This window comes from Peromyscus maniculatus, chromosome 13, assembly GCF_049852395.1.
Source record: "Peromyscus maniculatus bairdii isolate BWxNUB_F1_BW_parent chromosome 13, HU_Pman_BW_mat_3.1, whole genome shotgun sequence".
Lineage (NCBI taxonomy): Eukaryota > Metazoa > Chordata > Mammalia > Rodentia > Cricetidae > Peromyscus > Peromyscus maniculatus.
Window position 1 is genome coordinate 13,414,719 of NC_134864.1, and position 72,089 is coordinate 13,486,807.

At 37.9% G+C, this 72,089-nt stretch overlaps 1 protein-coding gene across 2 annotated transcripts; it reads left to right on the forward strand.

Annotated features, from left to right (window-relative positions):
* Positions 1-11,547: 11,547 nt before the first annotated feature.
* Positions 11,548-39,875, forward strand: Fam174a (family with sequence similarity 174 member A). Of its 2 annotated transcripts, XM_006989574.4 has the most exons (3): positions 11,548-12,118; positions 28,623-28,757; positions 39,274-39,875. In XM_006989574.4, the coding sequence occupies exons 1-3, from the start codon at positions 11,685-11,687 to the stop codon at positions 39,275-39,277; spliced, it is 573 nt and encodes a 190-aa protein (XP_006989636.1). In that variant the 5' UTR covers positions 11,548-11,684; the 3' UTR covers positions 39,278-39,875. The 2 variants fall into 2 exon arrangements, with proteins under 2 accessions (XP_006989636.1, XP_006989637.1); XM_006989575.4 differs by lacking the exon at positions 39,274-39,875 and having other exon boundaries at positions 28,623-28,761.
* Positions 39,876-72,089: the final 32,214 nt, after the last annotated feature.

Here is a 72,089-nt window from a genome sequence, read left to right on the forward strand (position 1 = left end):
GGAGGTATGGCTTTGTTGGAGCAGGTATGACTTGTTAGAGGAAGTATGTCACTGTAGGGGCAGACTTTGAGGTTGCCTATGGTTAGGATACTACTCAATGAATCTGTTGACTTCTTGCTGCCTTCTGGTGAAAATGTAGCCAGCACATCTGTCTGCAGGATCCCTGCTCCCTATCATGATGATAATGGACTGAACCTCTGAAAGTGTAAAAGAGCCACCCAAATTAAATACTTTCTTTATAAGAGTTGCTGTGGTCATGGTATCTCTTCACAGCAATAAAAATCCTAACTAAAACATTGGCAAAATATCATAGTAGTAACCAACCACTCTATTATGAAATTTAGGTCCTTCTCCACAACATGAAAGCAATTATCTGATACCCTTATTGGGCCAAGAACCTGTGACTAAATAGCTCATAGGTGCTAGGGCACAACCTACTACTATGCTACCATATGGATGTAGAATTAAGCTAAACTCCTAATGACTTGTTAATATACCCATAGATTAATGCATATTTCAACTCTCATCAGAAAAGAAGAATCTGCTGTTTAAAAACTAAGTCTCTATTGTTCTATTTTATCAATAAACACTTAGGAACCATATGCTGGGATGAAAACCTGCTAGCTCAGAGAGACAGAAAAAGCACCCTGCTGCTTCCTCCTCCTCTGCCATCCCAGAAAAAAAAGGACTTTTTACTATTCTATCTCAAACAAAAACTCCTCCAACCAGATCTCCCTCCATTCCTCTTCCTGTGAGTCTCTCTGTCTTCCTGACTTCCTCTTACATGCTATGGTTTTTTGTTTTTTGTTTTTTTTCTGTTGATTAGTTGCTTGCTCCACCTCACCTCTTGACCTATGGTTGATTTTTTTTATTTTATTTTACAATACTATTCAGTTCTACATAACAGCCAGATTCCCTTGTTCTCCCCCTTCCTGCCCCCCTCCCCTTCCCCCCAGCCCACCCCCCATTCCTACCACCTCCAGATCAAGGCCTCCCCCGAGGACGGAGATCGACCTGATAGACTCAGTCCAGGCAGGTCCAGTCCTCTCCTCCCAGATTGAGCCAAGCGTCCCTGTATAAGTCCCAGGTTTCAAACAGTTATCTCATGCAGCGAGCCCAGGACCTGGTACCACTGCCTAGATGCCTCCCAAACAGATCAAGCCAAACAGACTCCAAGAACACATCAGAACAATTATCCACCATGATCAAGTAGGCTTCATCCCAGGGATGCAAGGGTGGTTCAACATACGAAAGTCCATCAATGTAATACATCATATAAACAAACTCAAAGAAAAAAACCACATGATCATCTCACTAGATGCAGAAAAGGCAGTTGACCTATGGTTGATTTTATTTATTCCTGTTTATATTATTCAAGCAGAAAGCTTTTGGATTAAAGGTGTGTGCTAGGGCTGAGCCACACAACTAGAAACAAATTTTTCCAGCAAATAATGCAATCTTGTGGTTTACAATGTGATTAAATAGCCTGCAATGTTTCCCCTTTTTCGTCTAAATAAAAAGAAACATTTTTAAGTATAACACAGTAAAACTATTTACAATAATGAAGCTATTACTGCCAAACTTTCCATAATGTAAAATTTGGTTGTATTTGGCTGTTTTAGGATTAAGTATTTCTGAGTTCAAAGTTCGATAAAATGTTTGTGTCAGTCTCATATGAACTCAGGTATTTGAATGTTTTGAGCCGTTTGTAGTCTGAAGCTGATCTTTGGTTGGTGTTCGTCAGCTTAGCAGTATTACCACAATCCAGGTGAATTTATCATTGCAGGGCCCATTCATTTTCTTGGAGACTTCAAAGGTTACTATCAGGCCAATTTACTCTTTTTCTTGGGACATTTTTTTCTTGATCATTTGTCCATTTTCTTTGGATGTTTCTCACTTGTCCAGTGGTTTCAGGATTCTTTAGCTGGATGCTTTTTGTTCCTGAAAAGATAAAAACAATACCCTACCCCAGCCCTAACTTTGGGGGAGGGGGTATTTCTTTTTGGCAGGTTATATTTTTCCTAGGGAAATATGGTTTTGGGCAACAGAAAAAGTGCTATCTTTCAATTTAAAAAATCTTTTGAAATTTTGAAACTAAATATACCTTAGTATATGTGGACAAATATACCTATATTCTCCTTTCTCTTTATATATAAATTCAAGGGTAAAGTGTATTTATTTTTAGAAGTAATCTATCATTTTTGCTGAATTATTCTGAATTTCTTTCCTAGTAAATTTTAATATTCTAGTCTTAATTAAACATGATGCCAATCTGTCTACTATTTTATTATTTTCAGACATTTTGTCTGTTTTGCATGTATGATCTACACACAATTTGATGTATTTGCTAGGTTTTGCCATTTCCATTCATGCCTCCCATGACCAGGCATCTTTGCCATTTATCTGCCAGTTAGTGGTTTTCCATTTGATGACCTCATAGCTGTACCATTGCACATGCACCACGAGTTGGAGAAGATAGATTTTCCTTTTGCTTTCCTTATGTTTGTCTTAGAGCCAATAGTGCTGCTATTACTTCAGTGTGTTATGCTGATTGGTAGTTCCTTGCTCAGGAATAGACATTCCATCCCCCAGTCTATAAGCTGCCCCTTTGCATTTAATTTTGGTTCCATCAGTGGTTGATGAGCCATCAATAAACCATGCGTTAGCCAAATGTTGTGACCATTCCATTAATCCCCAGTTATAATGGTGTCTCTTTGGGAGGAGAAGTGAGCAGTTTAAGGATGAAGATTGTAGCCAAATGAACAATTTCCTCACTGTGGGGAGGCACAGCCCCATTTGCTACCACATCCTGGTCACAAAGGAATTCAGATAGATACCAGTACCACTGTAATACCTTTCCTTCTGTGGCTAAGTCTGTGAAGGACTCTGCCTTCTAACATAACCAATCATTATAGTAAGGGGCACTCTTATGACCAAAGGGTGGTTGGTAATGACTGGTATAAGGTTCTCCATGTTTCATAAAATGTCCAGATTTTTTTCTCAAAGAGCATATTTATTCCCCATATATGGAAAATGTTTGTAATTGAATCTAACAGGCAAATGTTGGTAGATGCGTTTTTGCTTTATGAAGAGCCCCTAGTTGATAATTCATCAATAAATATGATATCCACAATTATCTACCTTTCTTGTAACCCTGTAGAAGGTTTTTATAATAATCTATAAAATGGTCTGTGATTTTTCTAGTGTGAAAACATACCAATTAAGAATGTATATGAGTTTTGTCATTGAGTGTTAGGATGAAAAGCATGTGCCACCACTACCTTGTTAACTGTAACTCTAAAATTTAGAAAACAACTAACTTACAGAGGTCCATCTGTCTCTGCTAGGATTAAAGGCATGGGCTTCCACCACCCTGCTCAAATATTTGATCTTAGCTCCAAATCACTTCAACTTTTAGAGATTTAGAAAACAAGTTTGAACTGTAGTAACACTTTGAATTTATTTAAAACATTTTTATTTAAAAATTTATTTATTTATAATATAAAAATTTTAAACTGAATTTATTTTAAAACTCTTAACTGTGTTTTAAATACCAAACAACACAAATATCCTTTTTATTTAGGAGAAAAACTCAAAAGCTGATGTCTAAAATGGCCTGGGTCATGTGGTAATCTACAGACTAACATTCTAACATAGAATTATAAGACACTTAGTTTAAGAAAACCCATTTTTCATTTCATGCCAGTAAGACAAGTGTGCCTTTGGGAAATTATTATTTGAAAATATTATTATTTATTTTTATGTTATCATACCTGATCCATCAAGATTGAATGACCAAGCTGTCTGATGAACTATCACCTCTCCTTATTCAGAAGTTATCTCCTGTTTGAATCTAATCTTTATCAATCTTAATGGTATCCACAGCTTTCATTTTCTTGTGGAAACAAAGCAAACCTTTTCCTCAGTGTAACACATTTCCTGGTTTCCATTCAGAGGTCACCACCTCTTAAAATATACAGGATGATTTAATTCAGCACCTTTTTCCTACTATCTAATGTCTCTTGGCAGCTGGTGTTCCTTTCTCATTAGCATTTAAAAATTTTAAATTTAATAAAGCACAGTGAAATCTATCTCTGGGGGCATCTTTATTACCTCTTCTGTTTATTAAGCATATCTTTAAATGTGCAATTAGATCTTTCTATAACCTCTTGTCCTGTAGGATTGTGTGGTATAGCTGTAATATGTTTTATATTGTAACATGCAAAAAACTGTTTTATTTTACTAGAGAGATATGCCAGAACATTGTCAGTCTTAATTTGTATAAGTAGCCCCATAATAGCCATAACTTCTAATAAATGTGTAGTTATGGAATTAGCCTTTTCAGAACTTAAAGCAAAAGCCCATTGAAATCCTAAATATGTTTCCATGGTATGGCCCACATACTTTAATTTTCCAAACTCTGTAAAATGAAACACATCTATTTGCCAAATTTCATTTCTTTGGTTATTTTTGGGGTTACTTCCTGGAGTTAATGGAGTTTGGTTATACAATAAACAAATAGGATATTTCCTCATAATTTCTTTGGCTTGTTGCCAAGTGATAAAAATATCTTTCTTCAAGCTTTTGCTGTTAACATGGTGTTCCTTATGAAATTCTGAGGCTTCTAGCACATTTTTTTTAATAACTGATTGACTTCATCATTATCTTGTGCTAGAGAGCCTGATAGACACATATGTTGTCTGATATGTGTTATATACAATGGATGATTTCTATTCCTGATTACTTGTTGCAGTTGAATAAACAGTGAAGTTAATTCTGAATCATCAGGAATAAGTTCAGAAGTTTCAATATGTAAAACAGCATTTTCTGTATCTTGAGAGTCAGAAACTATAATAAGAGTTTCGGGAAAATCTAGTAATGCCAAAAGAATGACATATAGCTCTGATTTTTTTTAACTGAATCATAATGAACTTGAGACATTTTACTGATTTATAGCCTTCCCTTTCTGATAATTTGCATCAGTATAGAATGTAGGAGGTTCTAGAAATTGGTGTCTCATTTACTATATGAAGGAGAATCCAATTACTTCTTTTTAAAAACTGAAGTCTCTTACTTTGGGAATATTTGTCGCTAATCTCTCCAAAAAAAATTGTTTCAAGCTTTTTGCCAATGTTCATTTTCTGCCCACAATGAGACAATTTCAGCATTGGTAAAAGGTACCACAATTTCTGCTGAGTCTGCTCCTGCGAATTGATGAAGTCTCATTTTTCCTTTCAGAATCAATTCAGAAGAGTTTTCTACACAGATCTTTAATTTTTCTACTCTGTTTGTGTGGTAAAAATATTCATTCTAAGATATTATATACTTTCTGCATAAGAATTCCTGTGGGAGAATGAGTAGAAGGCAAACCAAAATACAAATAAGCTTTGACTCCAAGCAATCTATATGTGAACCCTGTAATTTCTGTCCTACCATAGCCAATTCTCTCTCAGCCTCAGCTGACAATTCTCTTGGACTGTTTAAGTCCTTATCACTGTGTAATGTTTGAAATAAATTACTTACCTCTGAGTAGTTAATCCCATTGTAGGCCATAGAACTTTAGTATCTCCCAACAAATTTTGAAAAGCATTAAGAGTTTGGAATTTATCTGTCCTGATTTATACTTTCTATGGTTAAAATTTCTGTAAACTTTTATTATACCCTAGGTAATTGATATAATATCATTTTGTATCTTTTCAAGAGCAATTTGTAATCCCCAGCAATGCAAAATTCTAACTTCTTTAAACATTTTTCTCTTAAGATTTCTGCATCTGAATCAGCTAGTAAGATATCATTCATATAATGATAAATTATAGATTGAGAAAATGGTTTATGAATCATTTCTAATGACTGTTGTACAAAATATTGACACAAGATGGTTCTTTTTAACATCCCTTGTAAAAGAATTTTCCACTGATATGTTTTAACAGGTTTACCATTATTGTAAGTAGGTACTGTGAAGGCAAATTTTTCTCTATCCTCTTCTTGTAAAGGTATAGTTAAAAAAAAAAAAAGAGTCTTTTAAATCACTCGCATAATAGAGCATCCCTCAGGTAATAAAGAAGGCAAAGAAATTGCAGCCTGTAAAGAGCCCATTGGCTCAATCACCTTATTTATGGCTCTTAAATCTGTCGACATTCTCCATTTTCAGATTTCTTTTTAATGACAAATATGGAATTCCAAGGATTAACTGTGTCAGCTAACCTAGTGCCTGTAATTTTTCTGATAAGGACGGCCATTGTTCCACCCACACAGGCTTGTCAGCCAACTATTTTAAAGGTATGGTGGCTGGTACCTTTGAAATATGAACAGCTGCTGTATTCTGCTTATGTACAACCTGAATGGTCTGTGACTATTCTTGATAATACCTTTGAATATTTTTCTCAGCAGCACTCTTTATTTTATTGTTTGTTTCTGAGGCTGGAGGAATGTTAATCTGTGCTTTTCATTGCTGTAACAAATCACGTCCCCATAAATTCATGGCTATATTTGCCACATATGGCTTTACTTTTCCTATTTCTTCTTCTGGCTCCATACACTCAACCCACCTTGTACATTTTTTTTTTTTTACCTTCAATAAAGTTTCAATCCCTGGAAGCTGACTATTTATCTCCTAAAAAGACCAATCTGGATGCCAAGATTTTGGTGAAATCATTGTTATATCTACTCCTATATCTACTAAACCATCCATTTCAATGTCATTTATTTGTATATTTAGCTTTGGTCATTGGCCATTTATAGCAGTTTTCCAAAATACTCATTTTTTGGTCTCTCCTGAATTTTTTTGTATTATTTACTGAAGCTGTTCTATCCTTCATCACATCCAGAGCAGTGCTGTTTACAACAACCCGCATTAAATCTTTTAATTGCTCTTTGGATGAGTTTCTCCAATGTTGACGGAATGACTGAATCTAATTTGATATCAGGGCCTGCAGGACATCCCTTAGGGCATTTTCCAGTGGCAAAGGGTTTCCTTGCCTGTTTCATGTTGACCTGCATTAATTAGTCCAGTGCTGGCCTTTGCCATACCTTCTGCATACTCCAGAAAGCTAGGGCCTTCTGTTTTGATTATCTCTAGAAAAAGCATTGTTTCTAAGAAAGCCTTGCCTACAATCCCATTTAAAGTGACCTTGATTACCACAATTAAAACATCTGACATTTTTATTTTTCTTAAAACTTTTAGAAATTAATTCTATCAGAGCAGCATCATAAACATGAGATCCAATATCAGCTATATTTCTAATCCATTCACCTGTTGGTGCTGATCTTGCTTTTAAAGACCTAGTCACCCTTTTGCATTCTGAATTAGCATTTTCAAAAGCCAAAAATTTGATTACTATTTGTCTGTCTTCTGGATCTGATATTCTATTTACAGCTGAAGTCAGTCTTTGAAAAAAAATCAGTTAAGCCTTCTATAGGGCCTTGTATAATTTTAGCAAATGACTCCAACCTCTTTCCTAATTCTTCAGCCTTGTCCCAAGCATTTAAAGCTGCTAAACAATGTAATGTCAACATGTGATCATCAAATTCCAGCTGCATTTGCAATTCAGCATATTGGCCTTCACCTAGAGCTGATCTTGGGAAATTTTAATACCTCTAGCCCCATTTCATTTTTTCACAGCCCTAGCTTCCTTTTTCCACCATGTTCACCATTGTAACTGAATACCGGCTTCTAATCTTGTGTTGCCAAATCCTTCCAGTCTTGGGGGAATAGTTCTGTTCTGAGTCATCCATGAATTTAATATCTGCTTCACATTCATTGAATGCATACTATATGAAAAGACTGCTTCCTTAAATCTCCTCAAATCTAATATTTCTATAGAATTCCATTTAACTTCTTGATAACATTGAGGGTGCTTATTGTCCCCTGTAGTTCTTGTATAGTAACAAATAAACGAAGGTTGGTCTTCTAACAACCTTGGGTTGCCCCTCTCTAGCTTCATTATGTGGGTAGTGCATAGGTTCTAGGCTAAATTCTACTGTTTGTGCCTTAGTATTTTTCTCATTTTCATCTAGAAGTCTTTCCAAGGCTGGTATCTTATCAGTCCACTTTTCATATTTGGCACAAAAAATCACTATGGCTATTTAGGATAAAATTTGAATTACCAGACTAATAGTACTTATAGTCAGCATTATGTCAATCTCAGTTAAGTCATTTATCTTTTCATTTTCTGCTTCTATTTTCAAGCCATCCAAAGTAGCACTCACTATACAGCATCCTAATGCCCTGCATTATGATATTCCCCATCCTTAACATGGAAAAGATTCACCTTTTAATATTACTTAACTCTCTCCTTAAGGACTTTCAAGGTGTCTTACCAAGTCCAATGACTTCTCAGTTTGTCCTTCACTGGTATGAATTCTCCTGTCCATGTGTATTGGAGTACCAAATGTTGTTTTTAAACTAAGACTATATCATTCTATTTTATCAATAAAAACTCAGGAGCCAGATGCTGGGGTGAAAACCTGCTAGCTTAAAGAGGCAGAGATAGCACCCAGCTGTTTCCTACATCCCAGAAAAAGGGCTGTCTCAAACAAAACCTCCTCCAACTGGATCTCCCTTCCTTCTACTTCCTCTGCATCTCTCTATCTGTCCTCCTGACTGCCTCTTACACTCTGTGGTTTTATCTTGTCAACTGATTGCTTGCTCTGCCTCTGTTTACAGTATTCAAGCAGAAAGCTCTTGGATTAAAGGTTATTCTAGGGCTGAGCCATACAACTAGAAATAGCTTTTTTTCAGTAAATAATGCAGTCTCAGGGTTTACAGTGTGATCAAATGTCCTGCAAAACACCTGTACTTGATGGTGATTTATACAGATACTTACAACTGGTCATGATTGGACAGCCTTTTGTTAATGTTTGCCTAAATGGGATTAATCGGCTATTGAAAACCAGCTTGTTGGGGACATTATTTAATTGGACTGAAAACTGGGGTGGGAAAGGAGAATATTTTCTACTGCTAACAATTCTTGAGTATTGAAGGCCTAGTGGCAGAGTTCCTCCAATTCCCTATAACTGGGAATTGTGCTTGTGTCCAGATGCTTAGATTAGAGGCTTAGTTCTATGAGTTCTTTTTTTTCCTTTCTTTTTTTTTTTTTTTTTTTTTTGTTTGTTTTGTTTTGTTTTTTGTTTTTTGAGACAGGGTTTCTCTGTGTAGTTTTATTCCTTTCCTGGAATTCACTCTGTAGCCCAGGCTGGCTTTGAACTCACAGAGATCTGCCTGGCTCTGCCTTCCAAGTGCTGGGATTAAAGGCCTGCACCACCTCCACCCAGCTTGTTCTGGGAGTTCCAAGATGCCCTGACCTTTGAAATTCTCAGCCATGAGCCAGTGCAAAACAGTTGCAAACAATAGTAGTCAGAGCTTTCTAGGGTTGCAGGTTCCTGTACTGGACGCTATGGCTGGGACTGTCAGATCTACTGTGACAAATGACACAGCTCACTAGTTCAGGGTGTCAGGACCCTCAACCCTGACAGTCCCAGTTTTCAGGCCTACACTGTTTGAGATACCTGCCCCTTGAAGTTTGATGGCACTCTGGAAGACTTCTGGTCACCAGGGTTCACTGTTTCTCTGGACACTACTGAAGCTTTGCTGTTTGGACAACTCTTCTTTTGTTCCTCTAACAGCTCATTCAGCTCCAGTAGTGATACAGATACAAAGTCAGCAAGGAAAGATAATACAGAGGAAACCACTGTGCCCAATGTTGCAACAGCAGGGGACAGCACAGAAGACTGTCTCCTGGTGGCTTGAAAAGTAAGCTCAACAGCCTACTTACAACAGCCAGAAAGGAGGTGTAAGAATGGTGACTAACTATAGTACATTTGCAAATAAATGACTATATTTTTATAAATCACAGCACAACACCTCACAGGAATGAAGGATTGTGATTGTACCAATCACAGATCTCTTGTGGGCAAAGAAGGTGTTACGGAGTTCTTGACCCCTGGGAAAAGACCACAGACTCAATTCAATTATAATTAAAAGGTTTATTGATTAGCTGCTGGAAGGACACCAGCCTTAAAGCTCAATCTCAGGCATGTCATGAAGGAGGGGTATGGGGAAGGGTTTTTTAAAGGTGAAACCACAAGATGACTTTCAATATTTATGCAAGCAAGCACAAACTGGTATGCCCTGCCAAGTTTAAGTGGTTAAGGCCACTCAAAATAATCTTTGGGTATCTAAGTAGTTACAGAAGCCTAAAAAGCAGTTAGTCATGCAGTACGGCTGTACAATTCTGAGGGTGGTCACTGAGTGAGGGTTACTGGGCAACTTACCTTCCAAGGACTGGAATCAGAGACAAATGGCTAATGAGTTTTTCTTAGCGAAGTGCTCCAGGTCTTGGTGAAAATGGCTGCAGAATTAAGTAGAATTCATCAATGCTTGTCTTGCCTCTTACTGCTCTCTAAGCCTGTTTGGGCTCTCTGGAGCATGTCTTCAGCAGTTCTCCGTAGCTGCTGGAGTGTCTTCAGAGTGCTGCTTCTGTCTGCCAGTACAAGGACTACATGGCCGTTCCAGATCTTTAAACATCTGCCTCTTGAGAGCTTTACTCTTAAGAAAGCCTTAAAAGTCTGTTTATAATAAAGACTGAAACAAATATCAACAAAGGACCAAAAATTCGAATAGCATTTACCAATACCAATCGTATTTAACAATGTCTAACCATATTGATGCGCAACCCTTGCCCCTCTGCCCCGGGTGTTTCATTTGTCTCAGTGTTCGTTGATGGGTGACATAGACAAAGACAACTTTATTCAAACGTAAGCAGACGAAAGTCTGAGCTCCGGTTCTGTAAGATAAAAGTGAGTGGGTAAATCATAGGCCCATGTATTTCCTAAGTCAATATGCAAAGGAGAAGACAACTTTTTGTGTTCTACAAGTCCAGGAGTAGTTTTGCACTTGAGGCAAGGAACTTGATTGGGTTCGAGTCCTATCCTACAACAGAAACTAGGAAATATTTTCGATTGTATTTCTAAAAGATGACTTCAGGTCATCAGATTCTCCAGAATCTGAGAAGGGGGCTTTACAAATATTTACATTTTAAAGGGACAACCCCGAATTAACAAACTCTACATTTTCTAAAGTAAAAGCTTCCAAGAAAAGTCCCTTGAAGCTGGAAAAAGCTCCCCTTGAAGTTGGTAATCCTGCTGAGGGAACTGAGACCAAGTGCATACTGATGAGGTGCAGTTTGGAAGTTTGGCATCAGGGATTTTAATTTCCTATCACTCATGTTCCCCCCACATGGAAAGAACTGAGGCTCATTTTACACAATCCGTTTCCCGTTCACCTGGCCCAACCTGGCCCAGCGCTTTCATTGATAGGTCCACTCCTGGGGAAAAAAAAAAAAAAAAAAAAAAAAAAAAAGCAAAGTCTGCCCGCCAGGAAGAGGCTCCCACTGCTGCGCGTGCGCAGCCGGCTCGAGCCGCTGACGTCACTGAGCGCGGCCCGCCCCTACATATTAGCAACCGGAGGCGTCCGTAGCAGCAGTGGCTGCGGAGATGTACGAACTTCCGGTTGTCCCGGCAAGCTGTCGCCGCCGCCGAAGCCGCCGCAGTCTCCGCCGCCCGCCGTGCAGGCTCTTGGCCGGGGGAGTCGGCTCTTGGCCGGTTCCGGGGCGCCCATGGTCGGCGCTGCGGACCGGGAGGCTGGCCCGGCGGCTGCGGCGTGCTGAGAGGGCGGCGTGGGGAGGATGCCGGCCCCGCGCAGCTGCTCCGGGCCTCGCCGCCTCCTGGCTCCGGCCTTCTTCCTGCTGTTGCTGCCCGCGCTGAGCTGGTCCGGGGCGGTGCTGTCCACAGCAGCCAGGGCGGCGGCCCGATCCGGGGTTCCAGAGCCCGGGCCGCGCACGCTGTCACCGCTGCCTCCCGGCCCCACCGCGGCCCAACCCCGGGGTCAAGCTCAGGCTGAAGCCGCCGGCCCTCGAAGCTCGGAGGGCCGCAATGGCAGCAGCCCCGGAGCGGAGTCAGAGGCCGGTGGCCTTGGAGGGAAAGCCGGGGAAGGCTCCGTGGGTGGCAGCTTGGCGGTGAGCCCCAACCCTGGCGACAAGCCCATGACCCAGCGGGCCCTGACCGTGTTGGTGGTGGTGAGCGGCGCGGTGCTGGTGTACTTCGTGGTCAGGACCGTCAGGTGAGGCAGAGCCTCGATGGGTCCCCCCACGCCCCCTGCGGCCTAGAGCATGCTGACAGGTGACCTGCTCCAAGAAGCTGGGTGGATGGATGATGATGTCTGTGATCTGGGCTTGACTCCTTCCCTGACCCCAGCATCTGGGACTGGAATCTAAGACCACCTGATTGGCTGTCTTAATGGCCTGAGATACCTTACCTCTGCGACTCAAACTGATGTCTTTCACTTATATATCAGTAGCCCACATCCAGTATCTCGTTCCCCGAGGCTTGCCTTTGCCTTAAAAGGTACCTTTACCTTGTAGTGGAAGTGATTCCCCCATCCCCTGGAATTTTGATTACACTACTGTGCAAGTACTCTTAACACTCTGCAGTTGGTGTAACTAACTTGCCAGCGTTTTGCCTGTTAGAATGCACTCCTATTTGTGAGTCAGTGTATGCAAGTGTATAAAGTACAGATACTTACTGGTAAGGTTTGAAATTCTACATTGAAGCTGATACTAAGGAAATACCTCTTGTCAAACTTTGGTGTTGTATAAAAGTAAAACGAATCAGAAAAGGTTACTAAATTGCTCCCTTGTTTTCCAAGTTGATATGTAGCCGAGGCTGGATTTTCTTTGTATCCATTAACCTAATATTACAAAGAATTGGATACAGAAGCACATTTGAAAATCTAGTGTTTACTTGTCTGTTTTTATTTTGTATATATAGTTCAGGCCAAATGTTAGATTTTGAAGAAAAATATTGAGCCATTCTTTTTACTATTTCTGGTTTTATGAACGTTCTAAAGCATTTAAAATCAACTATTTAATTCTTCTCATATTTCATCAATAGGTTAGATATTTTTGTGCATAATCCATATATATAGCTCCTTGGAGCCCTTAGTAACTTTTAAGAATGAAAAGGAATTCAAAGCATTTGAAAACCCCTCATATATGCGATATTATTGAGCTAAAAAACTATTGATTTAAAAAAGTTCAGAAAATCCACAGCCACTCTCTATCACTGGGAAGTTAGACAATGTTGAGAAGGTATTAAAAGCTTGTGATTACCAAAGTGAGACTTCTTGATGTTAAGAAATTTTAAAGGAAAATTAAATTCTTTTTTACTATATAATTATTTACTACTGTGTAAAATTCCTGTAAGTAGATGGGTAGAATGTTAATTTTCTTGGTTTTGTTTGATTTTCCTTTTCTACCTCACTTAATTTATAGTCTTATATATAAATGTTTACTGCCTTTGCTCTTTTCTGTTCATTTATGTGAATCTTGAAAGAACTCAGCCTTCTCTGGTTGTATTAGATGATTCAGTCACATGTTGTATGAGAACAGCCAAATTCAGAACTGTAACTGATAAAAACTGCATACTTCAGGCAGCATCTAACACGTTGGTATAGTCCAAGTTCTAAATGTAGTTGGTTGTCTGGCATCCAAAGCTTGATTGATGATAAATCTGGGATCCCCAGAACTCACACTCTTCCAGATGATACTTCTCGTCCTCATTATGGTGGTTGCTCATTTGGACTCCCTTTCCAAAAATATGTGTGACAGTGAACCAGAGTTGCTTATTCGTGCCACGGGAGAATACTCGCAGATCATTTCTTTAACTGATGATATGAGATGAAACCAAATATTTTAATTGTAAAATTTTATTATATCAAACTCTATGCGACTTCAAAAATGTTTTGTCTCCATCTAACTCAGCATCACAAATATTTGGATAGAAATAATTTATACTGGCATTCTAGAAATACTCTAGACAGTGACATTCTTTCTGTAGAGGGACTTGAATACATTACAGGAGTGCTGTAGGGGCAAAGTAGACTTCATAAGATGAATACAGCCTTTCTGTGAAAATTCATCTTGCATGTCTTATTCTTTACCCTGTGCCTATTACTGAAGTTGGTAGCACTGTGCAATGTGTCTAGAGAGCACAGTGTTGCTTAGTGAATGAGCTTTAATTCATTCTTTATGTTGCTGAATAGGTAAGTGGTAGAATTAGAAACTTAAAGGATAATTGCTGCTTGCTGGTAGAATGAAGAAATATGAAGATCTCAATTGCTACTTAGATTTCTTTCTTCTTTGTAGGACATTTCTCCTGGCCAAAATGTGTAAGGCCAGAAAACAATCCCAGAGAGCTATTACAGTCCTAAGCATTGTATGTTGATTATGTAAAAACAGTTCCTATTAAAAATTTATGATTAATTGTTCTTGCCTTAAAGCAGAGATTCTTTTTTTCCTCCCATGATGTGTCTTTTTTATATTCAGTGTGATAAATCTACTTTTCCTTCTTTGGGAAGTCATTCTACTCTTCCGGTCTTAGAACTCTATGAAATAGAGATAAAGAGCTCTTTGAAATGGTGGTAATCAGCACCAGATTTAGCTTTGATAGTCTTCATTCAGCCAGCCAGTGTTTGTTCAGCTGTCCTACACTGGGCAATCACAGTATCATTTTGAGGTAAATCAACAATACTGCCTCCATGGTACTTCCAGCCTGGAAGAGCACAGGGACATTCACCAAATAGTTATACAGATAATTAAAAATTGCAACAAAGAAGCATTAAAGTCCCCGACTCACTCTCTCCCTCCTTGCTAGTGATCCTTTTTCACTTTTCCATCTTGGCTTCTTTGGATGACAGGGACTATGTGTATGTACAGTTATTGTACAGCAATTAAAAGTAGAATTACAATAATTATGTCTGGGTCCTATTAATATTTAGTGTGCAGAAACTATACAGCATTACTCTACAGTATAAAGTGACTCTTCTTTCAAAGAATGTTTGTAACTAAAACACTGCTTTTGAGATTTTTTTTCTATGGTACATATAAACTAATCAATGTTAATACTAAGTGATATGTATCACACATAACGTCACATAATTTGAGTACATTTTCTAATTCTTGTAAAACAATCTTCAAAGTGGGTGGTTCTCTTCTGGGGGAAGTTGAAGTTCAAGAAGCGTAAGGCTTTGTCTAGAGCACATCTGTAGGACCTGCCCAAATCCAGGTCCTCTTGGACCTAGCATAACCAGTGACTGCACTGTTGGCTTCAACAACTGTACCGTATTCAAGGAGCTAGTATCTATGAAGATGGCCAGTTCATTTATGGAAAAATGAAGTGGGTAGTGATTCTTTGTAAAAGATGACTTTTGGTGAACGTGACTTTTTAAGACTTTACAAATTGAAAAAGTAAGACAACCTTAGTATTTGCTGATACTCATTACTGTGGTAAACTGAAAAATAGTGTAGTGTGCTATGTCAGCCCTGCGCCTCATCCTTCAAAGATTTTCTTGATTTGCTAGATATAGTCAGAGAATGGCTGTATTTTAAAGTAACTACTACTGCTAGACATTGGCTTGTCTGCTTCTTTATTTTCCCCCTCCCCCCTCCCCTCTCTCTCTTTCTCTTTCTATTTGAGATAGTCTCACTATCTACCCTCAGATGGCCTAGTTCTTGCTATGAAGAACAAGATAGCATTAAACTTGGAGATATACCTGCCCCTGTTGCCTGAGTGCTGGAATTAAAACTGTGCTACCATGTCCAGCTTCCTATCTGGTTTCTTAAGAATACTGAATGAGTTTCACCACCGATTATAAAATTATGTATGCCATTGATGAAAATTCAGTTTAGGTGGTTATAGAGACAGAAAGTCTGTAAAGCTATTTATATCCATTAGTCACTGCTATTAATTTAATAAGTATTGTTTAGTGCCTGTCAGTACTAGACCTTGTAGTAAGAACTAGCAACACATAAGATGGGAAGTTTGTACATTTTTAAAGAATCTATTTAATTGTTTATATATCTTTTGAAAGTCATTTGTGCTTTGGTTTTTCATCACTTAGTCAGACAAGAAATACATATTTAATATATTACATGGAGAGATATGAAAGTGCTTTGAAATATATTTAAGAAGTGTGACTCCTCAAGCATTTGTATTTTTTTTGAGAGATGAAACTTGCCCAAGTGTTTATGCATATTGTGAAATAATACAGTGTTAAATGAGCTGTGTGGCTTACTCTCCTGATGCCAAATATGACCAGTGGTGGTGACAGTAGTGATGGGACAGTGTAGCCTGTCAGTCATCAGCATGGATGGAAACTCCCGAAAAAGACTCAGAAATGCTAGAGAAGAGTGGCTACTTTCCTTAACCCTCTCCATAGAGGAAGGACCACAGAGCTTGCACCTGAATGCTTAGCAGAGTAAGTAGGCCTGAGCAGACTGAGAGTGTAAATACTCTTAAGAGGGAAAATAGTAGTTATCTCATTGAGCTTTTCAACAGAAGTATTCTCTCTCAGTCTTTTCTCCCTACAAAATATGCACAAAGAAAAAAGAAAAACTTCCTGAGTGCTCTGGCATTTACTAGAATTTTGAGATATTAAGAAGTCAAAGGAAAGAAAGAACATAGAACAATTGAGGCTCTGAGGAGCAGGCGGGGATCAGTGCAGGCTAAGACAAGAAGGATACAAAGTCAGCACAGCACACAGGTCTCTGCATCTGTACTGAGGGGATACAGCTTCCCGTGTCTTTTCTTTGATTCTGCCTTTGTCCTTCAGCTCAGGAATTAAATGCTTGAGGAAAAAGAAGTTCACTTGTTGCCAAGGATGGTAGCAATCCTAATGACCATTTTTCCAGATGATGACTTTTGTTGGGGAGATTATACCAATAAGGAAATACAGAGTGCTACAAGGAAGGCAAAGTTTGTAGTCACCAGAAACAGTTGATGCTCATCTTCATCTTTGCTTTAGGTTTGGGGGAAGACCATTATGTTGTGTTTTAAGTTACTATTTTATAACCCAGCAAATTAAAACTCCTGTCTTTGGAGCTGGCTCAAAAATATCTTATGATTTGACCAGTTAGCATAGAAGATACTGTAGCAGTAGAGTCCAGCCCATCAGTCCATAAGGTCACTATTCAAATACACACCCGCTAAGTCATAATTCTATAGGAAGGGTCAGTTCTGAACAGTTCCAGTACAGTAATGGGTAATTTTGTTTTAATTTTCCCATGTTGATTTCTTTTCAATTGTCCTAGCCCAAATTCATTTCAGTGTAGCCTGTTAGGAAGTCAGCCTCCTTGCAATGTATTCCAACTTTCACATGTAAGTTACATGGTGTCCTCAAAGTCCGTCTCAGGTTGGTGAATCAGGGAAACTAAAGGTTTCTACCTGAAAGGATTAGTCAAAGATCTACATAAAGCGGGTAGTATGGGTCTTGCCAGGTAAAGACCACTTGGGGGTGCTGATGGTTATTGTTTTTCTTCTTAAGCATCATCTGTAAATCTACCTCTTTTCTCCTATTATTTAAACATAATACTTTTGAGAGTTTCTTTTTTCAAGACAATGTTTTATTCTCATGTAGCTCAGGTTGACCTCAAATTCCCTACATAGCTGTTGTTGACCACCTGATATTCCTGTCTCCATCACAGTTGTGAACTACAATGCTAAAGCACTTTGAGCATTTCATTTTTTTTTCAGTTGTTTTATTATTGTGTTGTTGATGGTGTGTGTGTGTGTGTGTGTGTGTGTGTGTGTGTGTGTGTGTGTGGTGCTGGCTCATGTGGGCCATGACCCATAAGAGGAGTTCAAAGGATAAGTTTCAGGAGTTGATTCTGTCTTTCTATAGTAGGGCCTGGGATAGGATTCAGGTTGTCGGGCTTTTCCAGGAAGCCCTTTTATTCACTAAGGCATCCTGCTCTCCCTGAGTGTTTTTAATGCAGTCTTTTCACTCTGTCCTTCCATATATCCTAAGACTGCTGCATTTAGTCAATATCTTTTGTGTATAGTTGAAATGTAAATATGTTCTAATTTTTTTAGATGTTAATGCCAGGACTATGCTTCCTGACATTTTCCTGTCATTTTGACATGCAGGGAAGTTTATATCAATATGGTGTTCTTTGATATTATGCATCCTAGACCCTGCTCAGTGACTTCAAGAATGGAAAGTGGGAGGGACTTTGCCTTATGCATCAGCATGTATATACTGCATTTGTGTGTATGGCATGTTATTTGGGAAGTATTTGAAAGATGGTGATAAATGTGGACTATATTAAAGTATAGTTAGTTCATGGTAAATCTGAGTGAATGTTAAACCTCTCAAATTGTTCTTGTTGTTGGGACTTCAAAGCTAAGTCATGTTTCTTCTCATGGAGCCAGCTGTCCAGTCAAGGAGTGTTATTGCTGCTTGGGGTGATAAGTTGAAGTCAGAGGAATTTAGGAATAACAGATCAAGCTTGATGTTTGAGGAAACTGCTCTGGGGGGTCTCACTCTGGAGACAGGCCATTTGAAAGGGCACTTTCTTTTGTTAACAGTAACTATTAGTTTACACTGTGCTATATGTCTATAATTTACATGTGTCACCTTCAGGTCTAACCCAGTCTACTCTCAGTTAACCTTTACAGAAAAATATTTTGGTTCCTGTTAACAATTGAAAAATTGCAGGCAGGTGTCAGGGACTTCCTTGGCCTGGAGGGAGATGATCCCTATGTGGTGGGATGAAACAACTGAGTACCATCTTTCAGGCACTGGGTCAAAACTCCTGGATTCTGGTCCTTTAGATATTTAAATACAATAAAACTTTGGGAAAAGGTTTCCATGTAACAAGTATCACCAACAAAGCCTTAGGCATAGCTACAAAGCAAAGTAGTAGCAAAGCACCTGTGACCTTTGAAATAAGAATGAGTTCTGGTTGCCATAAACTGCTTAGGGCTAGAGCCTAGAGAGGAAGGATTTGTATAAGCATAAGAACAGACTCTGTGGGTGGAGGGTGTCATAAGGGTGGTTGTAGTCATTGAGAGACAAAGCTCAGGATTAGGGCCTAAACAATGCGCCGGATAGTGGGGGATTCAGGTGGAGGCCGGCTCCCGATAGAATAGCAAAGGATCATCAAGTTGTCTGACCATTTACACTCTGGCATTCCGGGTGACCAGGTATCATTCATTTCCTTCTATTGAGGAGAATAGGCATCCTTCATTGACAATCTGATTTCTCCAATGCTTACTGTAAGCTGTGCTTCCTACAGACGGAGAATTTTTGGATTACTATATTAAAGAGATGTGTATTCAAGAATAAACTGTCCAATTATGTTTGAATATGAATACTGGGAAAACAGCAAATAGAGAAGGAACATTTGAAGGTATGAGAAAGCACAGAATCTGAGAAGACAGGAAGGAGTATCTAACACTCACATGGTAGGAGTAACATGGGCAGAGCAGCAAAGAGCTTTTGCATTGAAATATCCCCATTTGTCTATGTCCATACCCCCTCTGCACATGCATGATCTTATCTGCTACATCCGTTTCCCTGTCTTTTAGTCTCCTTTGCATAGCCTGGCTTCTAATTGCACCACTCTAGGATATCCTTACAGAGGACAGTTTGTAAATACTTTTGTCTCCCTTCATGCACTCCCTCCACCCCCTGTGAACAGTGGATACAACAGTTTATACATTGGCTTCTGCAGCATCGTGTCTCAGTTTTTCTTTTCTCTCTGTGTATAGTATCTTGCTTTTTCATGAGTTTCCTTATTGATAAATTCATTTTTTTAAACTTTTGGTTTGTTTGTTTGTTTGTTTATATTTGTCTGACACAGGGTTGCATGTGGTCCAGGCTGGACTCTAATTCAAAATATAGCCAAGGCAGGCTTTGAACTCCTGTTCCTCCGCCTTTGGAGAGTCATGATTCAGGCAGCTGTGGACCACTCAACCTTTTTTCCTGTTTTGATCACCATTTATTTGCCTTGGAGAGCTGGTCTTTGATTCCCAAGGTCCCTTTCTTGATAATAGAATATGAATATTTGCAGGGGGAATGGTCTTACCTCGTTTAATCTATTTCAGTGACATGTATCTTTCCCTTACCCCTTTGCATTCTACTATCCCTGCTGCCTCTGTGATCCATCCGAAATTTGTTTTCTATTGCCATTTCAACCCTGCTAATAACGTTGTGAGTTATAAGCTTGCGCAGTCAGCTAGCTTCTTACTAGACAGTCTCGCAAATTGCAATTTGAAAGCTTGCTTTCTGTTTTTGAGGCAGTGTCTTACTATGTAATCCATTCTGGCTTTGATGTCACAATTCTGCCTCAGCTTGCTGAGTTTGTGAGTTACAGGTGTGCACTACTATGCCCAACTTCAACCATCGTATTTTTTTTTCCTCCACTAAACTTAAGCTGCATGATTTTTCACTAGGTAAATGCCTTCACGTTTACAGTTCCCCGTTCTAGGAGCTTGATCCGCCTCTAGACTTGTTTACCATCTGCCTCCAGTCGTCTAGTTTTAGTTTACAAATGTCCCTTACGTGCAACAGCCTTGTGTTTGTTAGGATTTAATAACTTTGTTCTTCTGGTAGAAGCCATCCTAATTATTTCCTCTACTCTCAATATGTCTTTTCAGTTTATCTTCCATCCTGAACGAATTGTACTCCTTCTAAACTGTAGCTGTGTTATGACACGTGCATGTGTGTTTACAGTTCCCGTGTGGTGTGGTTCTCCTGTCTAGTCTGTTAGGCACTGGTTATATGCATCTAGAATGAATGCAGCTAAAATGAAGTTAGAGCAGCATTTCCTCCACTCAGAGATTACATCACTGGTAGCAATGAATCAGAACAGAAAAATGTCATTATTACATAAAATTCTGAGTAGCACACATGCATGGGATAAGATTTATTTTTAGAAAATTTCAGCTAGATGCTTGAACTGTATTTCTGAATTACTTGAATAAACTGAACAGTTTACCTTCATGTAATAATCTGGTTTTGCTACTTTAGCACATGTCTTCTGCAGTTGTCAGAGCTTGGGAGTTATTGATTAGAGACGACTATCTAGTCACAGCTGTTAGTCACAGCTGCTTCTGTCCATGTTTTCTTGGCTAGAAGTAGGCATGATCCTAACTATTTAGGGCTGGAAAGTATGTATGTTACAAATGTTATGCCCTGGGCGCGAGACCCCCAAAGAGACTACTAGAGACACGAACTCACCGAAATGCAAAAGCAAGGTTTATTGAAGCAGTTCAGGCCATGACAGGGACCTCATCAAGCCATCCATAGAGGATGTTTGACAAACTTTATAGACTACCTCTGGCATTGGGGCATTATGTGGTTAATCAATTGCTACCAGATGGCTCTTCAAACATCGTGACTTTGTCCTGGGACCTATTGTTAGTTATTTAGCTGCGTTGTGTTCTTACCCTGCAAGGAAACGTCACGAAACACGACAGAATCCGCTTATAAGAGTTTATTAGAAAATGTAGGGATAGAGAGTGTACAGGCCTGTGGGAGAGACACGTGCGTGAAGAAGAGACCGGGAAACAAGGCGCTCGACTTTTAAAACCGGCTGGGGCCGTGGCCAGGTCACGTCACTACTCTACGCGTGTGCGTAGATCACATGGTCACGTTGCGCGCTTACGTGACCATGCAACGTCACGGACCCTGATCACGCGAGATCCCTTGGCCCGGAACTTGCTAGGCGGAGATATCCGGGCCCACCGGGTATCCTAGCTACGAGAGACGCTTTGATCCGGAAATGGCTAGGCGGAAGTGTCCGCCTGGTAAATAAACCCTTCACCTATGTCAGCAGCTCTGAGAATTTTGATACTCAGGCCTGTTTCAAGCTGGGGTGAGATTCTTGCTTGAAATGGGGGTGCTTTGGTTCTTCAGTGGAGAATGGGGGTATGTTCAGATTTGGTGAACATAGTTTTATCTACCAAAAGGCCATAATATTTCTGTACAACCACAGTCCTGCAGGAACAAATTTGAATTCTACTTTTGACGATTCTTTTACGAGATTGACAGTCTTGGTGTGAGAATGGTGCTCATTTCCAGGTCATCTTAAATCCGCCTGTGAGTTGCAGTTGGTTGGTTTTTGTGGTACAAACCATGACTGTTGTTGTTTTTCCACTCACAGGAGTATATAGGTAGAGTAAGTTTTCTTTGGGAAGATGCCATGAATAATTGTTTTTATATTTTTGTATATGCAATATGTAATATTTTGTGTACTACTCTTATATTAGTTATTTCTATGGATTTATTTATTCATTTATTTTCAGTGTGAGGATCCCAGTATGTAAACTAGTTAGGAAAAAATGCTGTACTGTTTGGCTGATGTTCATTGAAATAGGAGTCTGAGGAGGCCAGTTAGAGTTGTGTTCTTTCCTTGATCTAAATACACTGATAGAGATAAGATAGTTCAGTGTATTGGAACTGCTGTGCGAAGCTGAAGAGTATATGTCAAATAAGACTATAAAGAGTTAATGGGGTTTATTTTATTTATTTTACTGTGGGCTTAGCGCTTTGACATTAAAATGTGCTGAGGAACTCTGATGAAGGTATTCAGAGTAAAGGGCATTTGAACAGAACTACCTGACAGGTCCTGAGGAGAGTTAGGAGGAAGTAGTCACTGATGGAGTATGGATGGCAGTGTCTCACAGACAACCTAAGTACTAGGTATTTATTTCTTAGGAGGGTTTGAATTCTCAGAAACCAAATACACAATTGACAGTTTGTAAAGATGTATTTCAGCTTTGCTTTCCTGTTGTGAGCAGGACCAGGTTTGGGACAGTGGCTTTATAAAATTGTCAAGCTTTCTTAATTTTTTGTCTCTCTCTCTGTAGGATAGATAATTTAGCCATAATTATTGTGTTTCCACACAACAGACTTTTTAGAATGTAAGGAAGACCCCTTTTTGGGGGGTAGGGGAAGCAGTCTTTCCTAGAAAGCCCACAAGAGACATTCTTTCAATCTCATTTGTCTAAATTGCTTAATTTCCTCCCCACTCAAAATGCCTACCAAGGAATTTGTGTTTTTGTGATTAGTTTATGTCAGTTATTGTGATCATTTTCTATTCTTTAGGGCTGGGTTTATATCATTGCTCCCATACAATTGTGATTACATTGGCTTAAGAGCAATCACTAAAGAGAGCACAGATACTCTACCATGATGAAATGGAAGAGATGGGCTAATACGAGCATCGTTGTGTTTGGTCATGTCAGTAGATGCTAAGTCATTATTTTTCACCAAAGTTAAAAATGGGGAGGATGCATCATGTAATTTATATTCACTGAAGTTATTCATTCTAGCATATTGTAAGAATATTGTTTGGGGAATCACAAGACCATTTGACCAATTAACTTTGTAACTTTGGTTAAGATAACTTAGGCAGGTTATGAAGACACTATACATTAATGTTTAAAATTTCTAGTTGTGTAGTCAAGCTGTTTGTGTGTGGATCTTATTTTAAAACATTATAAAGGATGAGGCTTATAAGCTACATAGCTCATGCCTGCCACATATATCTGCACACTAAATACCAATTACTTTTATTGGGACAGTTAGTAAATAGAGGCCCCCAAATTTCCAATGCCAAATACCAATTTATGTATATATATATACATATACATATGTTTATAAGAATGTAGGTTTGATAGTGCTAGATAAAGAGTTGGCGATGGAAGCCATGAAGAAAGAGGAAAGTGGTGGTTTGAATAAGAATGGCCTCCATAGGCTCATATATTTGAGAGTTTGGTTCCCAGTTGGTAGACTGTTAGGAAGGATTAAGAGGTCTGGCCTTGTTAGATGAAGTGTGTCACTAAGGTTGAGTTTTGAGGTTTCAAAAGCCCACACCTGGCCCTTTGTCTCTGCTCTATCTGTTGCCTGCTGTTCAGGATGCAAGCTCTCAGCTACTACTCTAGCTTCATTCCTGTCTCCTTCCTGCCATGATGTAATGGGTTAACCCTCTGAATTTGTAAGCAAGCCCCAATTAAATGTTTTCTTTTATAATAGTTGCCTTGGTCATGGTGTCTCTTCACAATAGAACAGTAGCTAAGACAGTCCCCTATCCATTTCATACACACACACACACACACACACACACACACACACACACACACTCCCTTTGTAAGGACCATATGTCAAAATAAAGCCATATTTTGCAGTTCTTGGAGTTAGCACCTCAACTCTAACTCAAGTACAAAATTTGGAGGACATTGTTCAGTCTGCATATCACTATAATCCATTATTGTTATCTGTTTATAGAAGAATTTCAACTGATAACTGGTGTGTTTGGTTATATAAATGTCAGGAGGTGAAATGAGAGATGTCCAGTTAGTCAAAGAGGTTTGATTATGTAGCACATCCAATTTTGATTTCGTGATGAAAATTGTAGAGAACTAATAGGGCTCACTGTTATTTGCTTATATTACTATTACAGAAAATGCTTCGAATTAATTCTTATTCACAAGTTACTACATTAATTCTTGGTTACTTTTATGGTAAAGAAATTAATGACAAAGTTTTATTTATGCAAATATACAAATATATAAATATATAGTTATGTATTTATTTATTGAAATCCACTCTGTTTTATGTCTAAGCACATAGAGGATTCATATGTACATGTGTATATAAATGTGACTGATTTATATATTCCTCAGTCGATTTAGGGTGTATTATAAAACAAAGAAATTCTAATATTTCTATTATTTCACACTTAATACATTCTTTCTACATAATCCAGTAAAAGAAAATGAGAAGAAACAAATTTATGAATCAAATCAGGTGTTCACACTTTCGCAGAGTAGTAAAATGAAATGGAGTTTTATTTTGTTGTGTTTATTTTATGTGGCATCAAACATTTTTACATAAAATTTTATCATGCTTACTTTAGTACTTCTATTTTGATTCCATAAATAACTGATGCATGTTATTGAAACAGAGATAGTTCTGACTGAGCTGAATATAATTGATGAAACATTAAGGAATCTGCATCTGTGTTAAGACACTGACTTGAATCACTTATGCTGTGATTAAATGTAGCTCAATATAGATTACTGTTTCACTGTCTCCTGTCATTTCAGGATTTGATATTTTTCTACTTGTTTTAGGTAATAGTCATAATATTCAGTAGGAACCAACAAAATACTCTTTCGTGTTATAATATGTGTTTGTTATGCCTAATTGAAAAGTGTGCATATTAATAACTGTATTTGATTATTAGCACAGTTGTATGTATGAGAGTAAAGACGATAAGGAATGGATTTTAAAGTCTTTACGTTTTGATTGAAAAAATAATATAAACTGATAAAAGTAAAAAAATAGCCTTTTTACCTTAGTATTTTTGTTTATTAAAATGTATATTTTATACTTAGCATTTTAGGTCATTGGGTCATCACAATTATTTTAAATTTTGTGTGTGTTTTTTTGAATTGTCCTTGAGAAGTACCACTCCATACCGCAGTGTTTATGTAGCAGTTGATATTGTTATGGGATGCAGCTCTCATGACCATTTAGCCATCACTTCGTGTATCCCTAGAATGGGGAAAGACATTTTTAGAGAAATAGCATTCCAAGTTGTTCTATTAATATATGGCTTTTAAATTTTGTTTAATACTTTTATGAGTTAATGCATATGCTAAATGGTAAATTTATTTTAATCAACATGCACCTCCCATTTATTAATGTTTAGCACTTTAAACATTTATGAAATAGGTTCTTGGTTTCAAGAGAATTTTGAAAGGTAGTATTTACATATATTACAAAATAAATCTATAGTGTAAACTATAGCAAGAATATGCCTAGAGAATACATAAACTAAAACAAATGATAATTTCTACATCAATGCAGTCAGGTGTTTATACTATAATTAGGAATGGGATATAATGTTAGACAGATGCATTTATCTGTTTTTGGAAGATTAAGAAATGGTTCAATTTGTGTGATGACTTTAGTTCCAGATTAAAGCATTAGTGAGGTTAATCCAGGTTACTAACATATTGCCCATTTGATGTATATGACCTGGGAGAATTTATTTTGTTGCCCAAGATGACTTCATATGACATCAAGTTCCTCATTGACTGAAACTGGAGACTGGGAAGTCATGTGATTTAGAAAAGAATTCCACTAAAAGAATTGCCAAAGAGAGAGGCTATATTAGAACAGTAGTATCCACAACTTGTTGCACTGTGGACTCATTTTCAAATCACAGGACAGCATGTGAAACATCACAGATATTTAAGTAGCATCTTACTCACCAATCATTAAGTGAAAAGGGACCAATAATGAGCTACTTTCCTTAACTTTTTTCTTCTTCTTTCCAAAGTGATGTTTTTAGTTTTTCTGTCAAGGGCTTTAATAAGTCTAAATTTAATCTTGGTAAACAAGCTAAATTCCATCTGCCAGCAAGTTTTTGTTTTTTTTTTGTTTTGTTTTGTTTTTGTTTTTTTTTTTTTTTTTTTTTTTTTGGTTTTTCAAGACAGGGTTTCTCTGTGTAGCTTTGCGCCTTTCCTGGAACTCACTTGGTAGCCCAGGCTGGCCTCGAACTCACAGAGATCCGCCTGGCTCTGCCTCCCGAGTGCTGGGATTAAAGGCGTGTGCCACCACCGCCCGGCTACCAGCAAGTTTTTGTAAACAAGTCCTAGATACAAGAATTTTTTAAACAATTATAAACAAAACAAAATACTAAGACAAATATTTGACAGAAATCATATTGACCCATAAAACCTAAATAACAGGAAACATTTAGGTTCTGTTCTATATGATATGTGTGATTATGTACAAATATGCATGTTTGTGTATATGTGTGTGTTGGTTTATATATGCATTGGTAAATTTGTTAGTTTAAGCATATAGTTTCTTAATATAAAATGCCACTTTATACTTCACACTGTCCTATTCTTACTAGTTTAAAGCATTTATTGAGTTTTACAGTGGTTAAATATGTGATGTTAAATACTGTACAGAAGCCAGTTTCTTGGTCCATTACCTTTAGGTAGATATAAAGACAGGTCTGTAAGAAATGACTTTTGGAAATTATATTTTTTCTCCAGACATGATATCTTATAAATTTTGATTGCTGAGAATAGACATTTTATACTTGTAGCCGAATTTTAAAAGGTCTTATTAATAAAAACAAACCTGGAGCCAGGTATTGGGGTGAACACTGAAAGATCAGAGAAACAGAACAAGCCACATCCAACCTCACCTTGCCAACTTCTCAGCTGATCTTGTTTCCTCAAAACTGGAAGCCTCTGAGTCCTCATCCGAATGGATCTCAGCTGAACTGCTGCTAAAAGCTAAAAGCTTAAAAAGCCTCTAGTTCCTGGTCCTCCTGCCTTATATACCTTTCTGCTTCCTGCCATCACTTCCTGGGATTAAAGGCGTGTTTTACCATGCCTGGCTGTTTCCAGTGTGACCTTAAACTCAAAGAGATCCAGATGTATCTCTGCCTGCAGAAGGCTAGGATTAAAGATGTGTGTGCCACCATTTTCTGGCCTCTATGTCTGTCTAGTGGCTGTTCTGTTCTCTGACCCCCAGATAAGTTTATTATGGTACACAATATATTGGGGCACACAATATCACCACATGTACTCAAAAGCTAATATAGTGTCTGTTGGTTAATATAATTCCAACATAGATTTTAATATATGTATTTTGCATAAATGTATGGATACTTTGTCAGGGTTCCCAGAGTCACTTTTGAAGAGGCCCTTATTACTCTGCCATTGGTGCTGAAGTTAATATTCTAAATATCAGTTAACATTATTATCTTAAGCTGAGTAAATTATAGTTTAAGTAAAACAAATTTCATTTGTGATCACTTCCTGAAATATTTTGTTTTGTTTCTAATCTCCAAAAAGTTCCTGTGATGCATTGCTTACTGTATATAGTGTTGAAGCTATTGTGTTGGAAGCAACTTGGACATTGGCTGCAAGTTCATAGTTTTGAATCACTGAGTCAGAAATCACCAGCTTAGGGACACTTGGTCTCTATTTCTGAACATTATGGTTTAATTATAGCCCTAGTATGATTATTTTAAAAATCCCAGGTGATTCAGATGTTTAGTCCAGGTTATAAGCCACTGACTAAATTTGAATGTGTGTCTAGGACTTCCATTTTCTAAGTTTTTGATGATAATAGCAATGCTTAGTTGTTTCTGTCACTTAGGAGGCATCAAGGACATGATATAAAGGCTAGAATTGAAGGCTCAGGGAAAATTTAATATCTGAAGTAAGGCTTAAAATTTTAATTTTGGGGGCTAGAGAGATGGCTCAGCAGTTAAGAGTGCTGCTCCTCTTCCACAGGACCTTGCGTTCAGTTCCCAGCACCCATTTGGGACATCTCAGAATCAACTGTAACTATGACTGCAAGGGTTATGACACCCTCATCCTTCTGGCTTAGGTGGCCATCTACACAAGTTTCATTCATTCACACATACTCACACACATCCGCATAAATAAAAAGTAATAAGTGATCTCTTAACTTTATTTCAGAGAGATTGAAAAGATTAGAGAGTATGCTAGACAGGAGAAATGTTTGCCATTCAAATATATAGGAATAGGTTTATTTAATGAATTACCAGTAATCTTTGGTGCTAAATTAATTGTTTTAATATTCCTGAATTGTAATCATTTTTGTACTTGACTGTGTGCTTGGTATGAAACATGAACTAATTTCTTTAATTTCCAATTGCATATGAAGTAATCATTAGGCTATATTAAAATTGTTTTATTAATGTATTTGTTTGATTTAATAGGATGAGGAGGAGAAACCGTAAAACTAGGAGATACGGAGTTTTGGACACTAACATAGAAAACATGGAATTGACACCCTTAGAACAAGATGATGAGGATGATGACAACACATTGTTTGATGCCAATCATCCTAGAAGGTAAGGTGGTGCAGGAGTTAAATATCGATGCAGATCTTTGCTCAGATAATCTTACAGTCTTTATTCTAGCAAATTTTATTGGTTTCTATTTAATGTCTTCTGTTCTGCCCATCCCACAGATATCATTCACATGGCTTTGTTGAATTGGATATAACCAATAGTTATAGTATAGTATAGTATATATTGGCTATATCCTAAAATTAGCCTTCTTTTTTGCAGATTTCCTTGCAGTGTTTGGGGCTTGAAATTTTTCATTCTTACAGTATTCATTATTTTGGCATATGTTTGTATTCGAAAAAATATTTAGTAAGCTTGCTTTTATTTTTATATCCTGAAATTATTTTGTGTATTGTTTGGTTTATTTGATTTGGAAATAGCATTCCCTGACAGAACTGTAAGACTGGAGATTTGTTTGGATCATGGTGTAGCTGTGATGTCTGTATTCAGATCTAGTCTCATGACATGTCAAGATCTTTCCTACGGGGTTTGGTATATGATTAATATCAGTGCATTTGCATTTGGAATGAGAAGAGCCAACAAGGGCTACAGCAAGTAGGAAAAATATCCTAAGAGAAAGAAGGATTTCTGGTGAAGGAAAGCTGGAGTCTAGAATCATATAAGTCAGGGAGCACGGAAATCTTTCTTACTTGATTGAATTTATTCGTTGACATTGTCAGACATGTGCATAGTGCATTCTGCCTAACCTCACCCTCTTGTCTTCCCACCATTCTTCCTATAAGTCCCTTTCCCACATTCATGCCTTTTTGTTTTGGTTCAGATGTACTGAGTTTAACCTCAACTTTGTGTGAACACAGGTATACAACAACCCCCTGGAGCATGGTGGTCAATAAGTCAGTGAGGTCAATAACTGATAAGAATGACTGTCCCTTCACAACAATCATTTAGTTTCCAGTAGCTTAGCAGGGAGGACCCAGTTCATGATTGGCAGTTGACAGGTCCAGTGTTATAAAGGCTTGGTGCAGATGCCGCAAGCTGCCCTTGGCAATACTATGTCATGACCTGAAGACAGCATTTCACAGTTCTTTTCTGAATCTTCCAGCTGTGGCTTCTCTCCACTCTTCTGAAATGTTTTCTGAGCCTCCTGGGGGAGGTTTCAGTGTCCTACTTAGGGCTGAGCTTTCAAATACCACTTATTAATAGCCCCTTGAGCAGCCATGACTCTGCACTCACTGCTATTCTTTGCAAAGAGATATATCATTGGTTAAGGATAAGAATAATATTTGTCTATGCGTATACACGTTTAGAATGCAGTTTGGTTCCATGTCAATTTACCTAAACAACAGTAGTGAATCCCCAAATTAAGCCCTGTGCTCCCTAGTTCCTAGCTTTGTGGGGTGTTTGTTTGTTTTTACTATTTTTAACACCAGGCATGCATTCCCCTCTGGAGGCCTAGAATCCAGTCTAAAAGCTGTTGCTTATCCTTGGAACAATTGTGTTGCTATTGCACTGGTGGCATGTCCTGCAGGTAACCAGTGTAATTGTTAGGATTCTGGCAGGGTGACCTTTTGCATTGATGAAAAACTGAATAGCCCGGTTTTTTATTACCTTTGTTCGAATCCCAAGATTTCTCTCTTCTTAGGAGGGAGATATATCCTACATGGCTGAATAGCATTAGTCCCAAAAGCTATTACATTTATTAAATAAAATTCTCAGAGGCAGATATGGGATACCTGTTTAAGAGCTGATGGTAGAGAGGCCCAGCAGCAGCCTTTAAATACCCCCCAGCCCTAGGAAAGCTATCAGGAAAAAAGGAATGGCTCAGTTCTAGCTTGATTTCTTTTTATCATGCATCTGTATGTGTGTTGTCTTCAGCAATGGGTATTATCTTCATCTGGTTCTAATGGATAAACGAGGAATAACGAATGCCTGTATTATTTGGTGGGTAAGACTAACTTTATTGGTTGTTTCTTTTTGAAGTGTAGGTTAACCAAATTTGTTAGCTTGCATTTAAAAGTCAATGTATGTGACATATACTTGTCTTTATATTAAAATCAAAAGAGAATAATATGAAGTAGCATTGAGAACAAAGGCTTACTGAGTAAATAGAAGATGATCTCATCTTGGGCTCCATGTGAAAGTGCTAAGTAAAACAACGGCATTAGAATCCCATTTACTTTTCAAAATTATTATTAATTATAATTTGCAATGACAAATGTTGTATTTAATTATGCTGGGTACTTATGAGATGTCTGCTATATACATTCATAGGAAGGAAAGACATAAAATGAAATTAACAGTTCGTGATTACCTGAGAAGAAGAACTCAGTTTGAATATCAGTTCATCTATATTAAACAGGTTGTAGATTGAATGTACAACATCCTCCATACAGTCAGGTTTGAATGCTTGGTTTCAGCTGGTAGCATGGTCAAAGCATTAGCCAGAAGAGACTTGCTGAAGGAAATGGGACACTGTCAGTGGGGCCTAACACTTCAATACTCAGCCCTAGTTCCTGCCCGCTTTCTGTTTCCCGCCTGCGGATTCAGTGTGAAAAGCCGCCTCACAGTCCTGCTGCCATCCTTTTTCACCATGACGGAATGTGCCCTTCGGAGTGTAAGCCAAGTGAAACTCTTACTCCTATGAAGGTAAATAGTACAGGAATTCTTCACTGACGAGGTGGCAACAGGCAGAAATAACTACCTAAAGCTCAGTTGTTGTGAAGGTGAAGCTCCAGGAACAGAAGGAGAAGCTCATGAAACTAACATGTATAATTATATGCCATCAAGTTTGTAACCTAGGAAAACATGGATAAATACCAATATAACTAATTGGTGTACTCTTTGCTGGAAAGGGTCACTTCTCTTCTCCTGGCTTTTCTCGGGTGCCTGTAATTCTCTGTACAGGGTTGAGGCTTCCTGGGCTTTTCTCTGTCCACTTTGTCATGTTCACTTATGTCATCCATGTCCAGCTCACATTTGGGCAGCAATGTTAGTGAGACTGTATGAGTGTAGCTTCTGATATCTCTAGGAGACACAGTCTCACAGCGAATTCCCTGATCCTCTGGCTCTGACAATCATTCTACTCCTGCAGTTTTCCTTGAGCCTTAGGTGGGGGAGTGTTTTGTAGATGTATATTGAGTCTTTTGGGACTCTGCTCCACAACCCATTGTGATGATCACTCTGTAGATTTTGGAGGCGGCCAGAGTAAGAAGAAATGTGAGTTAGACCCTGCAAATATACAAGTGACTTGCGCTATTTAAGGGTATCAGAGGCTACCAACCGGATTTAGGAATTACTGTTTCTAGGCAGAGGAGAAAGAGATAGTAATAATAAAGGTGGTGTAATGTTCAGAGATAAAGTAGGTAAATTATCCTGAAATTTGAATTACTCAGTTTATATCACAGTAGGTATTACATGTAGCACAGCTACCCATGGGGAGCACACTCAAGCTATAATGAAGCTGTGAAAGTTATTATGGGTCATTAAATATGAAGTTTTATTGTGAGGAATTAGGATGATTATGCAGTATCCCAGTGATCAGAGCCAATTGGATGGTGGTGGCACACACCCTTAATCCCATCATTTGGGAGACAGAGGCAGGCAGGTCTCCCAGTTTGAGGCCAACCTGGTTGAGTTCCAGGAGAGCCAGGGCTACACAGAGAAACCTTGTTTCTAGAAAACAAACCAACAAACAAACAAAGGAATCATTCTGTTATTAGAATAAGTGATTGTTATCTGTTATGTACCCAGGTATTCTAGCAACCTCTGGCTTTATAGGGAGAACAGAGATAGGCAAATTGCCCAGCTTCCTGTGAAAAATGGTCTATTAAACCTAAGGCTAGGAAGACAGAACAAAAGAAACTTAAAAATAGTAAACTTGAGATTCCACATTTTTATTAATTAAGGTTACCAAAATCAATGATAACATACTTTTGGAGGCCAGGCATATGTCTATTTTTTAAATGAGAAACAATGATGGATAGTTAGAGCCACATTGTAACAAAAACAAATTGTGTCTGTGTTCTTCCTTTATTCATTCTCTCTCTGTCTCTCTGTCTCTGTCTCTCTGTCTCTGTCTCTGACTGTCTCTCTCTGTCTCTCTGTCTCCTTCTCTGTCTCTCTGTCTCTGTCTCTGTCTCTCTCTCTCTCTCTGTCTCTCTCTCTCTGTCTCTCTCTCTGTCTCTCTCTCTCTCTCTCTCTCTCTCTCTCTCTCTCTCTCTCTCTGTCTCTCTGCTGATGCAGATTAAATCTGGAGTCTAGCATATCATTGTGCTCTGGAAGCACCTGCTGCGCTGCATCCCCAGCTCTTCATTGTATTTTTACACTAGATTTGTATCACTGCTGTTACTTCTTTGTTGGCTGACAGAATTCATGAATGGGAGCATTGGGGAGTGGAGTTTTTCCTTTGATAAGAATGTTAGTAATACATTCAATTTTTGTATTACACATATTTACATACATACATACACACACATGGGTTTATTTGTTTGCGTATATTACACATTTGAAAAGTACCAGGGTTGTACAAAATTCTGTTTATTAATTAAGTTCCTGCCTTAGGTTGTATATGACATAATATTACAGGAACCCACAAGCAGTGTTTCCTCTCCTATTTTCTCTTTCGTTTGATGGATTCCCTCTTTAGTCTTTCCACTTCTGTTCCTTCTTGTTCCCTTTGTATTGCTTCCCTTCTTTAGACCAAACCTTATAGTAGCTCCATTCCTCTTTTTAAAGATACAAATTAATGAAGCAGAAGAGCTGAGGAATGTCACCTTCTCCTTCCTGTTGCAGTTGTTGTTAAAAATAACGGTATTCAGTGGTGAAGACTGCTGCTAATGTGCAGGAATGGATGGAGCAGGCTTTGCAGCAGACTGGTGACTGGTAGCTGTGTTCTGTGCTGCACTGATTATAGTCATCACACATGCCATAAGGAGGAAATTAAAGTCAGCCATCAAAGAAGGGACATAAAACTGTTGAAGTTTGGAATTTGTCACAATATAAACAAGGTGATTCCTTTGCTCACTGGAATATTTCTGATCTTTTTCCCCCCTTAGACCTATTGAAAATTTGCTAGAAGTACTGTAAAATCCTATCCAAGACTTAAGCTATAGCTCAGTGGTGGCATGCTTGCCAAGGGGCCTGGGGGTGGGCCCAGAACAGGTTACTGTTGTTAACATAGGTGGATCCACCCAGACCTCACAGTTATTTAAGAAGCTACCTTAATAACATAAATACTTAAGGGAGAAGGCTAATGTATGTAAATTTACCGAGTGTGATTTAAGGTGGGGATTTTCATGAACTTTTCAGCCAGTTCAGAATTCTATAAAAACATTCTAAGTATATAGGTAAGATAGTCAAATGAGTATTATCTGAAATTAAGTCATATCTGTGTTACCATAACTTTGCAAACAAAGTCTGTGGTTTACTTTTAATCCTTTTATAATTCTTCATCCAAATTTGTTTCTGTTTGCCTTTTTAATATAATGCTTTTTTATTTTATTTTGCAAGGTTATAATATAATTATAGCATCTCTCTTTTCCATGTCCCTGTCTTACCTCCAAATCCTCCCATACACCACACCTTACTCTCTTTTAAATTTGTGGCTTTTTAAATTTATTGTTATACATATATGTATAACACACACACACAGACACACACATACACGCACACATATACACTCCTAAATACATAAGTACAACCTGCTCAATCTATATAATAGTACTTATCTGTATGTTTTCAGGGCTGACCATTAGGTATAGGATAACCAAATTGATGTGATCGTCCCTGGGTAATACTATTTCTTCCTCTCTTAGTATTCCTTTGTTGCCTGTAGTTTTTTGTGTAGGGTTGAGGCCTTGTGGTCTTTCCTCTCTAGTTCAACATTCCTGTTGATGTTGTCATTGTTCAGCTCATCTTAAGCAGTTGTGTTGGTGAGAATTTGTGGATGTAGCTTTTGACATTTCTAGGAGATACAATCTGACAAACTTCTTAATCCTCTGACTCTACAGCCTTTGCACCTCTGCTGCAGAAATTCAGAGTTGTAGATACCAGTCCATTGGATGAATCTACAGCACCCCCCCTCTCTAAATACACACACACACACACACACACACACACACACACACACACACACACGCCTCCCAAATGCTGTATGTGTGAGCAACCATGTCTCACTTTTATTCCTATATTGTGTGAAATTTAACAATGAATCTTCATTCTATTAGCAGAAATAATACTCAAATTTAATGGATAGAAAATATCTCAGTAATTGATGCAGATTTCCCTAGAAGGGAATAACTCATTCTGACTTGGCAACAGTGAGGTCGTAGAACTGTAACAGGAATGACTGAAGTGTTAGCTGCTAAGTTTCAGAGGCACTATACTGGACTCTTTACTAGGAGGCTTATCAGTATGGTCTTCTAAAGTAGTTTTTAGGACTCTCATTTGAAAGAGGAAAATGGCTGAGAGAATTTAACTGGCTTTAGACTCTTCTTCCTGCTACAATCTCATTCCATTTGTTTACTATTCATTTCATTTATACCTATAAACGAAACATTTCCATTATGTCCCTCCCTCATGCTAGGACCCTTCATTCCTATCAGTTTTTCAAATGTGCATCCATAAGGTAGGAGTATGATTCTTGTACATTAGTGTTCTGTAATAGCCATTCTAGTAATTAGTTTTGATCATACCTTCTACTGTGTTAATACTTACAAAATTCTCCTTTATTGCCCAGATTCTTTAATTTAATTTATTTTTTTAATTAGGAAAATTTTTTCATTCATTTTATACATTAAAGATCCCCCACTTCCCTCCTCCCGCCCCCAGCCTCTCCCTCCCAACCCACTTCCTTTCCCCCCTCCACAAGAAGGCAAGGTCTCCCATGGGGAGGCTCATCCATTAGGGGGAGGTCCAACCCCCCCCCCCCCCGCCTCAGGGCTGTACAGGTGTCCCATCATAGGTAGTGGGCCCCAGGCAGATCAAGCTACACAACTGTATGGCCATGCAGAGGGTCTAGTCCAGTCCCATTTAGGCTTCACAGCCATTGATCCAACTTTCATGAAAAGCAGATGCAGAGATCCATAGCCAAACACCAGGCAGAACTCCAGGAATCCAGTCAAAGCGAGAGAAGAGGGATTCTATGAGCAAGTGCATCAGGATCATGATGGGGAAACCTGCAGGGACGACCAAACCAAACTATTGAGAACTCATGAAAGTCAAATTTTTTTTTAAAAAGCACCAGGAAACAAATCATATCTAGAGAAGGAGAGGAATTTTCTTGCTTACAGTTTTAAAAATTAGCTTTTCGTACTGTTTATAAAGAATATTTCTGTTATGCTAACCCATTCCATTGTTAGGGACTATAAACATAGGAAGAACACATCACATTTTTAAATGATGGGTGGAGTTTCCTCCTCCTTTGAACAGAAAAACCCAGGAGAACAGGCAGCCTATTATCACTAGAAAAAATTTTACTTTTCTGAAAAAAATTGAGATTTTTATTTTATTATACGCCAATAATCCACTTTAATGTTGGAAGCTTAAAACACTTTATAGTACAAACAACAAATAGAAACAATATATTAGTAGTATTAAGTTTAACTTCTATCAAAACTAAAATTAGTATAATGCTATGTACTAGAAGACAACTCAGATTGTGGAGATGGCTTGTAAAAGCTAGTGCTGATGCCATTTTAATGCCATGCTAGTAATCTGTGTCAAATATGTCATTTCAAAGCCCTGAATTTGCTGCCTTACTACTTTCGCTCTGCTACTTCAATTTAATATTGTATGTGTTCATTATAATTTGTACCTAAAGATACCTAGTCATAAAACGCTTTCTAGCTGTTTATATCAGCCTGTCAAAAATCAGAAAACAGATTTTACTTAAGTTTTGACATGTGGAGTAATTAGCAGGATCTTATAGCGATGGTGATATAGATGAGTAGCTGAACAGTGCTGTGACATACCCTAAGCTGCTGAATGTGGTGGGCTGGCGTGTTTCCGGAGTGTCAGTTCTAGCTAAGAGAGTGGCTTAGACCAGTCTCTTGAGGCTAGATTCTTCCTTGCCAATCACTCTCACATAATGGAGGTTGACTGTGTTATGAAACACTTGCCCTGCTTTCCACTTCGTAGGCTTTGCCGGTTCACATTTTGAAGACTACTATTAAAAATCAACAGTAATCTTCCCTTCAAATTATAGTCTGATTCAATTACAATTTGTTTATTACTTCAGCAGCCAACTGGCCAAATAGGTGTTTTAGAAAAGAGGCATTCATTTCAGGTCAAGATTACCTCATCAGAGTGACTTCCAAGCTGGGTGGGTACTTTCACAAGTACAACTGTCTTACAAAGTAGAGAATTGAGATTCTTCTTTTAACTAATTTATTAATTGATCACTGTCTTCCCAGCTTCCCAAAATTAAATGATATTCCTGACTCAGAAAATAAAGCTAGGGTATCAGAAAACTGCAGGCATCTTTAGCTATGTGAGACCTTATGATGATGATGATGATGGTGGTCGATGGTGATGATGATGATGATGATGATGATGATGATAATGATGATAAAAATTTTAAAAGTCAGTATTTCTGACAGTTGTAAAAACCCAGAACCAAGCATGTTTAGATCATGCCTTAATCCTAGAATTTGGGAGATTGAGGCAGAAGGACTTCTATATCCTGTCTGAAAAAAAAAAATTAAGATTAAGTCCTTCAATATATTTTAGGTGATTAAACAACAAAAAATTTGCTTTAAAAAAATTTTAAAGCTATTCTACACACTGGCACATACAGTATGCCCTACATGCATGGCTGCTCTGAGTGCACTGGAAATTGACTGCTTTGTTTAGTAAAAGATTCTACCCATCTTTTGTCCATTTCAAATCGTTGTAAGTTCTGTGGAGACTTAAACCATTTCTTATTTAATCTGAAGCTCTATTGCTTTTAGGCTGATCCCTAAAATGTCTAAACAAGGTGCCAATTTAATTCTGACAATGTAATGATACTTTATACAAGTGTTTTTCTAACCATTTCCTAAATGTTTTCCCATTTTTCATCTCTGGACTAATTTGGCAGCTTGTGATGGCAGTTGTGCTTGTTGGTATGTGATAGATTTTTATTGGCACAGCAATTATTGAACTTTGCTGTCTAGGATATTATTCTATCTCACAGTATGACCCTCTTCCTAGGACAGGGTATGCTGGCAGTCCTGTCGAAAGTGGCGGCAGTCTGTCCTAATTGCTCCCCAACTTCAGTGTCTGTCCATGCCCAAACAAGCCTCTTAATAGAAACAGCTCTCACCACTCAGCACTCCCAGACTGCCCTGTGCCCTCTTGACTCTCGTCTGCCAGGCCACCTTTTATAACATCTGTATTCTTTCTTCAGGAAGAGGAACTTGGGTTTTTTTTCCTCATATATTGCTAATGTCATCCTGGTTTTCCTGAGAAAGAGCAGCTGAGTTAAGGATAGCAGTTGAGAATGGCATGTTGATGAAGTGATATTTGAGTTGCAGTTACTTTTTTAAAGTGTACAAGGCAGCCAGAAATGTTCATGTGGGAGAGGAAGAAATTGTGTGCTAAGGGGAGTTGAAAGTTCCAGCTAAGGTATGGTGTTACATATTTTGGAAATGTTCAGTTGTTCTCAGGCTTTGCGGATTGGAGTATGGAGAAATCTATTATAGCTGGAGCCAAATTAAGAAGTTCATGTAAAACTGAAAACAAAACTGTAAGGTTGATTTTTGTCAGTCAAGAGTGCTCCCAGACCATCCCATGCTTTTGAATAAATTAGTAATACTGTTGCACTTACGTTCTAGATGACCCAATGTTTATAAATTACTCACTACTAGAGTTAACAAAAAATTGACTTGCAGTATTTTGAGCTACTTTGTATGGTCCAGCGAGGGATGAGTAAGAATGAAGATTCATATTGCTATAAGTATTTAAAAGAAAAATGAGCAGACATCCCAATGAATGTGTTTATTGAAGAATGTGTCTCATTTGTTTGTTCACTTGTCTGAAACAGGGTCTGAGTATGTAACCCAGACTAGCCATGAATTTATGGCAAACATCCACACCCAGCAAAACTTTGTCTTTCATGTGATTTTTGTTGTTGTTGTTGCCATACTACAAATTTCTAAAATATTGTCTTTTTCATTGAGTGTGATTTCAGACTTATGGCCTTTGGTTGCATTTTGAAAGCTGAGAAGCAGGATTAAAGAACTGTATTTATAGAAACTATAAAACAAATGAAAAGATTATATTGCCTGAAGTCAATTGAAATCATTTGTTAATGTTCTGTGAGGAAACATTATTGTGAATATAGACACAGGCTTTTATGACTAATAATATTATATATAAAATTATTTTGAATAGTTAAAGTTACAGTTCAAAGGACAGTATCCAAAACAATTAATAATGACAGTGTCACCCAGTCATAGTGGCTTACAATAAAGTTTCTTTTTTTTAGCTTTATTTTATTCCCTCAAAACTTCTGAATATTTAGATGTGTTTAGATTTCATACAGAAGTGTTATTTATATATTTACTTATTCATTTTACAGATGAGAATGTGCCTTTCATGAGAAGACTTCATATTTCTACTGAAGAACAGAATTTCTATGTCTAAGGAATAAGAAGCCAATCTATTGAGGGGAGAGGGGGATTTAAGTTGCATACATTATGACAACCTTTAATTTGTTGTTGCGCAATAAATACTGTATCATTTTGTTATATCTTTGTATATTTGGAACGGCTCTATTAATGGGCTCCATGCTCTTAGGGACAAACTTTATTGTACTGGATTTTCCACTGAAAAATTATTTTAAAATGGTATTTTCTGAAGAGCTTTGTCCCTTCCTTTTACCATATTATTGTACCTTGTTTTCTTTTAAGTACTAATCAATTGTTGTTAATTATTTTTGTCAGTGTCATAATTTAAAGAACTAGAAGCCACAACTAACTGGTATGAAAAATTAATTAAAATTCTTCTTTACTAAAAGTTTCCCATTTTTGTGGGGAAAAAGCCAAATTTGTTATGTTGTTTTTGAGTTTTTAAATAATAGTAATTGTCTGTGCTATTGTATGCAAAAGAATAAATGTAATTTAAAATTATTTAAGTGGTACAGACAGAATGTGTTTACAAAATAAACACTCCATTATTATATATTAATGTGTGTTTTTATGTTATCTCTATGCACTGAGTCCAAAATGTATTTTTCCTTAGCTTAATGTCTCACATCTATAATTCTTGCATAAGACAGAAGATTTCTCTGAGATTGAGTCCAAGGATAAATTGGGCAAAGAAGGTTGAATATCTTCTTAGAGATGAGATATTTTGGAAATCTATGAATTTCAAAGGCATTTATAATTTAATATGAGAGAGTTAATTACAGATCAGATTTATGGTTCTGAGTCTTGTCAGAAGAGATTGAAGAGACCAAAAGATTGAAATATTCCATCTGTAGACTTTGAAGTCAGGAATTTATGTAGAGATTAGCTTCATTATCTCACAGCAAATCTAATCTCACCCAGGTCTGATTTTACATATTTTAAATTTTAGAAGAAGACTTACAGAAAAGGCATGGGTCATGAACACTGTTCTTACTAGCATAAGTGAGGTCATTTAAATGTGTAACAGAATGGGATCATCCTCGGTCATGGTTGCTTACAGTAAAGATTTATTTTTAATATATCAGCTACACTTATGGTCTATAGTTTTGTTCTGTATTATATTTTCTCTGTAGCAAAGCTGATCAAGAAATTTATCTCAAATGCTAAACTTAGTTATTTTATAGGCTACTGCCTCATAATGATAGATTAATTGCAGTTCTACCCTTCTTGTATTGACCAAAGCCAACCCTAGAGCTACTCCCATTCAACAAGGCCACAATAGATACTCCTCTAACAAAGAGAAAAAGATAAAAAGAAAATGGTTTTATATTTAAATATAACCTAGGCCTGTAATATTTCAGAATAAAACTCAAAGCATATAAAAGGTTTTCCTGTCAGCACATTCTCCTCTACTGACAAGTCTCCGTGGGCTATCCACCTGGACTAGTTCATGTGGTGCCTTCAGACTGTGGCTGGACTTGTGGTCCTTTGGAGTTTCCCCTTCACTGTGACTCCTGAGCATCTCACTCACATGTCTGGGAGTTGATGGTGACTTGTTGGTGCAGAGTTCAACTCACATGCTTACCATGAATTTGGCATCTAGATTTTGAGATCACCCTAAAGTAAGAGTGAAAAACAGCAACATTTCTTAGGATTTCAGTTCAGATGTGTGTGAATATTAACTCTGGCATATTCTCTTCATCAAGCCTGTCACCAATATTAATTTAAAGTCAAGGGAAGGAAACTACAGTCTACATGTTCATCATGGGAGAAGCAACACAAACACACAGAAGGAATCCAGTGGTGGCCAGTTGTGGAGACCACCATTATTGCCTACCAGGATTCATATCCCCCTTATCTGCAGAACAGTCTTTCTCCAGTGTTCCCCAAATTATATTCTGTTTAGGGCGTGGCTCAAACCCTAGGATTTATACATTTAAATTTAAAAGAAAATGAGAGGCTTGGATATAGTTTGAGGAACTTAGATGCAATTCCTCAAATACGGTTTCTCTTTAACAAAAGAAATATAAACCAGAGGCAAATGATCTGCTCAATAGTCAGTAGTGCAAGGGAGAGAGATATACAGGTTTGAAGTTCATTAAAAATTCAAATTTTATAAAAGGTCAATTTTGACTGGAGGGACAGTATAATCGTAGCTTAAAAAAGTTATGCTTATACATTTCTACGGAATACTAAGTGGCATTTTGGTTTAATACAATGTTGAATTGTTAAATTGGATGTCTTAAACTGTCTCTCATCTCTAATACATAATACTTTATCAAAAATACTTGATATTTATTTGTTCTGGTGATGCAGAAACAGCACTCAGTTATTAGCTCTTCCTGTCACACCGATTCCTCTGCCCCTGTCGCCTGTGTGGTTGGGTTCTAATTGTGCTCCAAGGGACTGGGTCTGTGACACTTGGTCTCTCCTCTAGGCTGCTGACACTGGGCTCTAAGACCTTCCTTTCAGTAAGGTTATAGGGGTTATATTGATTTTGAATAACTGGCTGGGCCTGCTTTATGTCGATAGAAATTTGAGTCTCTTCCTTCATTTTCATTGGGGTTTACTCCCTTAGATAATGTTATCTTTATGGTTTCTGTTTTCGCTAGAGGGGTTCTCTGGTTTGTGGTTTAGAGTCTTGATGCCATCTTGCCATTTATTTGGTTGACATTTGCAGAACTTGATATTTAAAGGAGTTTGATTTATTTATTTATGTGTTCATTTCTTTATTTATGTTATGCCTCTTCCTTCCATGGAGGTGTCATTAAAAGGTTTTCTAAGTGCATGATTGACCAGAATCATGCCTTAAGGTTATAATGTTACACATTATTGAAAACAACCTTGTAGATTTAACAGTCTTTTTAAAAAAAGAAACACAGAGTCAAATTCAGAGTTAAAAGCCCAAGAGGTCAGAACAGTAGCTAAGAGATGATACTAAAAAATCTTTCTTACCCCTCAGTGCATGTCCTTCCCCTCAGAAAGAGACCTACTTCCTGTGTATCTGTCTTTTTATTGACTTTCTGTTCTGCCTTCTCATTGGTTATAAACCCAACCACATGACCTCCTCGTCACTGCCTGTCTATACAGACCTTCTACAGGTCTTCTATGGTTAGTATTGAGATTAAAGGCATGTGTCTCCATGCTGGCTGTATTCTTGAACACACAGAGATCTGTCTGTCATGTGATCGGGGGTTAAAGGTGTGTGCCACCACTGCCCGGCTTCTGCTATGGCTTGCTATTAGCTCCGACCCCCAGGCAACTTTATTTATTAACATACAAATAAAATTACATTTCAGTACAAATGAAATATCACCATACTTCCCCCTTTTCTATTTTAATAAAAAGAAAAAAGGAAAAAAGTTATAACTAATATAAGAAACACTATATACAAAAGTACAATAACTGTATACCATATATACAAGCAATAAATGCCTAAACAATGTCTAGTCCATTTGCATTTGACACATTCAGAGAAAATAATTCCATTATCCTATTTTGCTAAGTCCAAAATGTACCTGATTCACTTTCTATCCTAACTTATATTACTAACAGAACTGTCTTATAACGTCTTTCAAATTTATACACTTACTCTTTAGTGAGTCTTTTCTAAAATTCTTAACAAGGAAAACTATAACTATCTAAACTTTAACTATAACTATCTAATCTTCAACTCCCTCAGAGACCCAAGAAGGAAATATTACCTAAGAAAAATAAAAACAGGAAGTGCACGTAAGCAGCTTCCAAAAAAATGTGAGTTGACAGGAACTGCCAGCTGCCTGGACAGTCAACTGAGGTTTCTCCGCAGTGTTGGGGTGTCATCTTCAGCCTATAGGCTTAGTGTATCTGACAAACTCATTTGTTAAATAGGATATACACAAGGTTAACAGTTCGACCTCACATTGGGTGAGAGCAGTCCATGTACCAGAAACACCTGAATTCCACAAGTGTCATGTCATGATTCAGGATTTTAAATTCTGGAAATTGTTGATTTTTTTTTTTTAATTCAGCTGTCTATTCTTCTTGGCTGTGTGTGTGTGTGACTTCATCTCAGCATCGCATTCTTCTCCACATCCCTCTGTTAAAGGCCAGTTACTATTGGGAGGTGTGAGCTTAGTTACTCTTCGAGAATAACTATTTCAGCTGCTGTTCCACTGCACATCAGAAGCCATCAGCCCACTGCCTGTTCAGCTGCCTTCGAAGAAAATGGCACTGTGCCTTTTCCAGATTGCAAAGGCCACTTCAGGGATGGTGCCATATTGTCTTGACCTCAGAAGATGCCTTTTGTTAAAGCTATAACCACACTTGTCTTGGCAAGAATTGGTAGTCCTTTGTTTCGTGTTTTATTAAAATAGAAAAGGGCTAAGCAAAGGAGAAGAGAGAGAGAGAGAGAGAGAGAGAGAGAGAGAGAGAGAGAGAGAGAGAGAGAGAGAGAGAGAGAGATACTAGTTTTAAATACTTTACATTGGATTGGATTTTTTATATTGTATACAAATCATATATATTGAGATTGACATTGTTAGAAAATGCCATACATATATTTCTAACCTTGTTCAAGATATTGTACTTATATCGTTCATTTAACAATGTAATGCAATTTGCTGATCTTTGAATGTTGTTATTACCAACTATTAGAATATAAAGAAATGAAAGTTAGTAGTTAGACATTACAATTGAACTTGTAGTCATATTAGGTGTGTTTTCAAGATTGAGCAGATATGTTTTAGATAGGTCATCTTCAAACCCTTCAGAGATCTATAGAATATGGCATTTAAAATGTTTTAATAACTTAGAAAAGTTTTCTTTTTGTTATGACTCGAGACATGTCGGCTCCTGGCAGTACCAGTCTACTTCACAGAAAATATGGGCATTGAAGAAACTGCATATGGAGATAACTTTGTGGCAAAAGTTAGCCATTGGACAACAAAGTATCCTCGAATTGACTTTTGACAGAATGGACAGACAGGACACGAAACAAAGGACTACTGATTCTTGCCAAGACAAGTGTGGTTGTGGCTTTAACAAAAGGCGTCTTCTGAGCCAGTTACTGGGGTGAACACTGAAAGATCAGAGAAGCAGAAAAAGCCACAGCTACCTCACCTCACCAGTTCCTCAGCTGATGCTGTTTCCTCAGACTGGAAGCCTCTGAGTCCTTATCCCAATAAATTTCAGCTGAACCAGCCTAGTTCCTAGTTTTCACGCCTTATATACCTTTCTGCTTTCTGCCCTCACTTCCTGGGATTAAAGGCTCACTTTCCGGGATTAAAGGCGTGTGTCACCATGCCTGGTTGTTTCCAATGTGGCCTTGAACTCACAGAGATCCAGACAGATTTCTGCCTCTGGAGTGCTAGGATTAAAGGCGTGAGTGCCACCATTTTCTAGCTTCTGTATCTAGTGGCTGTTCTGTCTCTGACCCCAGATAAGTTTATTAGGGTACACATTATTTTGGGGAACACAATACCACCACACAACCTAAGACTGCATTTTGCCCTGGTGCAGTTCTCATTTGAGAGAAGCTCTGCTACTGGGAAAATTGGATAAAGTGTCCAATTTTGTGTCTTCTGTTATTTATCCTCTAAAAATTCTCCAAAAAATACTGAATTTTATCTTTTTTATCCTGTCTTTATATTATGTTATGGATCTAATAGAAACTAGTTGAAATTTTATCCTTCTCCTTGGTATATAAATTATTGGAACCATTTCCCGTTTCTTTTTTTTTATTTTGATTTTTGTTTCTGTTTGTCTGTTTGTTTGTTTGTTTGTTTGAGACAGTCTCGCACAAGCACAAGCTGGCCTGGGATCCACTGTAAATCCCATTAGTTTCAGACTAATGGCAATCCTCCTGAGTCAACCTCCAGGCAGAAGGATTATAACTTAAAACACCACCTGTGGTTGTTTTCTGCATTATGGGAGCGTGTTACCAACATGTAATTTCAATTTTTGCCAATGAAAAGTTTTGTATGACATCTCGGGAGTTCTCTGATGTGATTTCTGCTGTACTTGATTATTTAAGTTAGCCATTAAATCATTCTTATATTCAAGATGAGAGTAATTAAATCCCATTTTGATAGAGGAAGGGAATTATGTATAAAGAAAAAGAATTTTATGGTGTCTGTCTTTAGGAACAGTATACAGAATTGAAAAGTCAGATTACATAGAAATTCTTAGCACACTTGCACTTTCTCTGTGGTCTGAAGCATCTCATCAAAGCTGCTCACGCTGGGGAAATAGAGATTTTTGTTTGAGTTCATTGTCAAAACAAACAAACAAACAAACCAAAGTAGCAAAGTAGGTGGTCCTTTAATAAGGAAAGAAATGGGAATTTGATTGGAATCCCAACAAAGCTAATTTGTTGAATCCCATCTTTTGTGGCTTCTCCCCACCCTGTTTTAGCAGTAGTAATCTGTAATTAAATCTATTTCAGCAGAGACATCCCAAGTTGTCCCCTCATGATGGTGTCCAGTTTAAGAATTCAAGTTGTTGCCGGGCGGTGGTGGCACACGCCTTTAATCCCTGCACTCGGGAGGCAGAGCCAGGTGGATCTCTGTGAGTTCGAGGCCAGCCTGGACTACCAAGTGAGTCCCAGGAGAGGCGCAAAGCTACACAGAGAAACTCTGTCTCGAAAAAACAAAACAAAACAAAAAAAAAAAGAATTCAAGTTGTATGTCTGGCAGTGTGCCATCTTACCAACAGGCACCTGTCCCAAGGTTCCTGTGCTTACTGCCTAAAAGAAAGATCAGGTCTCCAAGCCAAGTACAATTGGGGGGGAAAAATAGAATGATTATTATGAAAACTTCCATTCAAGAAAATAATACCAAGGAAATCCAGAGAAGTATTGATCTATACCAGGTCTCATATTCTGATAGTAAGCATGACCAGGACTCCCTGAGCTAGTGACTGTGACTTCTTTGGTCAGCCAATCTTTCCTCCCTCTCAGCTTCAGTGTTTTTTGTTTTTGACTCTTTTTGGGGGGCCTGGCACCCAGCTCCCAAATAAATCACACACAGAGGCTTATTCTTACTTATGAATGCATGGCCTTACCTTAGTTTCTGGGCAGCTTTCCTTAACGAAGCCCCTCTGTCTTTTGCCTCTGGGCTTTTCCCTGTTGTTTTATTTACATAAATCTTACTCTTACTCCAGGGCTTCCTGTGTAGCTGGGTGCCTGGTCCTGAAGTCCCACTCCTCCTCTGGCTGCTAGATATCCGATTCCTCTTCCAAGATTTCTCCCTCTATTTATACTCTTCCAGCCCCACCTAATCTTTCTCCTGCCTTGCTATTGCACAGTAACACAGCTTCACAGAGTCAAACAAATGCAACATAAACAAAAGTAACACACCTTAAAATAATATCCTGCTACACTTCACTATCGTTTGAGATGGGTACAGACCTAACACCTGCGACTCTTTTTCAAAACTGCTGTGGTTGTAACGGGGGACCTTGGAGCTGCTGACAGTCACACTACAGCCTGGACTGGGTATCTTCACACTGTTCTTTTCATTGATTGGCCTTTACACTGCCCACTTTCCCTCCCTTAGCTTACTGGACATTGACATAGTATTAGAAGCCAATATTGGGTGGAAGGCAAACCTTATTCTCATTTCTTCCTTGACACTGTCTGAATTTGCCTGGCCTCTTACCACTCTATATCTTCCGAAGGCTGCAGTTTACTCTTCTCAGAACGGTTTCTCCTAAGAGCCCTGGCAGAGCTTTTATCTTTTAATCTTCTAAAGGTCTGAATTATAGGATTATCTGTAAATATAGATGTCAAGCTGTGGGCAGAAAGCACTTCTCTTACGAAAGTGACAGCTCCCCCATCTGTGCCTGTAGACCCCTTCTCACCCCCAGAGTTTCCCAACAGTGCCAAGCTGGCTCCACCCGACATTCTGCCAGTTCTTGTTCTAATGCTGCAGTGAGACAGTATACTGTTTGCTTCACATGGTGCAGCAGGTGGAAATTTAATCCCGCCGCTCTCCATTGTGCATCAAAAGTCATTAGCTTTCTAGGCTAGTCTCTGAAAATCCATTTTCATCTCTCCACATTCTCCATTAAGACAAATCCACAATTTGTTATCTGTTATAGATATCAACTTTTTACAGCAATTACTAAATCAATCGAGGTAATTAGGTCCAAGAGCAATACATTTAAGCTAACTTCAGTGGCAAACAACTCATAAAATCTCCAGAATGGCCAGATAGAAAACATTTTTGAAGGGAAATCCTGCTTCCAAACTTATCACTTTACTCTTAGGACATTAGAAACAAAAGCAGGCACTTCAACAAGCTGCCCAGAAAACAGATCTTTGAAATAATATATGCTAGGAGATCTCACGTCCTTGCCTAGAAGTTGCCTTGTTTTGTTCTATTCTACAAACATTGCTTTTGGCATTGGAAAGATATCCAAGGGCTGAAGTTTTTAACTTTGTACAGCCTTTAGTTTACATAAAGAAGATGAAAGAATGCAAGAATGGATGTTAAAGCATGATACAAGCAGGGGTTTCTGTTCATGGATGTCCTGTGCCCCTACCCCTGCTGAAAAGAAATAAAACACAACAGATACAACCTAAGAGACTCCACACATAGACGTTGAGGACATCCATTCTTTACTCGCCATGGGAATATTGTTAATAATTTTTAAAGCTTCAGTATCATTACTTAGCTTATTCTTGAATGTGATGACAGTATCGGATAATGGAAATAGCTTTTATCAAAGTATCTATTTGAAGTAAATTCACACTAAGTGATGGCTTTTATTTGAAAAAAAAATCTCCAGTTTATTTCTTCTCAACTTAAAATAGTCTCTTTATTGGCATAAATAATAATTCTGATCTTGATATTTTTCTCTCTAGAACAAGGCATAGTTTGCATAAATATAAATCTAATAAACTATGAAAAAGATTGCATAAAAATTTAAATTCCAGAAGTAAAGTTCCTTGGGGTATTCAGCAGTAGCTGAATGTGTTTTGGAGAACACTAAAGATTTTGGGAGAAAGAATGGCACTTCCCATGTGTCCTTGGATGATAAACAATGTCACTTAGTCTCAACACTTAGACACCAGTGCAACAACAATTTTGTAGAAACCCTGCTGTGCACATAAAGGCAAAAAGATTGGAAAGAGATGCAGCCGAATGGAGTGTGTATTCCAGCAAGAGAGCAGATGACAGCACACATTCAAGTTCAGTGAGATGATTACTAGTTATGACAAATATTTGGAAATACTGAGCTTTGTGTTAGAAAATCTCTGGTAGGAGCAAGATGAACAGCGATATGTCGTATTCAAGATATGCTTCTTGAAACAGTTACATATAAAATGAGATGTGTAGGAAAGAGGCAGATATTTGAAAAATCAGTCGGAAAGCATCCTAGGGGAATTGTTATCTGAACGTTGCTTGGATGGGAGCCAATTTGAATTGCTATGGAAACTAAAAACTCAAAGGTGTGGTATCCTGTGCTACTAAAACCAAACTGACATGAGACTAGGGCAGCATCATGGGCAGAGCTGTCTTAATTGCTGTACAGAGCAATTAATAAGAGCTGGCAAGAATCTTGGTTTTATTATAACTGATGTGAATGAGGACCTATGGGAAGTTTTAAAGTAGTCAGTGATGCAATTGATTTGCATTTTAAAAGGCCCTATTTGTTGTCATCTCAGCATAGAAAGGTGAGGAAAACAGTTAGGAGGCCTTTGAAATAAATAGGCACAGTATTAGAAATGGTGGCAGGTGAAATGGATTTAAGTGAATGAAACCTGATACAATTTGACACAGACGGCCAACTGGGCCAATTAAGTGACTGTGTCAGGAATACTGAAAGGATAGTAGCAAAAGCCATCACATTTTTAATTTCAATAACTGAATCCCTCATAATATTCTCAACCGAGATACTGAATATGAGTAAGAAAATAGATGTGATATAATTCCTAAAATTTCAAGATTTTCTTTCACTCAAGTGAAATTTACAATTTTGAAGTGATAGTTAAAAGTGAGACATTCATTATAGGTTAAGAACTCAGAGATATTAAATATTCATTTAAATTATTTTATTTATTATGTGTACAAATCTTTTGCATGCATGTATGCATGTGTACCACATCCATGTTGGGTGCCTGTGGAGGTCAGAAGAGGGCATTGGATCCCCTAGAACTGGAATTATAGACAGTTGTGAGCCACCATGTCGGTGTTGGGAATTTAACCCAGGTTCTCTGTTCGAATAACAAGTGATCTTAACCAGTGAGCCATTCATCTCACACAGGGTATCTATTCAATTACTACCAGCTTGGAGAAGTAATTAAGCTAGTAGTAACTATACATTACACGTGTAGCACTTTGTTAGAGAGTTTTGAAATATGCATCATCAACATGAATATAATAGTTTTATGTGTAAAAAGAAATCATCTACTGAGATTGCTCACATTGCAGGAGAGAAATTATAAGATCCCTGTCTGCAAACCTTCAGGAATTGTAAACTCTAGTAGTAGATTTGTAGTAGATTCTCCTATGGTGGAATTATAGTAGATTGTAATGGTGTATGATCAATACACTATGTTAAGGATTGATCAAAACATATTTATATGTATTTGTGAAAAAAATGTGATTTGAAAAGATTAAAGTTATGAGAAAAGCTGAAGTCTCCTGTAACTCAGGGAAAGCATGTAAATTTAGAAATGTATAAAGAGCTCCAGAACAGGCTTTCAGGAGTATTAATACCACCACTGAGGAAGAGAAATGCTTGGGAGAGATACAGTGCTCAACTGTATCATGTAGTGCAGAGAGCTTTAACAATGTGACATAACAGTGCAGATTCGATACAGAAATATAACAGTTACTGGTTGTGCTTCCAGGTGGGAATCAATTAAATGATGCAGATTTAATCCAACTGAAAGTAAGAAGATAGAAGAGGAAATGAAGTAAATACTGTATAAAAAAACAAACACTTTTTTGAATGCAAGTGGAGAGATGGGACTCAGGAAAGAATCAGAAGTACTTTGGAAGTAAAATAATGTAAGTGGATCACTTCATATTTTATAGACAGAGGTGTAGATTCTTCCTAAAATGACACCAGAAACAACAAAAAAACTGGCAGAGACACCGAAGACAGAAAATTAGCAATGGACAAGTGAGAAATCTTGATGTTGTATGAGGCTGTGAGTAATTTCGTGGAATTTAAGTAAAGGAGATGAATTAAATAAATGCAGTTTGGTCCAGTAGGAAAGTAAGGGTACCCATGGAATATGAGAATATCAAATAGTACACAATGCAATCACATACTGGTTAATAGCTTCAGTTTCACGGCAGGTAAGACAAAACCTCAAGTCAACTTAAGGCAAATTGATTTTTCTCAAAAATATAAATGAAGTTCCCATGTTGCATTATCCTAGAGCTGCCTAAGTTAATAGTTCACAGCAGTCTTTATTAACTCCACCTCATTTTGGTGTTGATCTTCTTTATGAATAGTATCCGTGTTCGCAAAATGGCTGCCACATCTACAGGAACTCCCATGAAGGTCTTCAACCAAAGAAGAGGAACCGTAATACCACCTCTCTTTATGAAAATGAAGAAATTATTTACAGAAGCCCCAGCCAAAGCATTTCCAAGCAAGGAGAATACTGTCGTTATTCTTCTTCCAGACTTAAAGATGCATTATAGAGCTATAAAATAAGAATGGCTAAGAAACATCATAAAATGCATTCATAGTCTTTAGAATTGGGGAATGCAAATTAAAACAACTTTGAGATTTCATCTCACCACAGTCAGAATGGCCAAGATCAACCAAACAACTGACAACAAATGCTGGTGAGGGTGTAGAAAAGGAGGAACCCTCATTCACTGTGGGTAGGAATGAAAACTGGTATAGCCGTTTTGGAAATCAGTATGGGAAAATCCACAAAAAGTTAAAAACAAAAACAAAAGCCTAACATATGCCCAAAGGACTCAACAATCTATTCCAGATGCTTGGTCTGTTATTCTGACCAATGTTGCTGCTCTGCTCACAATAGCCAGAAAATGAGGACAACCTACATGTCCTTCAACTGGCGAATGGAAAATTAGAATGTAGTATGCGCACTATGGAATACTATTCAAGAAAAATAAAAAATCATCAAAATTTCAGGTAAATAGGTGAACCTAGAAAATATGTTGAGTGAAGGTGACCCATGCCCAGAAAGGCAAATATTGAATGTTCTCTCTCTGGAGTTTCTAGATCCAAATCTTCAGACATCCAGTATACAATCTGGAATAACCACAGAAAGCAGGGAAGCATAAAGGTACCGTACACAGGGCAGGAGGTAGCATGGTTTGGCCTGATAGCAGAATAGTAGGATACAAGCGATACGAAGTGGGAAATAGAAAAATGGGAATGTGCAATGCAGGAGAGGAGGGATGAGGAACAAGTAACACCCAGGATATATATTTGATAAATCCTCAAGGAATTATATTATTCTATATTTACCTAAAATTATATCTATATACATATACATGTATATATGTATGTATGTATGTATGAAGTTAATAAAGCCATTAGGCTAACAATACTTTCCACAAAAAATATAGAGTAACAAGTCCATAGACAACAAAACCCCAGTACCAGGCCTGAGAGACCTTCTTTTGAATGATTGCTCAAGATAGTTCAAATGGCTTCCAAAACAATATAGACTATCAATGTAGTCCTTGATTGCCTTTCAGGTATTGAGGGTAAGCCTATATCACTGAACATTTGGCAAACATATGACACAGGACTCTAATAATTTGATATGGTTCTGGCCCGAAAGCCTATTTCCTACAGTGTAGCCTTATGGTACCAGAAAATCCTATGCAAGGTACCAAGGGATGGAAGTAATTAAAAAGTCCTACCCAGGTGCAACACTTTTGAACCATGACAAACACCAGAATGGTAAATTATGCATAACAGTTCCATAAGTTCCACACACTTGTCAATGGGAAACAATAGCTTGTGGTGGTAATCTAATTGTACTGAAATGTGATTTTGATTGTATGTTAATAAATAAAGTTGTCCGGGGGTCAGAGCTATTAGAGCCATAGCAAGAGTGTGGCGGTGGTGGCACATGCCTTTAATCCCATAGATCTCTGTGTGTTCAGGGATATAGCCAGCATTGGAGACATATGCCTTTAAGACCTAGGGGGCTGTACATTCAGACAGTGACGAGGCCGTCACATGTTTGGGTTTACAACCAATGAGAAGGCAGAACAATAATACTATAAAAAAGGCGTACAGACAGGAAGTAGCCCTCTTTCGCGAAGCTGGGACAGCAGGAGGAAGGGTGACATTTTAGCTCTGAGCTCTGACCTCTCGGCTTTCTCTTTTACATTGTTTCTGTGTTTCTTATTTAATAAGACGGTTGGTTACATCAATATCTGGCGCCCAACGTGACAAGAATCCATTAAAAACCACTTGGCTTGACGGCAGGTCCGCTTTCCTGCAAGGGTGGCAGGCGGCGGAGGAAGCGGCAGGAAGCGGCTGGCATCCTAGTCCGAGCTGCCGGCTTCCTAGTCTGAGCTTCCAGTTTCCTAGTCTGAGCTGCCGGCTTCCTAGTCCGGGTGGCAGCTTCTAGCCCGGGGCCTAGGTCTGTGAGCAGCTTGCTTAAAGCCGGTGCTACAAACAACTCAGACCTGCCCTGCCGAACAGGGCCCTGCCTGTAAAGCCAACGCACGTGGTCAGAGCTTAAGGAAGCCAGACCCAAGCCTTGACTCAGCACAAGAGGGAACACGTGGCTGGATTTAAGCTTTAGCTGGCTACGCTTTCTTGTGCGTTCTCTCTTTCCTCTCTCTCTCTCTCTCTCTCTCTCTCTCTCTCTCTCTCTGGATTTACACCTGGGACACTAGGTGGCTGCTTTGAAAATCCCCTCGGATTTCTACTGTTCTACACAGATTTGGTAAGTCATAACATATCAGATGTTTTAAAGGAAACTATCTAAAAGAGAATTTTTTCCACATTAAAAAACAAATGGGTTTTATGTGTACATTGGAAGAAAATTGGTTTTTGTTCGAAATTTTAGGCAGTCTGATAATGGAACAATTATATAATATTAGTATTGGTGGAATTATGCAGCTTATCACTATACTAATCCACATTTTAATATTTAAAAAGATAGTCAATTTAAGTGCCAGGATAACAGCTTTAGAAGAACTTGTTAAACCTGTAAAAATTCAGACAGAAGAAATTAACAGTGAAGTTGTTTCAAGTCGGGATCATAAGGTTGCAGAAAGAAAGCCTGTTTTCACACAGTCACCCTTAATTTATCCTATAACCGTACAGCAGATGCCTGATCAAATGGCTACACAAAATAATTGGGCTCCAATTGAAATGTTGGATTTAAAAAGTTTTAAGGAGGCAATAGTATCTTATGGCATGCATTCCCCATATGTAAAGCAAATGTTAAACTCTTGGTCAACATATAATAGGATAGTACCACAGGACTGGTGGGACCTTGCACAAGGTGTTCTGGAACCCAGCCAGAGACTTCAATTTCTGACTTGGTTTAAGGAGGAGGCTAAAAACATAGAAAAACAATGGAGGGATAAAGGAATACAAGTTTGCCAGGATCAGCTTATTGGCGAAGGCCAATATGCTGCAGCACAAACACAATGTTTATATGATGTCCAAACCCTAATTTTATGTCGAACGGCAGCCTTGAATGCATGGGACAGAGTTGAGGAACCAGGAAAAAAATCTGAGTCATTTACAAAGGTGATGCAAGGCCCAAAAGAGTCTTTTACAGATTTTTTACAAAGACTGGCTTCAGCAGGAAAGAGAATGGTCTCGGATTCAGAAGCTGGTAAGGCAATAATTGACTCTTTGGCCTTTGAGAATGCGAATGCAGCATGCAAAAGAATAATCAGGCCATTAAGAGCAAGATCTGCACCTATGGAAGATTGGATTAGAGAAACAATTAATGTTGAAGCTGATGAGCATGATGATACATGGGTAGGAGAAGTAATTTCAAAAGGTTTGAGGAGTGTTAGATGTTTTGGATGTGGAAAGCAAGGACATTTGAAAAGGGACTGTAGACAAGTCATTCCAAGAAACAATGTTTCTTCAAGGAACAATGGCAACAGAATGCCCCTTCCTTCTGGAGTATGCAGAAGGTGTGGTAAGGGAAAACACTGGACCAACGAGTGTAGATCAACAAAGGACAGACAGGGTAATCCTTTGCCTCAGTCTTCGGGAAACTCCCAGAGGGGCCTCGCGCAGGCCCCCAGTGCAAATCCAGTTCAAACCTTTCCTGCAGCCATAGAGGAAATGCCTGCTCTGGAGAGCGATTAAATAACCAAATGCCTATTGGAATAAATCATGCTGGTCAAGTTGATGAAACAGAGAGAATAGAAAATTCAGGAGAAAACATAAAGAAAATTTTTTGGCAAACTTCTATTAATGAACAAAGACCAAAATTAACGATAAAAATAAATGGTGTTTTGTTGTCTGGTCTGGTAGACACAGGTGCGGACGTTACCATAATTGCACCAGAATTTTGGCATCCAACTTGGCCTCTTCAGGAGGTAAACGTTCAACTGTTAGGAATTGGGACTATCTCAGGTGAAACAGAGTGCAAGATGGCTCGAATGTATAGGTCCAGAAGGACAGAGAGGAAAATTAAAACCATATGTGGCTAACATAACTATGAACCTGTGGGGTCGAGACTTGTTGCAACAATGGAATACTCAGATTAACATCCCTCCAATCTCAGAAACAAATCATAAACTAGCACATGTTACTGAGAGAAATTTTAGAAGATATTGTTCTAATGAGTGGTCACCAGCCATTCATATTATACAAGAACAGGGCACAATAACTGATGATCTTCCAAAGACACCAACAGCTCTACCTTTAAAATGGTTAACAGACAAGCCTGTATGGGTCCAGCAATGACCTTTAACAACAGAGAAACTCCAGGCTTTAGAAGAGCTGGTAGAAGAACAGTTAAATGCTCAGCATATTGAAGAATCAATCAGCCCTTGGAATTCTCCTGTATTTGTTATTAAAAAGAAATCTGGTAAATGGAGAATGGTAACAGACCTTAGAGCAATTAACAAAGTAATTCAGCCAATGGGCTCTCTACAATCTGGGATGCCTTTGCCTACTCTGTTACCAAAAGGATGGCCTCTCATAGTTATTGATTTAAAAGACTGTTTCTTTTCAATACCCTTACAAGAAAAAGACAAAGAAGATTTGCTTTTAAAGTGCCTACTTATAATAATTCTCAACTGGTTAAAAGATTTCAATGGAGGGTCCTCCCTCAGGGAATGTTGAATAGACCAACTCTGTGCCAATATTTTGTACAACAGCCATTGGAAGTGATACGTAAAAAATTTCCTAAATCTATAATTTATCATTATATGGACGATATTTTACTAGCTGACTCAAATGCAGATACTTTAGAAATAATGTTTGAAGAAGTAAAGAAAATTTTGCCTTGCTGGGGATTACAAATTGCTCCTGAAAAGATACAAAGAGGAGATTCTATTAATTATTTAGGATATAAAATAGAGCTACAAAAAATTAGACCCCAAAAGGTACAAATTAGGAGAGATAGACTACAGACTCTTAATGACTTTCAAAGATTATTTGGAGATATTTCTCATCTACGAACTATTGTTGGGGTAAAAAATGATGAACTGACTAATTTGTTCAAAACCTTAGAAGGTTAGAAAGAAGGACTTAGAAAGTCCTTAGAAGGACTTAAATAGTCCAAGAGAATTATCACCTGAAGCTGAGAAAGAATTAGCCTTGGTAGAAAAGAAAGTGCATGAAGGGCACGTGGATCGTATTGATCCAAAGCTGGATTGCATTTTGGTTATTTTACCTTCTAGGCGTTCTCCTACTGGAATATTAATGCAGAGGGAAGATATTATATTGGAATGGATATTTTTACCAAATAAACCAAATAAAAAATTAAAAACTTATGTGGAAAAAAATCTCTGACTTGATTTACAAAGGAAAACTGAGACTTCGTCAATTAGCAGGCATAGACCCAGCAGAAATTGTCGTACCATTAACTAAGGAAGACATTGAAAAATTATGGACAGAATGTGAACCTTGGCAAAGAGCTTGCAGTAATTTTTTGGGAGAAATTAACAGCAAATATCCCAAAAGCCATAGAATTGATCTTATAAAGAGAGCTGATTGGATCTTGCCTCGAATTGTACGGCAAAAACCAATATCTGGAGTTCATACATTTTATACAGATGCCAACAAAGAAGGAAAGGCAGGTTACAAATCAGAAAATTTAAGTAAAGTGGTTCAAAGTCCTTATAATTCAGTGCAAAAATCAGAATTGTATGCTATTCTGTTGGTATTAATGGATTTTTCAGAACCTCTCAACATAGTAACTGACTCTCAGTATACTGAAAGAGTGGTGTTATATATTGAGACTGCAGAATTCATCCCTGATGCTTCAGAATTAACTTCACTATTTATTCAATTACAAGACACAATCAGGAAAAGGAATCATCCTTTATATATAACTCACATTCGATCCCATACAGGTCTGCCAGGCCCTCTAGCACAAGGCAATGATGAGATTGATAAATTATTAATAGGAAATGTGCTGGAGGCCTCAGAATTTCATAAAAAACATCACATTAATAGTAAAGGTTTAAAAAAGGATTTTTCCATAACCTGGCAACAAGCCAAAGAAATAGTAAAGAAATGTCCTACTTGTTCCTTCTACAATCAAACGCCATTACCAGCAGGATGTAACCCAAAGGGTACTCAGAGAAATGAAATCTGGCAGATGGACGTGTTTCACTTTGCAGAATTTGGAAAATTGAAATATGTACACCACACTATCGATACTTATTCAGGATTTCAATGGGCAACTGCTTTGAGTTCTGAAAAGGCTGATTCTGTAATCACTCATTTGCTAGAAGTTATGGCCATCATGGGTATACCTGCACAAATCAAAACTGACAATGCTCCATCATATGTCTCTGTTAAAATGAAACAGTTTTTTGCTTATTACAATATAAAGCATATTACAGGCATACCACATAATCCTACAGGTCAAGCAGTTATAGAAAGATCAAACAGAACTCTAAAAGACATGCTAAATAAACAGAAATGGGTAACAAAAACCCCCAGAAATAGACTGCATAATGCTCTTCTAACTTTGAATTTTCTGAATGCCAATGAGAAAGGAACAACAGCTACAGAGAGACATTGGATAATAGAAAAAACTACAGAATTAAATCAGCCTATATACTTTAAGGATGTGCTGACCTCAGAATGGAAACCAGGGTATGTATTACATTGGGGACGAGGTTTTGCTTTTGTTTCTACAGGAGAAGATAAGCTGTGGGTACCATCAAAATTGATAAAGGTTCGATTTGAACAAGAGAGACCTCTTAATTGAGGAGGTGATAGTTCATCAACCAGCATGAACATCCAATTTAAACTAACTTGTGCCAGTAACACATGCCTTTTCATTTAATCAGATAATAACTTGTCAAAAGGAAACATCCCCAAAATTAGTCTTGGGGAAAGGTTTTTGTTTTTGTCTTTTAGGAGAATGAAGGTTAAGGAATTTGAAGAACACTGGACAAATGAGACAACTGAAGAAAAGGGACAAATCATCTATCCCAAGAAACAGAATGAAACGATGTATGGGTATATATTATCTAAAAAATTTTATGTCTTCCTAAATGTTTGTTTCTGCTTTTCTCTAAAGATTTAACACTATTGGTCTTCTAATAGTCCCAGTTCAATTAAAATTTAAAGCTGACTTTGGAGTTGGAGAATGGCTCTCTCCTTCTTTAAACTCAAGCATGTTGTTAAAAGGAAAATGCAAACTCCCTGTATCATGCCAGAATAAAAGAGCCATCTTCTGCTATGGTACAGGACAAAAGCAAAATTAATTAAGGGACTATTCTATTACTAATCTCAACTCTTTGATTCTATTCTGATTCTTTAAACTTTTCTCAAAGTATAAATTTTATATCAAAATTTACAAGATTAATATATATATACATTTTAAACTTTGTTAAGATATGAATGGTCATATAGAGTACTAACTAATTCTAGAAAAAAGGCTAGCTGCATATATATGTTTTTGTGTTCGAGTCTCTTATCAGTTTTCTGCAGGAAATCATGGCCAGGCCTAACATCAACTGAAGTCTCCAGAAAGAAGATGGGGCCCCACAACAACAACAATTCCACATGGACAATAATAATATCATTAAGCTGACAAACATCATCCACAGATCAGCTTTGAACTACAAGGTGCTCAGAGCAATTTTGAGATGACTAGCTGAGATGAACCAGTCTCAAAGACTACTTGAATAAGGACTTGAGATAAACCCTGAACTTTGGCATTATACACAGACTGGATAATGAAGGATATAGTTACCTTTCCTAGAATTTGACAATTAACCTAAAATTTTTCTTTCAGGATAAAGAAAACTTCGCCCATACCCAGCAGGAAGCAATTTTAAGAATATGACGCCCACATTCCCAAAGAGGTGGTGTGGGGCGGGTGGTTTTTGGTCTTTTTAATGGGTTTTGGGTCTGGGATAATTTTCAGTATTTAGGGGGGTTGGTTACAAGTTATTGTCAAGGGTTAGGAAAAAGGCTAAGCAAAGGAGATTAGATTTAAGGTTCTTGTTTAAAAAAAAAAGAAAGAAAGAAAAGAAAAAGACAATTACTAGTTTTAAATACTTTACATTGGATTGGATTGTTTTATATTGTATACAAATTTGAAATTGATATTGTTAGAAAATGCTATATGTATATTTCTAATTGTATTCATACCATTCATTTAACAATGTAATGCAAATTTCTGATCCTTGAATGTTATTATTACCAACTATTAGGATATAAAGAAATGAAAGTTAGTAGTTAGACATTACAATAGAACTTGTAGTCATATTAGATATGTTTTAAAATTGAGCAGAGATGTTTTAGACAGGTCATCTTCAAACCCTTCAGAGATCTACATAATATGGCATTTAAATTGTTTTAATAACTTAGAAAATTTTTCTTTTTTGAGACATGTCGGCGCCTGGCAGTACCAATCTACTTCAGAGAAAATATGGGCATTGAAGAAACTGCATATGGAGTCAACTTTCATTTTGGCAAAAGTTAGCCACTGGACAACAAAGTATCCTTGAATCAACAGGACAAAATGGACAGACAGAACACGAAACAAGGGACTACTGATTCTTGCCAAAACAAGTGTGGTTATGGCTTTATCAAAAGGCATCTTCTGAGGCCAGGACAATATGGCCCCATCCCTGAAGTGGCCTTCGCATCCGGAAAAGGTACAGTGCCCTTTTCTTCGAAGGCAGCTTAACAGGTAGAGGGCCGATGGATTCTGTTGTACAATGGAACAGCAGCTGAAAGCTCATGCCTCTCAAAAGTAGACTGGCATTTAATAGAGGGATGTGGAGAAGAAGGGGATGCTGAGATGAAGCCATATATACACAGCCAAGAAGAATGGACAGCTGAATTTAAAAACTGTCAAAAATTTCCAGAATTTAAAATCCTGAATCATGACAGGACACTAGTGGAATTCAGGTGTTTCCGGTACATGGACTGCTCTCACCCAATGTGAGGTTGAACTGTTGACCTTGTGTACATCCTACATCACAAATGAGTCTGTCAGATACACTAAGCCTATAGGCTGAAGATGATGCCCCAACACTTCGGAGAAACCTCAGGTGACTGCCCAGGCAGCTTGCTGTTTCTGTCAACTCACAAATTTTTTGGAAGTTGCTTGCATGCACTTCCTGTTTTTATTTTTGTTAGCTAATATTATTCCCTTCTTGGGTCTCTGAGGGAGTTGAAGATTAGTTAGTTATGGTTGATGATTAGTTAGTTATAGTTGAAAATTAATTAGGATAGAAAGTACATTAGATACATCTTGGAATTACCAAAATAGGATAGATAATGGAATTATTTTCTCTAATTTGTCAAATACCTGATTAGGTATTTATTACTTGTATATATTGTATATAGTTATTGTACTTTTGTATATAGTTTTTCTTTTGTTAGTTATAACCTTTTGCTTTTTTTTCTTTTTATTAAAATAGAAAAGGGGAAATGTGGTGGTAATCTAATTGTACTGAAATGTGATTTTGATTGTATGTTAATAAATAAAGTTGTCCGGGGGTCAGAGCTATTAGAGCCATAGCAAGAGTGTGGCGGTGGTGGCACATGCCTTTAATCCCATAGATCTCTGTGTGTTCAGGGATATAGCCAGCATTGGAGACATATGCCTTTAAGACCTAGGGGGCTGTACATTCAGACAGTGACGAGGCCGTCACATGTTTGGGTTTACAACCAATGAGAAGGCAGAACAATAATACTATAAAAAAGGCGTACAGACAGGAAGTAGCCCTCTTTCGCGAAGCTGGGACAGCAGGAGGAAGGGTGACATTTTAGCTCTGAGCTCTGACCTCTCGGCTTTCTCTTTTACATTGCTTCTGTGTTTTTTATTTAATAAGACGGTTGGTTACATCAATAATAGCTGCCTAATTGGACTTGAGGCCCATCAAAACAGGGTAAATTATTCCTGGTACTGGAAACCTAGCCTGCTTCCCAAGGCTAGTAACAGCATGGACATTAGAAAATAGTCTATTGCTACCATTTTTCCAGACCAGAATAATTCCTTACTACATTCTATCTTATCCTTATACCCACAGCTAAGTTTAGCTACCACTCCTGTTAAAGAAAAAGGAGACACTCACAGAAACTCACAACTGGACACAGTGCAGCGATTAATGGATCATGGGAAGCTCAGCCCCAAAGGATACAGCTACATCACCTCTCTTGCATCTATAGCTCAGGGGATATTGGGTAAGAGTGTAAAAGCCAGAATGTAGGGGAAGTCTGCAGGGAACCAGTCTCTCCTAGAAATCAGACATGAGCAGTATAGAAACAATCGCAGTATTGATGGACTTAAAATGCAAAGGGGGGATTTTCACCAGATCACCTCCCAAGACACAGAACAACAGGTAACTAAGGATCACTGAGGAAGGGAGAATGAACATCTCCCAGGGGTGAGCCCCTTACTGATTGTCCAGTGCAGACTGATCGGCTCTGCCACCATATACAAACACTCAAAGCAGACTCACACCCATGCAAACATACATGCATTCACATATACAAATGTATGTAATAACAATAATCAAAGAAAAATAGTCTATTAATTTAAAATGTGGGGTGAAGACATGAAGGTTTTGAGAGAAGATGTCTAGGAGGTTCTGGAGGGAGAAAAATGAGGAAATACACTGATGTAATTATATTTCAATGAAAAACATAATAAAAAATAAATTAAAAAAAGAGAAAGTTTCTTTCATTGAACAAACTCTCTGTTTCCTAGCTAGGTGATTGGGAAAAAACACATGGGTGATTTAATCTCATTAAGGCATAGTACATGATTTTTTTTAAGAGTCTTATATTTTTCCTTTTTATTGTTTATTTTACTTTTTGAAATTATAATGTAATTACATCATTTATTCCTCTTTCCTCCTTCTAAACCCTCCCACATACCCTTTTTTATTATCACACTAATACATAAAAAATAATTTTAAAATTAAAAGTTGTTTAAGCGCATAAGGGAATGTTTGATGTATAGGCAATATGCATTTATTTTATTGTTGGGTAAAACTAAATGAAGGTTTTACAGAATATTAGAGGAAGAACAAATGAAGTTCATTTTGTATTGCTTACAAATGGTGATTGAATAACTCACAATGCAATTTAAGATAGGTAATGCAAATACTGGAGCTACTGTGAAGCTTTAGAAAGAGGAGACCAGTAAACTGCACATTCAAGACATCAAAATACCGTATAAGCCATGGGTATATTACTAAAGTTCACTTTCTGGTGGAAAGGGTTCGAAGTCATGAGATATTTAAAACTGAGGGTATGAGAACAGTCATAATAATAGTGTGAGTGAAGAGAAGACTGGTTTATTTATATTTCTATCTTAAGAACCTTGAGAATATTTTCATATGTTTTCTGAATTTATATATAGGTCTTCTTTAAATAAACATATAGTCTAGTCTTTTGCCTAATGTTCAGTTGAGTTATTAGCTTTTCCTAATATTTTGTCTGGGTATTTATTGAAACTAGGATCTTGAAGAAATATTAGCACCACTATGTTAATTGTTGGCAGTATTCACAATAAGCAGGATTTGGAAAAAGCCTAAATATTTATCAATGGATAAATAGATAGACATCAGTAAGTGTGATAATTATTCAGCCTTATGAATGGAAAGTCTGCAATACTGATGCCATGAATAAACTTAGAGTCTGCTGTGCAAAATGAAATAATATAAGTATGTGCTTCTCATATGACATATTTCTAAGATTTGATATTGTAAAAAGTGAGAGTTAATAGTCAGTGAATATGAAATTCCAGTTATGCAAATGAACAAGTACTAGAGTCCTGTTAAATAACACTACATGTGGATGATCATACTTCATCTTATATATAACCTATTAAAGTCTAGATTTCATTCTAAATGTCCTTAACATAATCTAACAAATTAAGGCAGAATAAATGCTGATGATATGAGATGTTAGACTTCCTAATACTAGCTGCAGTGATACATTGTGTGCCCCAATAAAGCTTGCCTGGGGATCAGAGGACAAAGCCAGCCACTATATTAAACATAGAGGTCAGGCAGTGGTAACACACACCTTTAATTCTAGCATCAGGAGGCAGGGATCCAGAGTTCAAGGCCACACTGGGAACAGAGCCAGGCATGATGGCACACGCCTTTAATCCAAGTACTAGGAAGGAAGTGAGATGGCAGGGCACAGAAAGGTATAAAAGATGTGAGTAAAGAGGAATTCTCTCTCTTGAGGCTGAGGATTTCGTAGAGGTAACAACATGGCTGGCTTGTTCTGTTTCTCTGATCTTTCATCTTTCACCCCAATACCTGGCTCCTGGTTTTTTTTTGTTTTTGTTTTTGTTTTTTTTTTTATTAATAAGACCTTTTAGCAATTCATGTTACAATTCCCAATATTTATCATGGTAGATAATAGCATAGACACTTTTAAATTGGTTTACAGGACATCAGAATTTATTTTTTTGTAGTTTCCAAAAGAATGTCTTAATGACAGGTTTCAGTTGAAATAAGTGTTTAAATGGCATTCGTTTAGATTGTGTAGAAAATAAAAAATAAAGAGATATATCATAGGGAGACATTAAATAAAATTATATAAAAATGTTTAATTTATTAGGATGTAAACAAACACATAAAAATTTGCTGTGTGAGTTACTGACCTTTGCTGAAGGTTATCATCAAAAGTGATTGCCTTTAGAACCATGAATATTAGCATCCGGAATTTGTGATTAGCTAAAGGAGAATTAGACATATTTGATGTGACAAATATCATGAAAGAGCATTCCCTAGTGGTAGCTGCATTTTAGTTTCCTGTTTTGTTTGTTCCTCTTGTGTCCTTGCCACATCTCTGGGTCCTTAGCTGTCCCCATGCAGAGTTGACATCGATGCCCATTAACGGAAGTAGCGGGGAGAGCTGCTAAGCTCCTTGTTGCCCTTTGACTCTGCCTTGCAGCTGGGTCCCACCGTCAACGTGGCCTGATTCATGGGATTCTCCTTTATGCATTCTTCGTCAGCAGGCCTGGCTTTATGTAAAAATATCTACTAGACAGACATCGACGTTATAAAACATAGCTGCCCCGACTTGATTTTCCATTTGTTTGTTTCTCATTTCGCATAAAAACTTAAAGCTATTATTTCACTCAAAGCTTAAGATGATAAGTCTGCTTCAGGGTGGGCCAGTTTGTGGGCTCTTTGATAAGTTTTGGATGCCTGGTTATTGAGTATCCTCTGCTGCTGATGTAATAAACCAATCAAGCCAAATCAATAAATCCAGGTTTAATCTGAGCAGAGCAAAGCACCTCCTGGGTGGCTCTCTTGGAGGCAGAGGAGGTATGGTGACCAGTTCTTAAGTAGCCAGTAAGTGTGTTCTTGAGCAGCCCCAGGGAGGGACTGAATCTTGGCGGGCTTTCTTAGGGGCGGGACCTGGGGAGAGAGATAGGTGGGGCTTCTACCTAATCACTCTTCAATTAACCTGTGTGCAAGGTACATTAAATATTTATGTATTTAAAAAACAAACTAAGGCCGGGCAGTGGTGGTGCACGCCTTTAATCCCAGCACTCGGGAGGCAGAGTCAGGTGGATCTCTGTGAGTTCAAGGCCAGCCTGGTCTACAGAATGAGATCCAGGAAAGGTGCAAAGCTACACAGAGAAACCCTGTCTCAAAAAAAAAAAAAAAAAAAAAAAAAAAAAAAAAAAAACTAACAACAATCAAGACTACTTCCTTGAAGGAGAGCGGGATCTATTTCTATTCCCATCGATCTTAGCCTGAACAAGGAAATGAATAAACAAATGGCACAGGAAAATAAACATCAAGGATAGGCTTCTAATTTGCCAGAATTTTCCAAAGGTAATTTCTGTAATGTACAAAAAACAGAATGAAGTCATTGTATAAAATACAAGCTACATTTTCTGAACTTAATTGTGTCATTGTTCTCATTTATATAATAACTGATTTTCACTCTGGATCATTGTGCTGGATTCAGCAATGATTTCATGTTCCTTACAATATGGAAGTGTTGTACCCATTTTGTAAAACTTCCAGAGACCACCAAAAAGTCGGTTTCTGATGCAAGCACATAAGAGTTCTTTTATTGTCAGGTTCAACCTGGGCCACCACACGGCAGCTGGAAGGAAATGTGGTGGTGGCCACAAGCCCAGGTGTAGAGAGTTTTTATAGGGAAAAACCACAAGCTGGGAATTACTTGCTTGGGACTGGGTAGAGGGGATATGGGGCAAGGTGATTTTTTTAAACTATTGGTGTAGACTTTTGGTGCAAAGTCACATTTGAAACCATTGGGTTAGAGTTTTGGCGGGGAACCACAACCCGCTGAACAGTATTATCTGGAATGCTCAAGAGGATTATCTAGATATCTTCCAGGGCCATAAACTGCAGACAGAATGTCTGCAGGAACATACTGCTCTGTATCTGTTCTAGTTGTCAAGACACATTCCTGAAGTTCTTCCTGAAACTGAGTACAGCAGTTGGTCTAAGATGGAGTCTGTGTTGCCTTCACAGAAGAAGAATTGAATGTAACCTTTTTTTTAACCACTTATTTATCTAGACACTTCAAATCATAGATTATATAGAGTGATTTAAAACAAACACCATCTAGTCTATTTAGTTATGTAAGCTCTCTACATTTTGCTTCAAAAAGATCTTAGGACATGGGCCACAACAGGAATTTCTTTATTTGTCCTTTTTCTAAACTTTACAGATGATCATTAAGTTACTGTACAATGATCCCAAACTTATTTTTCTTCATAATTCTCTCTACTCTTACCTTTATTTAATTATTGATTTTACAATTCTATTAAAGTCCATACTTCCATTTGAAAATATTCCCTCTGGTACTGGTAGTCACCAGCTATTCTACCTGAAAGTCTGATGTAGCTTTTAGAATTTTAAATTTTATCATGTTTTTGAAATAAAAAGTATTTATCACACATTTTTTTTTTTTGCCACTACAAAGTAGATAACCTAAATTAAAAAAAAAAATAACTGGCATTCTATGCTTGTGATGTATTCATATGCACAATCACTAAAACTTAAACATAGAAATACGTATATCAACTTTCATATGAATAAAGTGGCTTTTTATTTTCTATTCAAGATGTATTCTTGTCATGCATGGTGGTGCACACCTATAATCCCAGTACTCAGAAGACTAAGGCTGGATGATTTAGAGTTTTAAGTTTTCTGAGTCAGCTTTTTTTTTTTAATTTTTGAGATTATAATTACAATATTTCTCCCTTCTCTTAATTCCCTGTAAAACCTCAATATTCCTCTTTCTTATCTTCTTCAAATTCAGGGTCTCTTTTTGCACTGCTATTTCGTGTGTGTGTGTGTGTGTGTGTGTGTGTATGCATACACATTCCTAACTATAACCTGCTTAGTTCATGGAATGCCACTTGTGTGCCCAGTCCTGGACAGCCAATGGATGTGCTCTTCCTTGGGGATGACCACCTCTTCCTCTCCCAGCTTTTCTCAGTCGCCTGTAATTATTATTATTATTATTTTTGTAGGCCTTGTGGGTTTTTTTTCTCTGTCTGGTTTGGTGTGGACATTTTTGTCATCCTTGTTCAGCTCATGTTTGGGCAGTCATGTTGGGGAGACTTATGGGTGTAGCTTTGAATATTATTAATAGACAACCTCGTAACAAACTCCCTGATGTTCTGGCTCTTACAATCTTTTTGTCTCCTGTTCCCCAATATTCCCTGAGGCTTACATGCAGGAGTGTTTTGTTGATGTAGCCGATGAATAGTTCATTTAAAATCTAATTGTATTTCTCTGGTTTATCAATAATTCTTGACATATTCTTTGTTTTTAACTGACTATAGGGTGTTTTTCTGTGAAATGGCATTGATTTTTTTAATCAAATATTTATTTTCAATGATTTGTTTCATTTTTTTATTTTACACTTTATAAGAGACACTAAAACAAATGTTACTCTGCATAGCTCTCTACATAGATGTTGTTTTGGACAAACTCTTAGCATTTATGATATTATTTCACATTTACAGGGATCTCTGCTCTTACTTTTACCATTGCAGAGAACCAGTTTATGACGCACTAAAGCAAATATCACTATGCTAAAAAAAATACTTAGACAAAAAAATATCTGGACTATATCAACGGAGAATAAAATCCTTTATCTGCAAGGTTCTGGAATCAAAAACAGGAGTTGAGACCAAATTTTATGTCTGTGTGTGGACAGAGCCTTAGTGTAGCTTCAACTTCTGTCAACATCGCTGACAGAGCTAATTAAATAATTTGTAAGATTTTTTTTCCTTTATAGGAGAAACTCTCTGCATGTATGTATGTGTGTGTGTGTGTGTGTGCACGCGTGCGAGTTTGTGTGTGTATGTGCTTGTATATGTGTGAGGGTGTGTATCTGCATGTGTGTGTGTGTATGTATGAGTGGGGCATGCATGTGTGTGTGTGTGTGTGTGTGTGTGTGTGTATGTATGAGTGGGGCATGCATGTGTGTGTGTGTATTCATATGCAGTAGTAGTAATAGTATTAGAGAGAGGGAAAAAGAGACATCAGGGTAGCTGGGCTTTTGGCAAAACCATATGCTGGTGACATATACATTCCCATCTCATGTTTTAAACATTTTCAAATGACCTATTTTTGTGCTATGAATTCCTGAGCCAAAATAACATCACAGCACAAGGAAGGATGATTTTATAAAAACGTAGAATGTTAAAGTACAAGGTGAGTTTCGATCTAAGATTTACTAAATTAAAGTACAAAACTTTTGTTTCTTTTTTCAGATAACAGTAACGTAGGAAAATTAAATTTTAACACTGGCTTTGGCAGATAGAAATTGTACAAGGGCTTATGTCTTTGATGACTTTTCCACCTTTAATAGCTTAGTTCAATGGTTGTTCTAACATACCCAGAAGGTCACTGGAAAGTAGAAAAATCACGTGAACATAAAGATTTGAAATTTGTGAGCCATCCATCCGTAGAAGAGATACATCTTTTTATGATTTATTTTTATTTTTAATTGTGTGTATGCATGTGTTCATATGGGCATAGGTATATATGCATGTGGGCGCTCCAGAGGACAGAAGGCATCAAATCTCCTGGAACTAGCGTTATAGGTGGTTGTAAGCTGCCCAAATTTGGTTTGAGAAATTGAAGTCAAATCTTCTGAAATAGCATAAAGCATTCCATACTGCTGACCTTTCTCTCCTGTCCTATATATCTTATATTAACTAAGAAATCTGTTAAAGGATGCAAATTAATTATTAAATAAAATTAAATTATTGATATCAAGATAGAATAAAATAAGCATATTAAATTAGAGTAATATATAATAATTACATACTAATTTTCATAGAAAAAGCTTATCACATCCTAGATGTGCCTAAATACTACTAGTATATTCAAAGTAAAACTGATAAAATCACCCTGGATTTAAAAGTGGTGAAGCAGAGGTAAAGTGAACACCGGGTAATTGCATTTTTAATAGCCACATGGGTATTTGATTAAGGAAAGATAATTCAAAGTTATAATACTTGAAGCTTTTGAGAGGAAAACTAAGTATAATAAATGAACAAATAATAAACCAAAGCAAGCAAAGTGAACAATAAAACACAGTTTGTTACATTCTAATGAAGCTGTTTAAAATCAGGGAAAAGCCAAATCTATCCAAGAAAAAATATTTTATATTAATTTATAGTAATAAAATAGGTTTTCTATTTGGTGAATATTACAGCAGACTGTTAGATGGAAGACTCTAAAAGCACAAATAGCTGGAGGGTAGATGTGGCCTGTCACCTGAAGCATGGCTGATATCACACAAGGAAGCAAGACAAATCCCCCAAATAAGGAAACAAACAGTAAAATATCAACTGGATCTAAAGATGTAGGAAAAGAAGACATAAGAGACTGTGCTAGGAGGACAACAACGGAGTGAATGATGGAGTTTGAGCATAGCCATGTGGAGAAGGTGAGGTCAGGCCCTCTAAATGAGACTGCTGCAATGCAGAGATTAAAAAGAAACTACTTCAGAGTTATGCTTTGGGGTCCCTGAGAAACTGGCTTGCTTCTGTAGGAAACTCATCCTATCTTAGGCCCAAGGCATACTCACACCATAAAGCAAAGCAGCTAGATCATAATCCAAACTGACAGAGCATGCTCTTGGGGAGCTTTGATGGTCAGAGGTTGCAGTCTATCATGCATGTCCTGGCATGTCTCTCCAAAGCTTGACAACATGAGGAGGACTCTCCCTAGCTGTGACTTCCTCTTTTCTACCTGCCCTTATCTGGAGAATGTCTCTAGGCCCCGGGAGGACGACCTTATCTGAAAGCTGTCTCTAAGCCTGGATGCCTGATTTATCTCTAGCGTGACCCTTGGCACAGTTTCCTGCTAGAAGATATCTCCCTGATGCATATATAGTAACTAAGACTTATACTAGGAGCTTTGCTATAGGACCTTGCTGCCACATAGGAAGTCTTATGATACCAACATGCCACTTAATGCAAATTAGGGTTTGTCCTCAGGCTTCCCGATCCTATATATTTTCTATACTCTGGAATAAAGTTGAGCTGATTCACTGAAGTCATCTCCCAAAGGTCTATCTCCATTGTATCCACAGCCATCTGAACCCTGTTCCTGCTTCTGTTCACTCCACCCTCATAGACCAATGCACCAACGATCCTGAGGAGGAAGGAGAACCACACATTGTCCATGTAATATAAGTAATAATCAGTAAAATTCATACATCATGCTTAGATAATTTAAGTGACTTAAAGGACTTAAGTAAACGTCTGTTGCTTACATGGCCATGGCCATGTCAAGGACCAAGGCTTCAGCTGCATAGGGGTGCTTCTCTGTGTTAGGCTCAGATGGACAACAACTGGGGTCTGAGTACAAATGTTGACAGTGTGTGTAGAAAATGTTCACCAGAGCTCCCCCAACTCCCACCCCCAGATCTTAATGGCAAGAAGATTGCTCTTCTATGGAGACTATTTGAAGGGTTCACAACACGCCCCCACGGTCGCATATATGGGGCGGACACTTCCGCCTAGCCAATTCCAGGTCAGGATAGGCATTTCCTGGTCAGGGCGTCTCTCGTAACCAGGATACCTGGTGGACCCGGACACCTCCGCCTAGCAAGTTCCGGGTCAAGGCGTCTCGCGTGACCAGGATCCATGACGTTACATGGCCACGTAAGCGCGCAACGTGACCATGTGATCTACGCACACTCTTGGAGTAGTGACGTGACCTGGCCACGCCCCCAGCCGGTTTTAAAGTGGAGCACCATGATTCCCAGTCCCTCTTCTTCTCCACGCACGTGTCTCTCCCACAGGCCTGAGCACTCTGTCCCTTTAACTCTAATAAACTCTATAAGTGGATTCTGTCATGTTTCGTGACATTTCCTTGCAGGGTAAGAACACAATGCAGCTAAATAACTAACACTATTCCTACCCAGATTATTCTACCTACCTCTTTGATTCAACTGTATATCATAGACTGTGTGTGTCTCCTTAATTCAGCTGTATATAATGGCAGCTTATCTATATGTAATAACCACATTTGATTTTCAGGGGTGTAGTGGGTAGCCATTCCAGCTTTGATCTTAAAGTTCCAACCCCCACTGAAGCTTCAGTAACTGTCACGCCTACAAGGTGGGGCCAAGAGAGGGCCCTGAAGACCTGAGATCCGGATGCGCCACCGTCTCCTGGTTCCTGGACCCTACCTAGATGCTGGAGGGAGACAGAGCAGAGTTCTCCAGAGAATATTGCCAGACTGTGCCGCCCCTTTCCCAGACCCTTCAAACTACCTATCCCTTCATTTGTAAGTTACACCACTAAATAAATCTCCCTTTTAACTTCATGGAGTGGCCTTAATAATTTCACCAATACAGGGGTACGCAATATCCCCACCTCCTTGTTCAACTATATATAATAAACATGCTGAACTTCTGGAATGTTGTGGCTTCTCCATCAGAGAATGCAGTCCACTTGATCCCAGCGTTCGGTCTGTCTGTGTTTCTCTTCATTCACTCACCCCTGGAGCACTGTTGGATGGGGCAAGCAGGAAATTAACAATTACTAGAGCAAATTCTAAAAAAAAAATAGAACTGGTTAATAAGAAAAACAGCAATAATTATTTAGCTGGAAAACCAACAGTGTATTAAATTGCAGACTACGCATAACTAAAACCACAAATTGTGTCTAACAAGACATTACCTGGTTATGAAGTATCATACTTTGGAGGTATTGTGAAAGTATAGCTAACAGGATATTCTTATGAATTTGAGATAGTTCATAAAAGAACATAAAGACCCAAAAATAACAATATAATTGTTTTGCTTTAGTCGGTGGTTGGAGAGAATTTTGTTTAACGAAGTTATTATTGGTTCTATGAGCTGCCAGTGTTTTATTCCCTGACAAGGTAAGAATGGCGTGGCTGTGCTTTGAGCAATCAGTAATGTACGTGTGAGGAGAACAGGGAGGCCATGACTGCAGATAAATTGGGGCATCAAGAGCTAACATCCAATATTTAAGGAATGAGATGAAGATGATTGACAAAGACAAAACTGTAGAGAAGGTAGGGGAAAGAGGAGTGTCCAAACATCTTGGAACACTGAACCACCAATGGGTGAAAGGTCTTGGGAAAAGGAAATCTGAAGCTTTTGAGCAGGGTGTGATTGTTTCCATAGGAACATTCTATTCCCAAGAGTAATTAGTCTGTCCTGAACATGTGAACTTGTTCCAAGCAAACCCATTCCTGCTTCTTTCGGGAAGTCACACCCAGTTGTCACTTCTGTCCTTTTTAAATGTCGGCTCCCCCAAGCCTTTCCTATGAATTTGTAAAAATGAGTCAGTGCAAACAACTGCTTTATGTGCTTAACTCTTCAGTTGATTCAGGCCTTGATTTTGATTATTTAGTTTAATTAGTGCCTCCTTCCATTTACAGGCTTGGAAATATATGTTTTATTTAGTCAGATTTTCATCACTGTTTAATCCTAATAAAACAAGTGGATTTTACAATAGGGTCAGACTTTAACCAGGAAACCAATGAGTAAATTCCCCAAATGAAAAACATCAAACCCAAATCTTTCCAGTACATTCCACTACCTAGTTAAATTAATTTATACACTTAGAAAATAATATTTAACATGTTGCTTGAAAATGTTCCTTAGCTATGTGGCAGAAAGTTTTATGGTTTTA

What these genes read in the sequence shown, in the direction of transcription:
- Fam174a (XM_006989574.4), top strand. Translation starts at nt 11,685, where the DNA reads ATGCCGGCCCCGCGCAGCTGCTCCGGGCCTCGCCGCCTCCTGGCTCCG. An exon ending in TTCGTGGTCAGGACCGTCAG is followed by an intron (nt 12,119 to 28,622) that starts GTGAGGCAGAGC and finishes TTGATTTAATAG; the next exon opens with GATGAGGAGGAGAAACCGTA.